Source organism: Anoplopoma fimbria, chromosome 15 (genome assembly GCF_027596085.1).
Source record: "Anoplopoma fimbria isolate UVic2021 breed Golden Eagle Sablefish chromosome 15, Afim_UVic_2022, whole genome shotgun sequence".
In the NCBI taxonomy this organism is placed as follows: Eukaryota; Metazoa; Chordata; class Actinopteri; order Perciformes; family Anoplopomatidae; genus Anoplopoma; species Anoplopoma fimbria.
The window spans coordinates 7943743-8015831 of NC_072463.1; the positions used below are offsets into that span (position 1 = coordinate 7943743).

At 41.3% G+C, this 72089-nt stretch overlaps 2 protein-coding genes across 2 annotated transcripts; one reads left to right on the top strand and one right to left on the bottom strand.

The window, feature by feature from the left end:
* Positions 1 to 9385: 9385 nt before the first annotated feature.
* Positions 9386 to 13613, top strand: cldn11a (claudin 11a). The gene is made up of 3 exons (XM_054614383.1): positions 9386 to 9808; positions 10328 to 10492; positions 12193 to 13613. Exons 1-3 carry the CDS (start codon positions 9583 to 9585, stop codon positions 12459 to 12461), a joined length of 660 nt encoding a protein of 219 aa, XP_054470358.1. The 5' UTR covers positions 9386 to 9582; the 3' UTR covers positions 12462 to 13613.
* Positions 13614 to 20955: 7342 nt separating this feature from the next.
* On the bottom strand, positions 20956 to 30124 carry slc7a14a (solute carrier family 7 member 14a). Its single transcript, XM_054614127.1, has 9 exons — positions 29818 to 30124; positions 29210 to 29446; positions 26653 to 26870; positions 26338 to 26484; positions 23520 to 23728; positions 23266 to 23413; positions 22256 to 22751; positions 21933 to 22169; positions 20956 to 21254 (listed from the first exon to the last, which is right to left on the bottom strand). The coding sequence occupies exons 1-9, from the start codon at positions 30122 to 30124 to the stop codon at positions 20956 to 20958; spliced, it is 2298 nt and encodes a 765-aa protein (XP_054470102.1).
* Positions 30125 to 72089: the final 41965 nt, after the last annotated feature.

Below are 72089 nucleotides of genomic sequence, written 5' to 3' on the forward strand. Positions count from 1 at the left end.
GTGAAACGCGACGTCCGTCTCTGCTGGTGGACCGATGTCAACCTCGCTCTCATATGAGACGCGTTTTGCGTGACAAACGGCCCCGGGACTGTGCCAGCCAGAGCGATGAGGGGCAGAGGGAGGGATCGGGGCCCGAGTTTGATATTAAGATGATGGAGACGCTGCTCCGGTTTTTTCCACTGAACGGCCCGGAGCCAGATTGCTTCTTTAGAGAAATGAATTAAGCTCAGCGTCCCTCCACAGGAGACGGGAAGTTAACAGAACTGAACAGAATGAAAACAAACACACACACACACACACACACAGGTGCACAGGTGCTGCTGTTCACACAGAAATGATTGATGAGATGCTAGATCAGGATTTCCTTTTGGCTGAATTACTTAGGCCTGTCCTGAAATGACAGTACAGCAGCTCCTTGCAGCATTGTTTGGTTTTTGCCTCTCAGCCTGGTATATTTCACATAAGACCTGGCTGGCGACTGTGTGTGTTTGTGTGTGTGTGTGTGTGTGTGTGTGTGTGTGTGTGTGTGTGTGTGTGTGTGTGTGTGTGTGTGTGTGTGTGTGTGTGTGCGTGTGCGTGTTTCTAATCTCCATTTATCCAGGGAAGGATTGCTCAGCACCCAGGCTCTTTTTTGCAGTAAACACTCTGCTTCACATTGCTGGTTAAACATTCACATCTAGGCATTTTTTAAGAACAATTAGAGTTATAAACTGTCAAATACACACCTGATAAACGCTTAAGGACATTTTTCATAGTAGCTGTTATGGGAAAAGAGAGAAATATACTTTTAAATTTTTTGCTGCCTGGGTATCCCAGCTCGTCTTGCGATCTCAAACGTTGACTCTCCAAATTCTAATACATTTAAAATGGGACATTATGCAATCGTTGCAGTCACTCCCGGACGGGCCTGAAGGGAGAATGTTTCTATTGGCTGGAACTGGGTGACAAAGCCAGTCTGATCTTAAAGCGTGCGGTGGAAAAAGTCATTAGGATTAAAGGCCCAATCAGATGCTAATCAGCTGATCATGGGGGACAAAAATGGGGTCTTGTTACAGTTAGCAGGAGCTAGACAAATAAGACAGGAAGGAGGAGTAAGAATTCACCCACACGTGCACGTACTGTATGCACGCACACAAACACCAACACAAATGGCATAAGAGGGCAGGTGTACTAGGTGCCCCGTCATGGCTGACTGACTAGCTGACTGGCAAGGTCAAACAGATTTTGGATGAGTATGCTGGGCATCACTGAACCCACCGCTGACAGGGGAAGAGGAGGACACACACACACACACACACACACACACACACACACACACACACACACACACACACACACACACACACACACACACACACACACACACACACACACACACACACACACACACACACACACACACACACACACACACACACACACACACACACACACACACACACAAGCCTGTGGGGATATCTGTCTCTCTCTCTTGCACACACAGTTACTTCTAGGCACAAACAACTAAACACACACACACACACACACACACATACACAGACACACACATACACATACACACACATAAATGCACAAGGGCAAAGAAGCTGCCATGATTAAATTGGTTTATTTAAGAGGGGGAAAGCGGGGTTGGCAGTCAGGGAGCAAAGGCAGATAGGGGGTAAATACATTTAAATGTATTTCTACGCTGAAGCATACATATGGAATAGGCTGCAATAAATGCAAGTTTTTAAGCAAAGCAGCAGGATGAAAGAGGCAGACGTACATAGAGAAGCACCATGAGAAACCTCGATAAGAAGGTGGGCTGTAAAAATAAATACTTGCAAGTAATTTAACATAAACAGCTCGAGCACATTACAGCAACATGTAGACACGAGCCAACACACACACTCACACACACTCACACACTCTCACACACACACACTCACACACACTCCCAGTGAGAGAGACAAGCTGGTCCACAGCGGTTCCCAACTGCCTCTTTGACAGGTAGCTAAACTGCATTAGCAGAAACAATGGAGCACTCAATCTCTACCATGTTCCCTGGAGAGAGAGTCCCAGAGAGGGGTAGCGGGGTGAGAGGAAGGAGATTTAGCCTAATATACCTGGGGGAGACCGGGCCTTTTTTTTGGCATGACCCGGTTTTCCAACGCGGCTGTCTGTCAGCTGGTAATTGAGGAAGAGCAAGGTATAGGCCGCTGCCTGAGTCAGTGGATAAGTAATGATCTCCGTGGGCCATTGACCCCCGTCCATTATAGTAAATAATGAAATTCACCTATGGAGGAGATCTTTGAGCGGATCAGCGCTCTTGCCAATGTGTCAGCACTCATTCGAAGAAGTGTCTTAAAAGGCTGCAAAAAGCCAGTTGATTCCCACAGACCAGGCACAGCTGTTGTGAGAGCCTGAGCGAGGGAGGAATCTGTCTGTCTTCAAAGAACTACTAACTGACTGGTTGTTGTTTTTTTATTTATTTTTTTGCACCTGGGGGTTCTGTGGAATCAACTGCAAACACCGGCATATGATCATTTGCCCATTCCATTTTCATTTTCCATCTTATTTTCACGGCTGTAATTCTTTTGAAATGCTGTGATTTTATGATTCCACATGTGCTGCAGACTGTGGTTTGTGCTCTGGGGGATTTTTTTCCCGGCTGTAAGCAACAGAAAGAAGACCTGCTGTGAGATTACACTCCTGCTGTGATTTTGTGTCCAGCGTGAAAATGAACTCAGACACCTAGGTAGCCAATATTAATCTAATAAGCCTAATAAGCCTCAAATTACCTCCACCATGTCTATCCTCCCCTGTTGTAAAGCACTTTGTTCTGCAGGTCTTTTATAAAAAGGCATATTACAAATAAACTGTGTCATTATTATTTAAACCACCCTGCAGACGTGCAGTGACTGTAGCACACATTATGGCTATTGCATGCCTGTTGTTTGGTTCTCTCTCACTGCTCCCATCAATCACCACACAGTCAAAGGTGTGAGCCAATGAGCTGAAAGATACCGAAACACTTCATAGAGCTGCAGAGCTGAATGGTATTCTGAGTGCGTTCATAGTCTTTCGCATTATATAATCCTTGACCCGTTGTTAGTATGATAATATTAATTGAAAGAGTTCAAATATTTAAGGAGATAGTCCTGCACTTGTTTGCTCTCTGAGATGAGTTGTGTAAGAATTAACTAAAAGGAGCTGGAGTCTGTGTTAATCTTAGTTTAGCATGAAGAATGGAGGCAGAAGGAGCCACTGACCCGGCTCTGCCCAAAGTGTCCTCTAAAACTGACAAATGTAAGTATTTGTTCTCATGTATTCAGCCTCCAGATAGACAACAGATAGATCATTTGAGGTTTAGGGATTAGTTACGTGCTGGAACTATTTCTTGGCGAGCAACGTTTTGTTGTCGCAGTAAAGTCGCCAGGTTTGGCATCATAAAGCTTGTACAGAGACTACAACGGTATCTGGCAACCTGTGGCACGGCCAAAGATGCTAAACAAAAGTACAAACTGGACCCAAAATCACCTAAAATATTATTTTTTGTTTGTATTTGTTTGTATTTATGGCTTAAACAAACATGATCAAGTGTCTAAATACGCTTTAGGGTTGTTGGTGTTTTTATTTCAATCAGTCGTTACCCCTACACAGACATGAGGTTGATATCAGTCTTTTGATATCTTTCTCTGAAAGAAAATTAATATTTGTATTTCCCAAAATGTAGAACCGCGTCTTGCACACATGGCCCAAAATAAACTCGGCCCAGTACTGCAGAGCCTCTCATCAAGATGATATACAAGTCATGACGTAACTCCCTCTCTCTAAAACTCCTGTCTCTCTCTCTCTCTCTCTCTCTCGCTCCCTCTCTCTCGCTCACTGCCCAACACATTCCCATCTCCTATATTAGATAATGCACAGCCCGCCACGTAAAGAGCAATAGATTATTCTATTCTTGGTGACAACAGAGGAGAACGGGGGAGGGAGGGAGGGAGGATTATGATGAGGAGGCTAATTTAGGCACTTTGATAATGCTGGAGAGAGAATAAGAGAGGGATGGAGAGAGAGAGAGAGAGAGAGAGAGAGAGAGAGAGAGAGGAAGGCTTAATTGAAATAAGTGGATGTGGTAAGATGCCAACTGTCTGGATATTTGAAATACGTTTATAGGGGGAAAAAAACACGTTTTAGTACATGTTTTTTGGAAAACAAAATGCCCTTTTCCTAATCCACTCCTCTCACCCCGGCTACCTGCATAAATCTCTCCCCAGCATTAATGAACTATTACCATTACTGAGAGTTTATTTACTGTGTTGACAGAGGCTGCACTCCTCAGTCCCAGAGGAACAGAGTGAGTTATGAATCACCTTTTTTTTTTAATTATTTCTTTTTTTTTTTTTTTTTGCCTCTGTCTGTTTCCCCGTTTCTCCCTGTAACTCTCTTCCTCTCACTTAGCCATATGGGGAATGACACATGTATCTCTCATCCGCTCCCACAGAGCATCGGGGCTGTGCGACTGTTTGCGTTCTGTGCGGTGCGTAGTTAGCGGAGGCCGCCGCGCTGATGTATTGAGTGTAATGGCCGACAGTGTTTGTTGAGATTAATTGATACTAATGGCTAACACAGTTAGCGGTGAGTGATGGCTGCTCCGCCGCAGAGACACTGGAGGATTGGACACAAATCAAGTAGCGACTCGGGCTTCCACTGCGGCAACACGCTCCGTCTGTTCTGTCAGCTACAGAGCCGTCTGAGACAAAAGAGATGTGTCTGGGACCATGAAAGCAGCACTTCGGCCGCTTGTTAGCCGCTTTCCTGGAGGCTTTTTGTTCCAAATAGTGACATGCACAGTTTGACAACACTAATTGCTTACAAATTATTGTTCAAGTTCAATTAACTCTCGAGTATTAGCTCTGTTATAAAGTGATTAACCGAGATGTACCCACAGTTTTAGAAGTAAAAGAACAAAACAAAAAAACGCCAGGTATCATCTAAAAAGTTTCCTCTTCCCTAAAAATGAACATTTCATGCACAATTTCACATCCAAAAGTCGACCACGCTGTGCATCAGCGATGGCAAACAGGTGGCCGGCAGCTTAGATATCAACATTATGACAGGAAGTGATGTGAACGATATATATGCATGTTGCGCCAGAGAAATTGTAAGCGTAATCCATCTTAAATCGTGTCTACGCAAAAGAATCTAGACAAGAGACGCATGTTAACACCAGGCATAGAGCGAGGGGATGTAAAGTCATTTTCACCAACAAGGAAACTTAAATTTGGTGAAAAGCTCTGAGCTAAGAGAGGATTTCATCGACGCTCGCTTTGACTTTTACTTTAATGTGCGACAATGCCTCACATTCAAATATGGAAATGTCAGCAGAAACCGTGCCAAAAGTCCTCTAATACGCAGCCTTCAGTTTTAACTGACTAAAATGATTGAGATCTGGCTATTTCTTTGTGTCGAATGCCAACCAGACCCCCCCCCTCAAAAAAAAACGCCCAACAGAGTAAAGCCTCCGTGGAAAAAAAGAAAAACCTGAAAGTTGAATTGATTTTGTTTCACATTTTGAGAAACACTAAGAGGCCATGCAGGTTAGCATTTTGTTGTGCATAAATGAGACACTAAGTACTTAAAAAAAAAAAGGTTTCCAGACCAGATGATCTTATGTGTTCTTCTGATTACATGTTGAAAATATCGTTTTACTCAACCGTGCAGCGTTTCCACAGAAACCTCATTAGTGCAAGTCACGTCCCTTTTGCACTGTATCATAAACCGATCCTGCTCTCCTCCTCCTGCCTCTTGTTAATCACGAAATGTGACTTGACAACTATTTGAAAAAGTACCCATCATTCCCAGAGGCCGGGATGACTCATCCAGTATCGTTGCCACTCCATCACAGTGGGCCGGCCCTAAAAAAGGTTCCCCTTCTTCTTCTTCTTCTTCTTCTTCTCCTCTCTCCAATCACTTTATCACTGCCCCTCTTCACCTCCTCCGCTCATAACTCATTCTCTTTTTTTCGACTGCGGCCCCACCTCATGAACTCATGCCGAGACAAAGTGTGTGTGTCACTGCTCCTCATCTCTCTCTGGATTGCCTGACGGACAGCTCTGACAGCATGAAGGGAGGATGGAGAGGAGTCGGACTGCCGTGCTTCCCTCCCTCTCCACAAGGTTTGAAACTTTCTGCTGCGTTCAGTGCCTCACCCACCCACCCCACCCACCCATAAACACACTCACACACACTTACATTCCCCCGCCGCCTCCTCTTTCTAAACCCCCAGGAGGTCTAAAATCCCATCATCCCTCTGTGTCAGCGTCGCTGTTGCAATCCCCCCCTCCAATTAGCATAATATTCCCATTCCCTTGCCGCCTCACTCCTCCTGTATCAGACAAACTGCTCTGGGAATCATGGTGGGATATGCCCTGCTCAGTCTGCGTCTTACGACTCTCGCTATTAGCTTTGCCTTTCCACCCTCATGCACGGCACATTCATACCTTAACGTCTTCGAATCTGTCCGTCTGTCTGAGCGTACAACTCTATTAGAGGTGCAAGTGAGAAAGGCTGCAATTGAAAAAGAGAGCTATATGAATGATATACAGTGTAATATGGAAGAAATTAAGTGTAACACTCTCCGATTATATGGCTGAGTGGCTCAAACCACTTTGTTGCAATATAAACCGGTCAACTTTTTTGCCTGTTTTTGTGTTTTGTTCATCTTTTATTTCGTTAACACTTGACACAAGTACCCTCGTGCGTTCATGAACAAACAGTAGACACAACCCCTCAGTGACAGGGACAACAAAAAGACAGATAATGATCATCCATGCTGGGGTGTCAGCTGGGGCTGGTGTAAGGGGCTGGAGGGCTGACCAGGGCCGTGTGAAGAGCTTGCAGATCGTGTGTTAGAGATCTCTAATTGCCTAAACTCCAGTAAGTGCCCGCAGCTCTGCATCCAAGCGACTGACTTGAATAAAACTCATCTTCTGTCAAAAAAAAACATAATGAGGCTACGCTGAAGACGGTACCACCCGCAACGGATCCACAGTAGAAGTCATAATTGATTAGCTTCAATGGAGGGATTTCACTGTGAAGCAGCTGCAGGAAATATTGAGCATGTATTAACAAGATACATGTGCCATTAACAGAAAACTGCTGGCTGCAGCTTTTGTTTTAACAGCAGCTTTCTGTCCCGCTGATACATTGTAGTCCTTTGCTTTAGTTTTTGTTTTTTTTCTGCTCAGTGCAGCTGGTTGAATAATATATATATTAGGCAGCCTTTTTAAATTTTGATAGGTAAGGTAAGGTAAGGTAAGGTTCCTCTTTGTGATTCACTACTGAGGGGGAAAAGAAATGCAAGCACTCCAAGCAAATTGCAATGAACTGAAATTTCTGCAAGATGCGTTTTGATAAATACTGCCTTTTTTTAGATATGAGATTGTTCTGATAACATGATCAAACAAATCAGACCTGAAAATACCAGATCACATGCTTTCACCTGTTTAAACATTCATAACGCATACCTGATCTGAATCACATTGTCACTTCTGCCAGGCGGTGTAAACGTTGCCTCATAACCAGACAAACAGCAGGACACCAGAGCAATGGGCAGAACATGAGAGGAAGAATTGGGTCAAACATGCCACTGCAGTCTGTGACCTTGTGGAACCATCTGAAAATGTCTGTCTCTGTCTTCCTCTTAGATTGATTGAAATGCTGCTGCAGCTTCACTGGACTGATGTGGGTGATGGAGGACTTACTTAACTCCATCCAGCACGGACAGGAAGAAGGAAACATTATGTCCTATTACACCTGAAAGTCATCTGTAGAGCAATGCTGTGCAATGTCGCCCTCTGCTGGCGATTTGGTGTATAGAGCAGTGATTCTAAAGTTTTGATTTAGGGACCAGAAAAAAGCAACAGCAGCACAAGCATAAATATAAACATGACGGATATTTGCAGCCTGAGCATGTCACAGTTTATATGTTAGAGATAGACAACCATCTTCCTCACTATAGCCTTCCATGAACTAACAAGAAAGAGTTGCAAACTTGCACAAAAATGACCAACTGTGAACAAAAAGTCATCATAAAGCAACATCAATAAATGAACCTGACATAGAATAAAACATCATCAAAGCAGCAAACACAGAGATGTAAGGACAATATAACGCCACAGCAGCTACAGCCCACAGACACATGTACAATAAAGCAAAATAAATAAATAAAATATTTTTTTGTGCCGTTGTGTGTTGTTGTACTCATCCGCTGCATGGAGTTGTTTGCATGGTGGAGTTCTCCATAATCTGCTCCAGGTTATTGTTTATTAATTCTCAGGTGCCACTGAGCCCCTCAAACCTTTCAAACACCGCATGTTGACAGGTGAAGCGTTCACCTGTTGATGACGTAACTTCGTGGATGTGTTTGATTTGAGTCACTGAGCGTCCAGTAAATCAGTGATTAAACAAACACGGGACCCTTTTTTCAAACATATACCGAATGCTAATACCAACCATTATTCATAATGTTTCATATTCATTCATATTGTATTCGTATTAGTTTGTTTCTGTACTTTTGCTCTGGTTTATGCTCTTTTAGATGCTTGTTTAAGAAAGGAGATGCACTTATGACTAGTAGTTCTCTTGAATACCTATGTTGAATACACTTATTGTAAGTCTCTTTGGATAAAAGCGTCTGCTAAATGACTGTAATGTAATGTAATGTAATGTAATGTCTTCATATTTAATTCTTTAAACGGTCTGTTAGTCCCCACTGCACCCCCCTAACACCCCCTGACACTCGGCCAGTGCAGGTAAACATTCCGAACACCTCTTTCGGAGTGTCACCTTTCTTTCTTCTTCGTGACTTTTTTTTTTCGGGTGACTTTGTTTTTTACTTTGTATCAGACTTTAAAAGTGGCGAAGTAGGCTACAAAACATGAGTTTAAAAAAAATAAAAAATAAAATAAAAAAAATACAAGTAAAGTGACTGGTATTTAAAACATAGGGAACTCTAAAAGGCTACAAATAATCTGCACAAAGTATAATAAATTGTATGACGTATGATACAAATGTATTTACAGTAAGATATACAATCCGGCCAGTAGATGGCAGCAGATTTTTGTTTAAACTTCATCAGCTTCCAACTCCAGTCAGTCAGTCAGTATGCAACCTGTCTCTGTATGAAACCATCGGGTGCAGGGAAGGGGAGTGCGCACCAGTTTTTGGGAGAGATAATAAAAGTGGGGTGTGTTGTTTTCTCCCTTTTTACATTTGTTTTGCCCGTATCTCAGTTTCTGATTGGTTGTCACTTTTAGACTAGTTTCCCCCCCTCACTGAACTTCCCCTCTATAAAACCTATGATGATGTGAAAGCTTTATTCTTTTGAATTGTGCAACACAGCTCAGTTGATGGACTTGGAAAACTTCTACACTGGATTAATTTGTACGGTGGAATATTAGTTATACAAATTTTGTGGGTTTTTTTTTTTTTAGTTATAACATTTGGTTTAATTAGTTAATCACTCTCAACTGCGGTGTTGAGGTTTGTAACGGTTTCTGAATCCGGGGATAAGTGGTCTTTTTACGCACAGTTTGCGCCATGGCCAACTCGTGTCTTCAACTGAGCGGCTTCCTCACCAGCTGCCTCGGTTGGCTGGGCATCGTGATCGCAATATCCACCAACGACTGGGTGAATATGTGCAAATACGGCCTGAATACGTGCAAGAAGATGGATGAGCTGGGGGCCAAGGGACCCTGGGCGGAATGTGTCATCTCCACAGGACTCTATCACTGCGTCTCCCTCTCTCAGATCCTGGAACTACCAGGTACTGCCCTGTTTACATCCCTGCACCAGCACTGTTGTTGTCTTCTTTTAGACACATTTCATATTCATTCTTCTTATCCCGCCTGATATCTGTACATTTTTTATTTTTATTTTTATCTATTTTTATTCTTATTTCTGGATACAATGTTTGTTTTTTTTAGTATGTATTTATTTCATGAAAAATATGTGTATTTACAGTCTTAACTCTGTGATGGAATGTTTTCTTTCTTTTGGCAGTAATAAAGATGTCATAATAATAATAATAATAATATCTGAATTCATTTACAAGATGATATTTCCACCACTTCTTCTGGATACAATGGTTTTTATTTTTTCTCCCTGTTAAACAGCTTTTTTGATGGAAGTTTTTCCTTTGCCGATGTGAGGGAAGGACAGAGGATGTCGCATGTGCACAGATTGTAAAGCCCTCTGAGGCAAATTTGTAATTTGTGATTCTGGGCTATACAAAATAAACTGAATTGAATTGAAATTGAAAAATGTTTCACATGTGCTTTTATAGCCTACATCCAGACGACTCGCGCCCTGATGATAACAGGTTCCATCCTCGGCCTCCCAGCTGTGGCGATGATCCTGATGTCCATGCCCTGCATCAGCTTTGGCAGTGAACCCCAGGATTCCAAGAACAAACGCACCATCTTGGGAGGAGTGCTCATACTCATAGTCGGTAAGAGACTCGACTTTACCTTTTTCACTCAAAGCAACTGTATTGAATTAGCGGACAAAGACTGAATGTCATGGTCAGACAAAATGTACAGTCAACTAGAGCAGGTGGAATTGGTTTGCGCTCACATGCACACACCACGATCCCTTCCAACCTTCCTGACTGTGACCTCTTTTAATCCCTCCTCAAATGCATACAAGCTGCTGAGATCAGAGGATGTTGAATATGATTGTCTTCCTCCCAAGGGTGCACACACATGCACACACTCCTATATGGGCCTGTTCCGTTGACCCCTTCCCACCAGATCCCATCACATTCCTCTCCTTCGCCTACTCTCATCCACACCCTCCCTTTGTCCTGAACTACATGGAAACTCATTCCCTGATTTCCACAGTTTACCGTGTTTATGAATATTCTCCAAAGTCTGTGTACCTGAAGTGAAATTATAACACTTGTGTCCGTCGTTTGACTTTTCCACTGCCAACGTTTTTCATAGCAAAGTTATTCCCAACATGTTCCGTGCACCCCAATTACTTCCATATGCAAAAGTTTAAGCCTTGAGTTAAAATATTTTCTTTTATTTTAGTTTTTTTATGTTTGCATGCTTGTTGCACAGCATAATACAAATCCACTCACCACATTGGCTGCATACTGGCAGTTAAATCGGCCCAGCAGCAATTAGTTTGAGTCCAGCTTTAATTATTTTTTGTCAACTGCGTCCTCTGAAGCATCGGCTGGGAAACTTTCAGTTCTCACATTATTTGTGGATTTGGTTATTGGCCTTTCTAGTGCAGTATATTCAAATCTTTCTGGTAGTTAAAGGATTTCATGCAGTTGTTCTGTGTTAACCTTGAGTGTATACTGGCACATATCCAACATATACCAAATGGGTCCCAGTCAGCTATAAAAGGATTTCAGTATTTGTGTAAGTCTTAGATCAGGTGTCTCTTCTACAGTTCAAGGCAAAGCTTATACAACACTTTTAAGTCCTGCTGCTAAATAATATTATTGCACACATTCTTTCTTCCAAACTCTCATTCCTTTGTGTCCTGTTGAGGAATAAATCATAAAAAAAAAACTGTAATAGTTCCACAGACACTGTGTACTCACACCAGCATACAACCATTCACCAATCCTAGTCTTGGTAATGCTTATTCATTTTGCATCCTTGTTTATTTTTTGTTATTTTCCCTTGGAAGTTAGCGCTGTATGGTCAAGTTGTACTGAATTTGTGTACGTATAACATTCAGCAGCATCATTTTGCATTCCATACTGGTGTTTAAATTAGCTTCTTTGTGTTTTTGCACAGGTTTCTTTCATTTGCACCATTTTGCATTCCCTGTTTTATTATGTAATCTTTCAAAGTCATCCCTGTGTAATGGAACACAGTTTTTGTGTGTATTTATTAATTCATTTGCAGCATTTTGCATTCAGAACTTAGTTTACTTTTGAGTGTGTCTCTTTTACATAGCTTGTATTGGTTTCATGTACACCATTTTGCATCCCCAGTTTGATTATGTAATTTAACCTAACCTAGTCTAACCTAAAACTGTTTGGAAATACAATCAGTCTTTAAGTTCCCAATTTAATTGCACTTAAAGTCTTTTTTTATTTTTTCAAAGTAACCTTTATGTGTGTATATGTTGCTTTCAGAGGCACCGTTTTATGAACGTAATTTAACTATTCTCTCTGTTTCCTCTCAGCAATGTGCGGCATGGTGTCTACGGTCTGGTTTCCCATCGGCGCTCACCAGGAGCACGGCCTCATGTCGTTCGGCTTCTCCCTCTACACGGGATGGGTGGGCACCATCCTCTCCCTGCTGGGCGGGTGCATTCTTACCTGCTGCTCCTTAGAGTCCTCCTCCTCGTCTCGCTCCTACCAGGAAAACAATCGGTTCTACTACTCCAAGCAGGGAGGTGCAAACCCGGCAGCAGCCCCCTCCACCAATCACGCCAAGAGCGCCCACGTCTAGGCGGGGAGAGATTCTAAAGCAGCTGTGTAGCGGGACTGTAACTTGTATATAGAGACATACACACTATCACACACATCAGATCATATCTACATGCAAACCTGTACCGTAAAAGAGGGAGACACACAAACACACTCTTTCACGTTCAAGAAAAATACACAAATTCCTTGAACGAGCACACAAATATACATAAAAGAGACTTTCACACATCCAAACACAAAAAGACTGTTTTTGTTGGAGCTCTTTTTTTCCACCGCCAATGGATTTTTTTGTATCACAGAGCTCATCTTTCAGCCTCTTCTTGATGGGCTTGGTGTGGACCTGCTGTTACAAAATTGTACAAGCTTTAAAGTAACTGCCTGCACTGCAGCTTGAGGTCCTAATCACCTGAGGCCTTGTGGACTGATATTCTATATAACTTCTATTTTACTATTTAGATGCTCCTACGGATGAAATCTTATGAGTGTCTTTTCGTTGATGAATCTGTTTTGTTTTTTTAAATCGTATAATACGATGATTTGTTGTTTTGATTAGAGCAGGGTATGACAGTATTATGTTTGGAATTATGTTCATTAACATTGTTTATGTACATTGATTTTTCCTTGACAGTGTTGTTCAACTCTCTGGTGCATTTGCCTCTTGAGTGATTGACTTGAAAAAAATGCAGCACTGTTTTCTTCCCAGCCACCGCAGGATGATGGGAACATACATTTCACAGGGGAGCTTTAACCAGCAGTGTTACAGTCTGTATTTAAGCCTTAGTGTGTGCACTGACTTGGCAAAAATATTAGAGAGTACCAAACCTTAATATTTTGTTCATTACTCATCTAATAGTAACATTTCATAATCTAATCTCATTTTATGACTAACTTTACGCAGTTTATCCTGTAATTTCGGCATAATACTTTCCCATTAATCATCTTAGTCAAAGTTCTTCCTATACAACAGATCTGTTGGTGAAATGATGTTTCTACAAGGTTGCGCAAAAAAAACTGTATTATTTAGATTAGCTTCTTTTACAGGAATGCGATGACTTGAATGTTCAATATCTCTAAAGTGCTCTGAACACAGAAATTTCCAACTCAGATCCACGCAGAAGCAATATTATCTGGTTATTTATTGTTTCACTGATGTGCTGTTGTTTGATTTTCTGTAATAAAGACAAAAGAATGAAAAGTGCCTCTGCCTCGAGTCGATAAAATGCTCTCATCCCACACAGCACTTTCTTTTTCTCCGTCTGGATGCTGGGTTTAAATTTGACAGAAAATTGAAGTATGTGATGCGAATGCGATAAACAGTTATCTCTGCCCCTCGAACAAGCAGACTGTGACAGTGTTTCTTGTAGATTGATGATATAGATTTACTATTGTGGATCTGTGTGGGGTAGATGTATCCATATTTGTTTGAATATAAACTGAGAACAATGAGAAAGCACTTGTTTTTAATGCGTCATATCTGTAATCTGACACAGTGACCTTGAGTTAGGTCAGCATAGAACAGCTTGTCTCCAAGACACTCAAAGCCACACGCTGCCACCCCCTGCCAAACACACACACACACACACACACACACACACACACACACACACACACACACACACACACACACACACACACACACACACACACACACACACACACACACACACACACACACACACACACACACACACACACACACACACACACACACACAATGCAACAAAGAAGGATAATTGTGTCCAGTGTTTGGCTGACTGTGTGCTCCTCTGTCCATATCAAGATCACAAAGCCACATCATAGATATTACATGATACTTTGGAAACAGTAAGTACTATCTCAGTGTTCTCAGCTTATCTTCAAACACACACGCAGTTATACACAACCTTATGTCCTAGTTTCAACACATCATTCTGTCATTAGTATTTCCTGCCACGTCTGTGTATGCAGGTGTGTGTGATCATGTCTGTAGGTGTATTCTCTGAAATGTGATTCCAGGCCAAAGCCATCCGGTCACAGGAGGCCAGTGGGAGAGAAGTGGGCAACCAAGCTGTCCTGTATTACTGAGAGAGACACTGGTAGTGTTAGTGTTAGTTTGATATGCTGTGCTGAAGCGTTGCTATCGTAAGTTTCTATCTAACAATAAAACTTAATTGTTGACTTAGAGGAGGTTTGGACAGAGGATGTGATTCTGCTCCAGGATAGTATCATACACCAACACTAATAATCTTTGATATTCTATCCTTTTCAGCAGTTATTTTTTTAGATTTCTGATTAGATTTTTTGAAGTATTTGTTTTTACTTCTCATTTGTACATCAACCTGGCTTGTCTATTTCTACTTCAGTTGAAATTTCCGATTAACTTCCCAGGATACCATTCAGCAACACCCAGAAAACACCCATGACCCATTTCCTTTCCGGTGTGTGTTTCTGTGTAGAAGGTGAGAACAGTTATCTCATGTTTCTGGAGCTAAGTACATCCGAACACTAAATAATACATTTATAGGCAACGAAAAAGGTTAATATTAACTTTCATTAACTAAAAACATAACATTAAAAGCTGTTAAAGTTATTAGATGATAATGTGGATAACCTATCAATCACAAAAGTAGCCACACCTTAAAGCATACCCTGCATTATGGTCTATTTTACTCTAAATGGGACCATCATTTAATAAATAGCATCACACTGTATTTAAGACAAATTGATAATAGAGATTGAGGTCATAAACTCATGTTTGCAATGATAACGGCAGTAATAAATCAAGTGAGAAGTAGGGTCATTTTATCATAAACTTCTATACAATCCGGACTGAGGGAGTCGCCCCCTGCTGGGCATTAGAAAGAATGCAAGTTTAATGCACTTCCACATTGGCTTCACTTTTCAGACAGGGAGGTTGGTGCCTCAATACAACCCAACTAATGAGCTACTGGTTAGCTTCTGCTGTTTTGGACTGTTCCGCTCTCTAGTATTTCTGTGGCATTTGCATTGAAATTATATTCAAATTTTGTTTATTTGAATTACTGGTGTGAGTATGTCTTAAAAGTTGAAGTGGGATTTTTGGATACCATCTAGCTCATTAGCCTAAAATGAACACGAAACCATTTTGCTTTTAGGAAGTCCTTCCTTATCCTGTTAAATATGGAATACGTCGTACATTGACCCTTACAGCCAGGCACAGTAGAACAGAGTGTGTTTAATACTGCTTATCCTTTTCAAATGTGTAAATGTGACTGGACCTTATGTATTGTATTGTATTCATCACAGTAGTCAGAGCAGGAAACTGTTTAAAAAAAATGAGCAAGTCTCTTTTTGGTATTTGCAATAAATAGCTTTCATTGTATCATGGAAGCAATATCAACAACTCAGCGATAAAACAGTGCACCCAGGAGCAAAATAACCACACATATGGAAGAAACCATTAAAAAAAAAAAGAAAATCAACATTTAAAAAAAACAACTACATTATACAGCTTTGTGCCAAAATATACAGAAGAGAAAAGGAATATCTAGTTGTTTGCGAGAGAAGCCAATCTCAACAAGTCCGACACACACTGACTGGACATGTGGCCACAGCGAACACAGAGCACAGGAACAACACGCCTTCTCCGAGACAAAAGAAACAAATAGTAGCTGACTTTAAAAGCAATAGTGGTAATATTTGATTATTACTTGTAGTTCACCCTTTATAGTAGTTCACCCTTTACAGAATTGTATTAAAATAGTTTCTGCATGTTTTCTGTAGCACTCCTACTCCTAAACCTTCAACGGTCCTATTGACGTCTAGAGCAGCCATTTTGACATCCTTCAAAGGGAAAGGATTAAGGTTTATAAATGAGCGTTATCATTCTAGAGACTGTTAAAAATATATTTTAGCAGTTTCTCCCAGGCCTCCGTGTGATTAAACAAAAACACAAAAAGTAAAGGCTGATAACTCTACCCAGCTCTGCACACCTAACTGAGGAGGACCTGTGGTTGGGAGACACCTGTAGAAAAATACTTTTCTTCTTCAATGTTGTATTTTTTTTTCACTGCTGGACAAACCGATCTGCTGTAGTCAATTACCTCTAGACTAATACTTTCAATAAAATACTTAGCAACTAGGATTTTTAAAAATGATCATTGCACTGTTGTCTAAAGCCACAAAAAAAATCAAGTGTACTTGGGAAAAACTGACATTAGTAGCTTATTAGTAGACTACCAAGAAAAATGGTTAGCTCTGTTAAGTGTTCAATTTGAAGAAACTACAGTATCCTGTGTGTGAAAAGTAAACAAACGTTGTAGACTTTGGCTTGCAGAGGTCGTGGTTGAGAGAAGGGATAAACAGGAAGTAGGCATACTGTACGTAAGTGGTTGAGGGAGGACGAGAGAGGAGTCGTCCTGGGTGTTTGCTACATGTTCTACTCCCTTCTCAAACGGAGCCCTGGTTCCCACCTGGGTGGGGAGATTACTGTATGAGCTTAGAAATACGGGAGAGGATCCAGCAAATAATCTTCTTTTAGCTCATAGAATTCACTTCACATTTAACATAATATAGTGTTTTGTCAAGTATAAGTACGGTTTTGGGGTTTGAATCTGAATAGAAGTGATAGGAGTTTTCAGTGAATACAATAGCTTTCGGTTCAATTCACTGGTAAGGATCCTGTACAATGACGTTTTTTTTTTTTCAGCTGATTCGGTTGTAATAGACCTGTTAAATCCTCTCGGAGGCCAACGTTCCCAGGTATAGGAACTAAGCCTGCGTTTGGTTTGGTTTAGTGTTCTGTTATGTCTCGTAGCGATCAGTCACCACATGCAAGAACGACATATACAGTCTGGGCCTCGTGCATGACGGCATGCAACACATTCACCAGACGGTCACATTGAGGCGCAGGCATGGACCACAAACACACACGCACACACATTCTGTACATGCACTCACGCACTTCAATGCATACACGCAGAGAGCAGAATATATAGTAATTTGTCTGTACAGTCCAGTGGCAACTCTTGAAAACGCAATCTTGTTTTGGCTGAGCTTTGAATGCAAAACGGCTGGATTCTTTTGGCTGAGTCGGGAGGTGATCTGGGTGGGGAGTGGTATTTTGCCGTAGTTGGAGTAGTTATACAATGGAATATATGTTTGGGTGTGTGTGAGATTTAATGTGCATTGTTTTAGGATGTGCTGTTTTTTTTTCTTCCTACAACCCTTTCACCAAACAGAACGCTGATATTGGACAATTCTGCAAAATCTTAGATTACAATCAATGGCAACAATTTATTAAATATCTATTTCAACGGCGCCCATGCAAAGCAACTGTACGGGTTTAATATCATCTTACTATGTTGGTTATCACTTCTTCCCACCCCCGCTTTGCTGAGCTTAACGTTTCTGTGTGCCAAACATATTCTACATTCCCATAGGAATCCCTTCCTCCATGTGAGGTGGCTGACCGAACTATGTTTAAGCTTAGGCAACTACAACAAATAAGAAAGAACATGGTTACAATAAAAAAGAGATGCAACAAAATAGTTGGTTTCAGGGCTGAACACCAACAAGAAAATCTGTACTTCTTTCTCGAGATATATTTAATATTTACATCTTTTTTTTTGTGGCCAAAGGGTTTTCAAATTAAAACATTTTGAGTTTAAAAGTACTGGAATGTGCAACACAATTTGTAACTAAACCACCCATGTTTCCAGAAAAGACACAGAGAGCTTGACCTCAAAGTTAGCGACAGCCATGATTGCTCTCTGATGAGAAGAGGGTGAGCAAAAACATAACACCCTTGTGTTCCAGCACACCACAGAGCTGCAGAATCGTCCAATATGAGCGTCATTTCTCAGCATAGTGGGCTGTGTTTTGGGACGGTATCACAATCATTTCACTGGACAACACCAAAGAGGCCTATCACTACATTAAGGAGTGTGGAAATGTATGGGAGGAGCAGAGGTAGGGTGGGGGTTCATAGAGTGGCATCCTTAGATTTAGTGCATTTGACAAATAAGGCTTCCCTGGAAGGGACAGATGCAGCAACGGAGGGGCCAGAGGAAAAGGTACAGGTAAGGACAGTCAGGGCATACAGCTATTGTAGAAGTGCCCCCACCCTAAACATTATAACATTACAGTGGGCTATCAGTGGGCAAAATTCCTTACAGTGACAGGAGTGCATACATTCTTAGTATAGAATCAAACCCCAAACCCTGGCAGTATTAGCTTACATGCCCAACACACTGAGCTCCACAGATTGTTTGATTTGATTGAATTTCACAATATTTCTTCAGGGTGCAGCAACAGCGTAGATAACATTTGAAGAGTGGGGCTTCAACACTAGCTACATAAAGAGGCAGGGGCAACAGGGAGGCTCACTCAGACTAGTTTGGGATCTGGTTGGAGCAGAACCACAGGGAGAGGACTAAATGCTCTGGTGACAATTCAGAAGAGAGATAGCAGACACCCTGAGGTGAAATGGGAGCTAATGTATATCGTCAGGACACGGACAGATTGATGTTTCAAAACCTGACTGAAAACTAATCCCGGCTCCATCAATTGTGACTTAAGAGTGGCAACTCCCTGCTGACACGGACAGATGAATATCAAGAGAGTGGTGAGGTGGGAAATAGATGTAGGAAGAGTTGGGCTGGAAGAGCAAAGGAGCTGTGTAAGTAGAAGATAAAAACAAATGGATAGAAGAAGGAAAGATAGGCTTTAAAAGCAAAAGAGGGGAGAAAAGGAGAGAGACGGAAGAGGAGGGATTGTATTTCAGTTCACTCAATGTATGAGTAAAACTCCCAATTTATTTACAAAACAGTTGTTCTCAGTTAGGGACTGTACGAAAGTTGTGTGTGTGAAGAGGGAGGTTGAAACCAGCAGACATCCAAAATAATATTAATGATAATTTCAATCAGATTTTCCTCTAGTCTTACCCAAAAACTGAAATAACCTCCCTCAATACCTTAAATAATGTAACCAAAACTAAAAAAAGTTACTACTAACTTTGTTTGTTAAGGATACATAACATATCTGTATTGTATTATATACATATACATACAATTAAAAGATGAAATATTAAATGATCCTCACCCCCACTACTAAAAAGGTCAAACTAATGTTCCTTCAGCAAAAATAAAAAAAAATATTCCTTCTACTATTCTTAGCCCCCTTCCTCAATTATAATACTTTCTGTACAGTCTCTAATTTTGTTTTTCTTTTCCAGGAGAAAAGAAGCAAACAGAAAATCAATTTCCTGAATTGAATGAACTGAAACTAAATTCCTTCCCGTCCCTGGTCTACAGCGAAAACTGCATCAACGGAGAGACAAGAACACAGAGAATATGACAGTAATCACATTAAACCTTGCAGGTTGTCAGTTAGGATTCAACCTGTAATCTCCCTCAATCTCTCCGTTACACCCTCCACTGTCTCCTCTTTTTAGGTACGTCGATGAGCTGACAAGCATGTGTTATATTGCACCACGAGCTGCTTTGTTGTGGGCGGATTGATTTTGAGCTTCATGCTGGGGACAAAACGAAACAAATACCTACACATACACAGTAAAACAACCTGAAGAACACACTTTATATCTACACACACACAGACATGAGAACAGACATGTAAAAGGTGGAAATTGATTGCACATACATCCTCTCACACACACACACACACACACGCGCACACACACAGGCAAAATGAAAGTAGAAAACAGACATAATCAGAAACTCACATACACATACGGTAGATGAAGGCACTATTGCAAGCAAAGTCCAAGTACTATTTGTGGCGGACAACATCAACACCCTTATTCCCCAATCCAGTCCTGAATCCCTTGGGCTAGATGTTAGGGGTCAGGGTTAATGTTTACAGACATGCTGACAGCAATTATTGATTTTAAATAAGTTTTGTGTGTTTTTGTGTGTTTTTGAGAGCATGAGTAGCTGTTTTCCTATATGCTGAAAAGAAAATGAGCAGAGAGAGTCAGACCTGTACAAAGGAAATAGCCCGGGCTGTCATCTAACTTTCCTGTCTGTCTGCGTTGTAACAGGATGAGAGGTGCTGATTCATCTGTCCCTTGCTCATCACCTTCTCCTCTCCTGTGTCCCGTAAATTCTTAGATAAACAGTGAATGGATTGCTCAATAAACAATGTTTCATGGTTCACAGTGCAGTGAACCACATTCAATTTTATCTCCTGCTATGTCCGCACTTTTTTCTATCTGGCCTTCGTTTGTGTGGGATGTGGACTCCGGTGAGTGAATAACAAGTGACTGTGACAAGACGCTTGACCTTGACGTCCTCGTTTGCCGTGTGAGCCGGGCACCCAAGCGTGGTAGAGTTAGGTGAACGTAAAGTGGGTCTACTGCCAAGAAACTATCTAGCCCAAGGGTTAGACGAACAGACAAGTACTCACACACACATGCAGGCATGCACACACGCAAACGCACGCTCACACACAATCAGTCATGCACGCACACCACTGTTCCCCTCCCATTCCCCAGGCAGCAGACAAGGCAGTACATTCAGGGTAACACAGAGTCAGTCCCTTCAGAAATCCATCGGATCCTCCTCGGCGAGGCCGTGATTGGCAATGGTCCTGCCTCCGCCTTTCGATGGCGACCCGTCACTTTCGGGTTTCACCACAGGGGGCGGGGTGAGCCCCGATCCCCCCTGAGCCGCACCCCAGGGGTCAGTGGTAGGCGGGTAGAAGTCGTCGTCGAAGCCGCAGAAGCCTTCGTCCACGCCTTGATCGTAGCGCTGGTAGGTGGAGGCGTGCACCTCGCTCTCCCTGGCCTTGATCTCCAGCGCACTATTCCACATGCCATAGCCAAAATAGATGATCACACCTGAAGGGACACAGACAAATATCAGCATATAGACACTTAGACACATAACCAGAGCTTACTGTACTATTTCAAAAGCTTAAAAAACACATTTAAAAGCACACAGAAAGAATAAACTCTGTATCATATTAAACACATTTCATCCCACTCTGAGTGAGTCAGAAGAATACTGCAATCCTACTCACAAAATAAAAAAAAAATGTCCAGATGCCCACCAGCTCTGCCGGACACCCATTCTGACATTATATAAGCAGTAAAAACTAGCAAGAATTGTCCAAATGGTAAGATAAACTACATGTTTAGAGCATTTACACACACAGAGACAAACACAGGTGTACAAACAGGTACAACTGAGGCAGGAAATACATGTAAAAATAAGACTTGCTGTTTTAAAATAAATAAAAAAGAGAAAGTCAAATTCTTTACTTTTATTTTTTTAAATAAAAAAAACCAAACAGCGAGTAAGTGAGACACACATTAGATATGACTGAGTCACGGAGCCAATGGATATTCTGTCATTTTAAGAGAAACGAAATTGATCACTCTATTGTTATAAGCTCAAAACAATTCCCATCTGTCTGGGATGACAGTAATGACACAAATCCTGTCTTAAAATAAAGCAATAAAATACACTAAACCTAAATGCAAGACAAACTATCATTCAGTGAGTTGGTGACTTACCCACGATGCACCAGATTGAGAATCGTATCCAGGTGATGGCAGACAGTTTAAGCATGAGGTAGATGTTGACCAGCATGGCTGAAGCAGGTACAAAGGGCACACAGGGCGCCATGTAGGGCAGACGCTTAGGGTTCTCCGGCTGCTGGAGGATGATGATGACGAGCAGGGCCAGGAAGATGATGAAGAAGATTAATAGCAGCAGAGCCCACCAGCGACCCTCCCCAATATAGCTCGCTCCTGAGGAAACGAGAAAAAAAGGAAACAATTATTAACTGGCTACATTATACAGCTATACCTGTCTAAATTTGACCATGTGTGCTCACCAAAAATGATGAAGGAGCAGAAAGCAAAGATGGAAATGAAGAGGAGCAGCACACACACAGTGACAGTTTTCCCAGTGGCCGGAGTTGGCCTGTCCATCTTTCCCGGGAGGCCCAATCGGATCCTCAAGGTGTAGTAGCGTGGTCCAATGAGCTTCTTCAACCGCCGGGACAACCCGCCCTCTGACTCCTCCGCTTCAATGCCGGAGGTCATATCCACTGTGCCGTAGTTTGGGTGGCTGGCAGTGTAGGTGTTTTTATCTGGTTTGCCTATCAGCATCTCGTTGTCGCCCAGTGACGGCAGGTTTTTGGCTCCACAGGTGTTAGTGGCCGGGCCTCCGTACTCATCCGCCTCGCTGGTCGGTGAACAGGCGTCTTTCTCGCACTCAGCCAGAACGCCCTCCTTTCTCTTGTTGTTCTGCTCCTCGGAGAGGAAGTTCACAAAGCCGTGGATGTCGCTCTCAGGTTGGTAACGCAGCAGGAGAACACACAGGCTTACCTGCAGACCAGGAAGGGGTAGAATATGTTTTTCTTTTATGAGCAGAAAAGAGTGCTTTTCTTAATATCCACTTCTTCCGAAAATTGAACACAATTTGGTTTATTTGTTTTTTCTTTAATTCTACTGAAGTCAATGAGCATATGGAGCATTGCATTATCAGCATTTCATTCCTGCATCAGTACCAGTGGCTCATTTGTATCTTAGCTGATTGGCTACCAGCTAAGAACTGCCGTTTATGTACAGTTTACAGCTATCACATCATTCTGTACGATTCATGTGTTGGAGGGACTAGTTTTCCCAGCATCCTTGTTGCTGTGCACAATAACTAAAAGCTCCTTCAAAGAGCAGAGCCTTTTTTTTGCCAACTCTGAGGAACGAATCGATATATTTTTGCAAGTGTACGAGTCTCGGAATAAATCTCTGTTATACATTGAGCTAAATATAGTAACTCAGGTGCACTCTGCAAGTACCCATATGGTGTATATAGCTGTGTCCACCATCATTATCAGCTCACCAGAGTGTAGGCCAGCAGGGTTCCTATGGACATCATCTCAATGAGGTCTCGGAGGCTAACCAGGAGGGAAAGCAGGGCAGCCAGGAAGCCGGACACCACACAGGCAACAGCAGGGGTCTCTGTGTAGGAAGACACATTGGCCAGGAACCTAAACACACACACACACGCACACGCACACGCACGCACACGCACAAGTTGATTGAGACTTTGAGATTGACATGGAAAATAATGAGTGAATAAGTGTGTGGACTGACTTAAATAGCAGGCCGTCCCCCGCCATGGCGTAGATGACCCTGGGCATGGGGAACAGGGACCCCAGGAGGGATACAGTGAGTCCGGCTATGGAGCCCACCGCCACAATATACTTTGCGAACATACAGCCATGCACGGCAAACATCTCCATGAGCGGGGCGTCTGCGTCAATCTCATTGTACGGCACCATCAGAGTCAGGATCACAGAAACCTGGATGGAAGAGGGTTTAATACAAAGAGTTTGTAAGTTAATATAGAGTTGTTTGTTGCAATATCAAAAAATGTAAATGTTAACCTGGTGTTCAGCCTGAAATATTGATACATTTCTGTGGAGAGGAGCTTGTTAACAAATGAGCTCTCTGCCAAAAGGTAATCTTTCATTTTCAAAATGGGAAAAATATATATTTATGTTGCTTCATATAAAGCCACTATGTGTAGAATTTGGCCCCTACAGTGGGAGTGCTAAAAAGCACTGTGGCAGACTCAAATGCATGACATTACTCACTAGTATTTCCAGGATTTTTTTCTTTTAAAAAACATTAAAAAAAACAATCAAGGAATGATCATGCGACATGATTTAAAGCTCCAGAAAAGCTACTAAATGGACCCTGTTGAGAGTTGTATGTGCAAAACTAGGCCAACTCCATCTGCTGATGAAGATGCACCACAGATTTTTTTTTTGAAAAAAAAAAAAAAAATGTAATGGTATGCTCCTTTTTGACAAATATCCAGACTTTTGTAGTCCCATGCACCCCGACTGTACTTCTACTAAATGATTTGTCCTTACTAAAATTATCACAGCATCTTATTAGCCGGCCTAACATCTGCAAAAAAATGCTGGCACTAAGTTTGAGTCCCTCACATACCGTCACAAAATCCCAGTGGATAGCTTGCCATCTTGATGTTGGGAACATCAAACTCGTAGTAGCTAGAATGCTACTGCGAGTTTCCTGTATCCTTTTGATTAAAGAAAAGCTCCAGAAAAGCTTCTAAATGGGCTTTGTTGTTGGACCGTTTGATGAACTTCTGAGCTACATCCTTACAGCCCAGCTTTACACAGCTAGTGCGTTCAGCACACTGCACATCGCATCACAGTCATTAGTAATGCTTCTCCCCCCTCTGTGTGTGCATGTGTGTGCATGTGTGTGCATGTGTGTGCATGTGTGTACGTGATTTTGATCCTTGCGTCTGACGTGTGAAACCATGCAGGGCCATCTGTCATGGGTACTGTGCTGCATAAGCGAGGGATTTGCTTGAACAGATTGCAGAAAGAGAGAGGAATAATACAAAAAGGCTAACCCTCACAGAGAGGAAGATACAGAGATCATTTTCCTCCTGCTGTAGTAGCCTGGTGCCCTTTGACCCTTTTTTCCAATCTGGACACAGCCTGGTTGACACTTGACAGTGTGTGTGAACCAGTCAAAGGGGACTGTACTAATCTAGAGGGAATCCTACAACAAATCCTGATTTAACATATTTTTCTGAGAGAGCAACGCTGATCCCAAACTGCATCCAATGATGCCCATTTCAGCTCGCTGTCAGCTAATATTCCGTTTGCACATTCATGTTACTCCCCACTGTGAATGAGGGTTTCCCAAAAGCACCAACCTCACTGCCCTCTTGAGAGAATATTATGTACTAACACCCACTTAAGAACAAGGATGTGAGGAAATTCAACATGGAAAAACTCCAGAGGAAGCATTGAAGGAAGGTCTCATTTTTACAATTTTGATTGACGCTACACTCTTATTCAAGATTACTGTTAAACCAACGCAATCAGAGAATTTATGTGACATGTTACGTGCTAAATGATTAAAGTAATCCTGGATCTTACACTCCAGCAGCTATAGAATCCTGATGGGAGCAAAAAAGTTATTCCGAGATGCCTAAAGAGTCAGACAGATCAAAGGCCGATGGAGATTAAAACTAGCTGAGAAAATAGATTTTGTAGCACAAGAGTAGGGTTTATTTGGAGAAATATGTGCGACTGGGAGAGAAAGAGAAAGAAAAAGTTGAGTTTTGAAGTTGGTGCAAGCTTTGGCCCCAGGCGATGTCGAAAAATTCTCCCTCCTGATAGGCCTCTGTCAAATTGTACCCATAGCAACAACCATCCAGCAAAAACGTGTCAAAGTCAGGGATCTGGTAGGCTGTGTGAGCTGAATAAGTAAAGATTAGCTGTGAGAAACACACCCACACAGTTGGAGTGCAGGGGGAACTAATCTTGATGTTTGATCTTTTCATCCTTGTGTCAGACATTTCTCCAAATTTGGGGAAAACACTTTCAGTCTGTATTCACAAGTTTGTTGATATGAACTCAAAGGTAGCGCTAAAGGCAACGCATGAAGATAAAGAATGATAAATATAGAAGTTTGTGTCGATCTTTACAGATAAAAAATGTAATTAATGACTTTGCCACAAAATTACACAAAACAAAAAATGTACTCAAATTCTGTTTTATTCCCAATTCAGTGATTTAATTGCATTTTTACTTCACAGGTGTACAATTATAAACTGTGATTGTAGCCTGCTGTCTTCCCACAATCAATGTGATCATATTCATCTGTGAAATTAAAAATTGTAAATTTTCTAAAATTGGAGTCATTGAGCCAAGTAATTATCTCACCTCATTATCACACTGTGCATGCCAATAAACATTCAAATCTGCCATTAAAACTGTGTTTAGCAGATGTAGTGATACTTTGAGTATTATGCATTCTCGTGCCACGGAATGCTAACGAAGGGAAACACATGAAGCAATAACTATTTATGTTTGTGTACATATTTGTGTCATGTGTCGGCGGTGTTCAAGGTTAAACTCACAGAGACGTAGGCAGTGAGGCAGGTGATGAGTGAGGCAGTGATGGCGTAAGGGATGGAGGTGTTGGGACTCTTGGCCTCCTCTCCTGTCGTAGCAATGATGTCAAATCCAATGAAGGCATAGAAACAGGTGGCTGCACCCTGCATCACCTGGAACAGAGCAGAAGCACGAGAAATGATTCACACAAAGACAAAGAAGATGGAGTCTTCATCAAACCTCCCTTACTTCTGACTCAGTATGTGTGTTTGTGTGTGTGTGTGTGTGTGTGTGTGTGTGTGTGCGTGCGTGCGTGCGTGCGTGCGTGCGTGCGTGCGTACCCCCGACCAGCCAAAGGGCAGGAATCTCCCATCGTCCCAGTTCTCCCCATTGACGAAGAACAGCCCGGCGATCATCATGAAGACCCACACGATGAGGTTGATGACGTTCAGCACGTTGTTGAAGCCCACAGAGTTCTTCACTCCCAAAGCAACGATCACCGTCACCACCAGTGCGATCAGCAGCGCCAGCAGGTCCGGGTACGACTGCTCCCCTTTACCTACAGGAGGGGGTTGGGATTAGCACACAGATGTTATAGTTGGACACATTGTACCTGTGAAATCCAAGCACTTTGGAGGTGGTGGGCGATGCAAATCTGCTTGAAAAAAAACTATTTTCTTAGCAAATGCAGCTGCTAAGTAAGTTAGTTAGTTGGAGTTTGATTGATCAAATTGCAACCTGTGAGGAAGGCAGCGAAATGAGATCTTCGCAAACAACAACTAAGTTAGACCATGTGTTGAAATGTTTCCAAAGTCAAGAATGAACGTTCAAGCTTCAAACTAAGCAGACCTTTATCGACTACTACAAAAGCCATTCAAAACAATGCTTGTTTGCTGCAAAAACATAAAATCTTACCAAGAATATTTGTCGAATTACTTATATAAATATCTCATAACAGATAATTATTCATCTTAGACACAATCACCTTAAAGTAACATTTCAGTGAGACATATGGACTTGTTTTTTAATATATCTTGAATATATCTTGTCGTGAAAAAATAGTTTTTAGCATTACAGGCTAATTATGACAACATTCCATAATAAGGGTGCAATATAGCTCAAAATGTGTTTCCCGGTTAGTTTCAAGATCTCTGTTTATCCTGAAAAGGCCTAAATATTACATCTTATTTAAAAATATTCCAGATAATTTTCACCTCTTATATTGGCATTTTATTCTACTCATCACATGCAATTACATTTCTTTGTTTGTTTGCTTGTTTTTTTATTTATTTTGTGGCCTTTTTTCCAGTGTGCAGTCACTCAGCACAGGGTATGCATACGAGTCAGCATTGCACATTGAACAATCTATGATGGACACATGGATCATTGCAAAGTTGGGTTTTTAAAAGTTAGCCGTCAGGTCATCTTCCCTAAAATGTGGTGTTTTCTTGAAACCTCAAAATGGACTTTCTAGGCTTGGAATATAGACTTATATCTGCAACATCAATAGAACTGTCAACCACTCTAAAGTCTTTAAAAACTCAGTCTTTAAAAATACACACAGGTGGTCAAACAGAAACTAATGAGACATATTTTAAGCTACATTCCACACTTTCCCCGTGGTGTGGACAAACAGACGTTTATCTCCAGCAGGAAAAGGAAAAACATTAACTTTCCATTATGGTTTGGAACAGCTGGCTGTGCAGCTTATCATGTGAGCACGACCACCGCTTTGACAGTGTCCAACAGGAAGAGACTGTCAGGGCGGTGTCACCCAGACAGACACAGCTGGCACACAAATCAGATATAGTGTTACACCACATTAGCAGGCATTCCCCTCATGGTTCGGTTTATGACCTGGAAAACTGTGTTCCATGAATCATTTAGAAATCTAAGATGCCACGTCCGCTGATACTTTCCATGACATGATTTCCAGGATAAGCAGTGAAACATCATTTCGATGCTCCATGGAAAACAAAAGTCTGATACTGGTTGGATCATTTCCCGGAGGATGTTACTTTCATATTTATAAAATCAGGAATTTAAATATGAACTTTATTTAAAATACAGTTGTGCATTGAGCCAGTGTCTCAGAAAATGTCACCAGTGATAAAGATGACAATGTGCTTCTGTTACATGTTAAGAAGGCAATTTATGACACTGAGGACAAGCATTACAAACATGACTGCAAGTATACTGACCGACAGCAGAGATAAGAGTTTATTAAATCTGCTTCATCGGGGTCAGACAGATTGGCACAGCTTTCATTCATTCCAGGAGAAGTCAGGATCAAGCCACTACACAAGTAAGTATTTGAACAAGAACTATCTCTGACCCTCTAGAGGAGGGTGGGGGAGTAAAAGGGATTTTTTGTTTCTCTAGAGGTCACTTGGCTGAATGTCTGTTTAGAGGTTTTAAAGCAATCTTTGCTTGATGGTTGACTTTATCTGAGAGATGATAAGCTGTAGATAAAAAGTGGAGAAAAAATGGAGTAAAAGGCTCCAATTACTATTCTACTGCAATCAAAATAACAGATGTGCTGAGATCATATTCTCCCTTGCTAATAGAAATGCCTTCTATTAGCTATAAAACTGCTGTCCATGTAATATATTTCAGCTATTCCCAAGGTGTGTGAGTATTTTTCCCTAGCAGGGAACACAGAAAATATTAAATTATCCTTAGTTCTACTTTCACACGCTGACTTTCCATTAAGAACCAGCATGAGTTCCTTAAACCATCGCTACTGTATAACTGACAGTAGCAATGCAAATCTGAGACATTACCTATTTCTCATATTAATCCAAATCTTTAAACTCACAACAGCTCGTTTCCCAACATCAGAAGCAAATCGTGAGTTAAACTCCAGCTCTCACAGCCACACATCCTTCCCCAACTCACCCAGGCCATTGAGCGTCCCAATGTGTGTAATCATAAAGTTACTGATGCTGTGATTGGCCAGTGAGTCGGCCATGCTGCTGAGAGCCGACGCCCCCGCCGCTGTGCCAATCAGATACTCCAGAATCAAGTTCCAGCCGATGAAAAACGCCACGCACTCGCCCACGGTCACGTAGCTGTACGTGTAGGCCGAACCCGTGGTCTTAGGCACCCGCACGCCAAACTCTGCATAACACACGCCTGTGGGACAGGAGAGGATGACAGAAACAGACACACATTCATAACAGTATTATGACTGTAGGATCATGCGTGAAAGGCAGAGTCGATAGATATTGATAGGAGCATAAAGGTAGTGCTGAAATATCCCCTGAGTGCCTTTTACATTACAGCTTTGCCCGTGTAATGTCTTTGCCCTTGTTCTTAATTCATAGATATTAAAAGGCTGTTCATATAAATCATACTGTATCAGTGTATTGGGGATAAGTATGACACTAACCCTTATAATGTGGCCTTTGCCTTGTGTGTGTATGTGTGGGTGTGAAAGAGAGAGATAGTAAGAGAATGTTTAACAGCAGAAAAAAAATTCATGTGTGCATCTGCTCCAATCTAACCTGACAGTATGGAGGCCACAGCGGCGATAATGAAGGACACGATGACCCCCGGGCCAGCCATCTCCTTGGCAACCAGCCCCGAGACTACATACATCCCCGTTCCGACGCAGCTGCCCACGCCCAGCGACACCAGATCCACTGTAGATAAGACCCGCGCCAGTCTGGTGCCATGTGAGCTGGTCCCCGACGTGGCCGAATCCAACATGGACTCCACAGGTTTGGTCCTCAGGACACGGGTCGTAAAGGTGTTCCACGTCGAGCGCCATTGGACCCTCCGAGGGTCCAGCTTCCCTGCTAGACTGGTCATACTAAGAGCCAGAGGTCAAGGGTCAGAGTCAAAAGGGAAGAATTTCACAAGGAAGATTGGGAAGTTCTGTCTTTGATACTTTTCCTTTTGTTCTTTTACTGTTTTCTTGTGAAATCAATCATGTACAGCACCGTGTAAGAAGAGATTTTCTTTATCCGAATATAGATTCAAAAGAAGATCCGGTTTTGTCTTGCTGCCTGCACCTCCGTTTTTCTGCAACCTCTCTCTCTCTCGTTTGTCCGGGTTTAGTGGAATGCCATCTTAGTTGTTCCCCACATGGTGAGAGAGAAAGTTATCTGGAAAACAAAAGGTGAGATGATTTTTTTTTTTTGCAGCATTTCACAGCACATTGCCTTACATTATCCTTATTTTCTTACATGCAAAGACACAGGAGCCCAGCGGTGGAGAAGAATTACACATTCGTCCATAAATGAAACGTACCTGAAGGTGGAAGCAGCTAATTATCAGTTCTCTCCCTGTAGCCCTGTTGCTATAGTAGCCGATCTAAGTAGTGACAACAGTAGAAGGGGGGTGGGAGCAATATGTGTAATAATATGTACGTGTAGGTCCACTGAACCGTCAAAGTACATAGGATTCAAACATGGCTGTCAGGGTTTTCATTCAATTCCACAGGAATGTGTATTGTTGACTGTGTAGCATTACAATTCAATGAATTATCACATCCAGCTCAAATGACTGATGCACATGTAGAATCAGTGATACTGAAGTACTGTACTCAAGTATATATTTGATGTCTTTGAGATTACCTTTACTCATTACAAGATTTTAAATACAAAACTCAGGGTTTTTTGCAAAAAGTACAGGTTTAGAAATTAAACAATTATCTTGATGACAGCTGAGATCGGCTCCAGCACCCCTGCGACCCTTAACTGGATAAGCAGGTTACGGAAAATGGATGGACAATTATCTTGATAATTTTGTCTGATACACAAATAAAAAGAGAGCAAAATTGTCAGAAATAAAGCTGCAATGCAAATATCCCTAAACTGTTTCTTTGACTTTAGAAAAAAATTCTTTCAGCATTACATATCATTACAATAAATCAACAACTTGAAAATGTTTTGTGTGTCAAAATGAGTATGCAGAACACTGTTGGACAGAAACAAGTAGCTGAATGGGAATCTAAGCCATCAGTGAAACAATTCAAACCTGAAGATTTTCTGCACAATTACAACAATTATCTATTATGTTTTAACAATAGAACATATTCAAACTGCAGAGGCTTTATTCTGCTTTTCAACAGAGTCTCTGATGTCATATGAGTGAAAATAGAGCTATTATAGTCATCAATTACAGCGTAGTCCACCTCTCTCTCTTGTTCTCCCTCTATCTCTTAACAGCAGTGAACTAACACTCACCATTCATCCACTTTGAACAACAGGCGAACGTTACTGAACAAACACACACTCACATACAGCACACTCACATTGCCTCTCAGCTATAATATGAGCCACTCAAATGATGCCTGCAATTACCCAGCTGTTTAACCAGAGTACAGGCTCCGGGGCCCGCTGTTGTCTCTGCACTTAGTGGGAGTTTGAGCATGTACAGAGGTAGAAAAAAAGCTTAAAAGGTGATTTAATTTGCGTGTGATGGTGAGTGTGAGGTGGGGCAGGGGCTATTAACCCTTCACAAGGCCAACTGAAAGGTCCTGAATGTACTGTTATAAATTAAAATTCACAATTCAGCGGAAAAGTGCCAGTGCCAGTGAGTGAGCATGCACGATAGCTGGGGTCAACCAAATAGAATATTAGCCATCGTTAGTGGATTTATTCTACCTGTGCTTTTGTCTGCGATAGAAACAGTCTTTACAGATTTATTTAAAATAAAAAGCACTGTGCTCCCATAAGATTTATTGTAAAAATGTTGTTCGGGCAGACAATGACTTTCATCAAGAATAACATTTATTTTAACTTTTAACTAATAGTGGACTATTTTATCCACTGAAATCAAGTATACATTTCTGAATCAAAGTAATTTTTTTACTTTTAATTTTATTTCTTTAATTTTGATATTACTATAGATTCCCACCTGTACTCACGATAATGTTTCTGTTTAATTTAGCAGCATAATAGAGTGGTGCAAGGATGATGTATTGTTGAGGATTTTGGATTATGCATGAAATAAATTACTAACATCTTGTTCAGCAAGATAATCTTCACAAATAAACACCATTTTAAGAAGTTAAAGAGAAGTAAAAAGTTAATGTTAGGCTATAAACGGACTACACTACACTGTCTTCCAGTTGGGCTTTGTTAATGTGTGTGTGTGTGTGTGTGTGTGTGTGTGTGTGTGTGTGTGTGTGTTGGCAAGACAGACCTAAGCAGCTTTAATTGGACATATTGATACCTGTGCACGTATCCAATCACTCTGCAAACTACCTTAAAAAAAGTGACAGCTTGGGACAAAATGGACTCTGTTCTGAGATTGTTATGTTTATGAGATATGCTTTGAGTACTAAACACAGAGAACTTTCATCATTCAATATCACAAATCAAATCATCCAAGCAGCTTGTTTTTCAATACATCTGTGACATTTTTATATTCTCTGGCTAGTTTCATTGACACTGACCACCACCTGCTCTTTGTTGAGTGCGAGCTATTTGAACAGTCGTAGATCAACAAAACGGAGCTGCACAAAGCGCTGTGGCAGCAGGTGTTCCATCCCACCGTGCCGGAAAACTGAGTCCGTTTTACTAACAGTCCTCGCCTGGTATGAAAGGTTTGTATAAGAGCATTTAACATTAATAGAACACAAGGCCTCTGTGAGTTTTCAAAAACAAGTTAAAAGGTTTTTCCAGTTAAATGATTGAAACTAAATAAGATTTTGTATCAAATCAATAATAAATAAACACCAAATAAGGCAAATGTGTTTAACTGTAAATATAATTTAAAGGAGGATAAAAGGACTTGAGTCCTTGAGTTGAGTTGGAAACCACTCAATCTACTAGCCGCAGGCAAACAAGCTCATTTTTAGAGGTCAGTATTACAGTCGTCAGGAGCTGCAGCACTCTGAACTAATGCCAACGTCCTCATTTTCACCAAGACGTTTTGTTTACAGTCCAGTTCAGATCAAGACCCAAACCCAGGTACATATCCAGTAATGTTCTAAAGCATTTTTTCATGGCATACTTCAGTTACCAAAGGGAAAATAATGTATACCATGATGTTTTGTGCCTGTATGCATCTCAAAACAGATCATCATCCAGATGAAGACTGAACATTTATCATTTTCTATTAATAAAATGAAGATGTGAGAATTGTACAGCCTTGCAGGGTATGTACTCTCTGTGTGATCTATAGCTTACAGTTATATTGCAGTGGCTGGTGCAGACAACCTTTTATACTTTGACATTTTGGAAAATAAGCCTTGCTCTCTTGCCAAGAGTTAGATTAGAGGATCAATAAACCACCAAGAAAACAAATATTTCCTTAAGCTTCTTCACTCCCAACTCAAATGCCAACCAGGCATAGTATAAAGAGCCAGATAGTCAGCGAAGGGAGGAGGTCAAGGTGGATGGTCGAGACCATTGTTCATATCTTGTGTGAAACCAAGTCAAGCCTTATTTGACCTTACTTTTGTTATGTACGCAACGTACATAAGATACGCAGCAAGTGCTCTCATTTGAACTGAATTCAGTCTTTTCCTCAGCCCAACCAAGCACTTTTGTTGCATAATCTAACCAAGTAAACCTAAAAACTAAGTTAACCTATGTTGTAAGTTTATTTTGAAAAGAGGCTGCATGCATGCAATGCCTGACTGGTACTGCATACATGCAAACTAGTACTACACACCTGTGGTTAAACATTATCACGGATCATTGCGCCTCATTTGAATTGTGTACTTTTATGCAAATACCACTATAGATAAGAATAACAAAATAAAAGGATAACATTTTAGATTTTTTGTCAGTTTACACCGTTTCAGGATGATTGAAAGTTGTGTTCTGGACAGTGGTGGAAAAGGCTAGTTTGGATCTTTGAATACCAGATATATACATCTCTAAATGCCACATAAATGCACTCTTATTGTCTTGTTTAATTTTAAGCCTTTTCTCTTTCTTACAATCCCATTCTAGTGCTAGATACTCATCATATTACACAAAGTGTATGCAGTGGCACGTACGCTGTGCATGGTGTAGCGTTCTTTTGAGTTTTTATATGGAGCACAAACTAAAGTGCCAGTGGCGCCGTTAGCTACTGAATTATTTATTATAGCGTGGGCGAGGGCAATACATTTTATATTCAAAAATCTAGCAAAGGAATTACTCATATTGCTCTTGCCATTTCATTACAAGAGAAAGAGCCATTGGAAATATAAGCGTATAAGCGTATATGTGAACAAAACAGCAGGAAGGGAGAAAAATACACAGCAAAATAAAGAAAAGGTCCGAGTAGACAGATTCAGAAAATGTCATCTCCCAGCATGTGAGTTGCTATTGTGTTTACAGCAGCCGTGTTTCATACAGACAAGCAGCGTAATAGAATTCCGAACAAGACCTTTCTTCAATATCATATCACTAAACAATCCCCCATTATCTGCTCTGCCATAGTTATGCCGTTTAAAGATCAATAGTTGAATCCCTGTCATTACAATCATCACCACCACCTCTAGCATCTTAGCTTTAGTGTTTCCTCTCCAGATAAGAGAGCTGTCAGAACACCCATCTTTGTGTCTAATCAGCCATGACTAATCCTGCTTCTGTGTCCGCCCCTGCCTGCTTCTGAATTACTGGATGAATAACCTGATTAGGCTCTCATTGCCTTTACAGTAAGAGCTGCATCAGCTTAATAAGGCTGAGAGCCCTTCTGATTCACTCAAAACCCGACCTGGCAACAGGCTTGCGTTGCCACCAACTGGCACATGGCCCTGGCCCCCGTTCTGTTGGCCCACAGACCAACAGGAAGCAGCCGACTCATCACCTTTAGCAGAATGCCTGAGTCAGGGAATTTTTTCTTACTTATTCACTTGATTTGTTATTCTCTTTTTTTTCTCCCAGTCTATACGTTTTGGGCTAATTAGCAAATGCCAACATGCTAAACTTAGATGTGGAACATACTGAATGTCTGACCTGCTTAACATCAGCATTTAAGCCCATAGTGAGTCATATTGTGATATATTAGCATGATGAGCATGCTGTTTGTTTGTCTAGCTTGCAGAAAAAAGGATCAGAGCCCGCAATTAGTTGATTAGTCGACTAATCGATCGTTTTAATGTTACTATTCCATTAAGATTACTTTAGTCAATTAGTTGTTGTTTTTTGCTTATTCATGCTGTTAGACCTTTTTCAAAGAAACTTGGGTGTGGTTCTTGATGGAAAAAAAAAGGAATACAAATTTGTCGTTTAAATGAACTAATTGATCAGTTGACAAAATCGTATGAGTGTTAGCCAAGAAATAATTACTTTGGTCTAGGACAGTCCTAATAGATAGTGTGAAAAAGGAAAAGTGACTGTGCATAATTCATGTGCCCAGCTCTACTACAGTGCTTCTCAGTTTTAAGATTTATGAGGCAAGCCTCTATGGAGTGCTACACAGCAGCGCCCAGAGCACCATGCAGTCTACAGTCTATCATCCACAACATGATAATGCATTGCTGACAAGTAGTATATCCATGCTCATTTTAATCACATCCATTTCATTAGGCCTTAATGTAGTCTGGTGCTGCATTTTAAACATTGTGTGTTCTTTAAGGTCAAAGGCGTGACATTATTATTGTTTTACCATTAAAGAAACAGCATGACTTGTTATGACATGACTATGTATACAAATATCTGAATGTCATGTCTTCCACCGCAGTGCATTTACAATACAGAAAACCATGACAATACATTATCTGGTTGAGGAGTCTTACAGATATCAGCAGTAATTGGCTGGTTACATAGTGAGAGAAGGAGATGTGGAGTCCCACAATTATTTTCCTCTGCTTGACTGACTTACGTGGCTGTCTGTCTGATTCAGTGCCTTGGCTGACTGACCACAGTATCCCCATCTGACATGCCTAATGAATCCGACTCCTCATTTGACACAAAAGAGAAATTGCCTCCTGCCAGGTTGATTTCGTTGGCTGACACGTCATTTTAAATAAGAACTGTGATGTTCCTATCAGTTTCACTGAGATGGCTGCCCAACTGCCTCTGTTATTTACTGATAGATTCTTTGTTTCATTTACTCATGTCAAACTATCTCTATGGCATAACCAACCAGCAGCTACCATGCAAGTGTATCCTCTCCATATGCAAATGAGAGGAATAAAACATGATTACAGTTATTACGTGACCCCCACCCCATGTTGGCTCATTAATTGAAATAATTAAATGAGGAGCAGATCATTAATTCAAAGATATCAAAAATCAGTCGTTGAGTTCTCTTTGTAGACATTTTAAAAGCTGCTATACAAGAGGTTCATGTATATTTTGAGTTGTGTAATGTAAGTGGACTATTTTAGAATCGTTTTCAGTGCTTGTGCACATAGAGTTGAGTACCTACCAACCCAAGACTTGAGAATTACCTTTGCAATTTTACACCAAAATGTTCTTGCAAGCCACTCAGAGCAGACTGGCCTTTTTACTGGAGGGGGCTTAACAAGACAGGCGCTAAAGCAGAGGGTTTCTGACAGAAGGTGAATACAGGCATAATCAGAAAGACAGTATGAGGAAAATAGCGTGTTTTTTGAACAGCAAAGTATAGAAAAATGTTCTAATAGAAACCCAAACATACAATTATGAAACTGAAAACGTGCATGATTTGTCCCCATCAATTAAATAGAACACAAGACAAAACTGAGTGCTCTGTGGCCTTGGAACATGGAATACGTCAAAACAGCAACTACACAGTGCCGATAATCAATGTGCCAGTAGATGAAGGAAAACAGAAATAAATGTGTCCAAGAATGTCTACATTTGGTATCAACAAATTATTGACTGAGCACTAACACTATCCTGCGTACTGTCATCCCTAACCATTTAGTTTAATATGTTGATCGACACTATTGGAACTGGCACCAGATAAATATATACACAGTGTCCCTCTGGTTCACTCAGTTGGCTGTCTGACCAGTTTACTCTCCACATATCTGGCTCACATTCTGGATGGCTAATGACTCAGATTCACTTCAGATTTTGACCATGAAGCTCAAACATGTTGTACTCAATATTTGTTGCATAGCGTTGAGAAACGAGAGAACAGAAAATAAATATTACAACTGTCCGTCCCGTGTATTATCCCTATTCGTTTCCAGACACCAAATTGGAAATGGTTGCTGCTGGTGCCAGGCTACAGACACATTTGCTCTGCATGAGGTACTCGTCAGACAGCCCGGTTCACTCACAATTTGGCCTGTCTCATCCCCATCTATCTGGCCCTAATGCAACACAGTGGGAGCCTGTAGCTTGAAGCACAGTGGGTCGGACTCCAGACTGCAAGATAAATAAAAACAACGGTGTCACTCCCTCCGGCTCCCTGCCTAACCAGCCACGTCGATGATATCTCCGTCCGCGTGGCCTTAAGCTCTAAAGAGCAATAGGGTCGTTTCACACTCAGACACTGAACCCCAACTAACTTGATGCACGAGTATAAGCCTCAATTGCAGACATTTAGTCTAAGAGATGGCTTAAAACCTGGCACTAAAACTGGCTAATCAATATCCTACTGACTATTTATTTGACAAGGAGCTCCAATACCATGACATAAAGGGGGACAATCACATAAAATGGATAAAGGAAATATTGCCAGTGGTTGCCAAAAGACATTTCCCCCAAACCATGGTCTCTATTGATCCGATTTGCTAATCCCCATCCTTTCTGCGGGCAGTGTTGTCCTTCTGCAGTATCTGAGAGGGCTTTCTATATAACATCAGTGCATAAAAACATACATTTGCCTGGTCTTTTATGATAAGAGACATTAGTAAGCCATCTGTTTTGGGTTTATATTGACTGGAGAAAAAGGCATCTGTCATGGACAATTAGCAGGCTCGGGGACACATGGAACAACGTAATTAGAATGCAACAATTACAGGGGAAAAAAAGATGTAATCACCTTATCGAATGGCCTGCAGTAAAAGTTATGATTAGGGAAACGACATCACAGCCCAGTGCAAGTTATCTCTAAGGACAGTTAGCAAACTTAAAATTTCATCAAGATTATTCCTTTTGCTGAGAGGCATCCTAGCATGAAAAGACGGTTTGTAGGAAATTAGCGAACCGGTTTAAAACGTCTGGTCTAGTGAACATAATACTGGGAAATTTGCCACACCATTAGAGCCAACTACAGTATCTATCTCATTGCCGTCAATCTCTCTAACCTCTCAACTTCCTCTCTGGTTTCTCCTCAGTTCCTCCCAGTCAGCACAGAGACTTGTTTGTCAGCTTACACCGCTTGCCAGCAAATGAGTTTAGTCCCTGTTGCTCACTATGTTCAAAAAGTCTATTGACAAATGATGGTCCTTTTTTTTTTTTTTTTTTTTCATCAATTCCACATTCACCTGTTCACCTCTCTTAATTCTCAAGTGTATCTCTTCCCCTTCACTGTCTGACTCTTTGTTTTGCTTTTTCTCTGTCTCTTCTCAGAGGCTTGGCTTGGAGCACTTTTCACTGTAACATAGAAAAAAATAAATGAGAAATTCCCTGAACTCCAGTGTTTGTGCACCTACGCTTTTTTCAATCCAACAACCTTGACATCTGAGATTAGCATTATGTGCACCACGATGAGTAGCAAGAGCTGCTAAAGCTAATGGTGAGGTACAAATGGTCATCGGTGAACATTTTATTAGTCCATCATTGCTGATCTGTTTTCAAATCTGAAATTGAATAATGTTGGGAGTGAAGTAGCTAAATGAATCCGTACTGTGTGTGTTAGGCACGTTGTGAGAACACTTTGTGCTGATATAAGAATCTTTCTCTTTCATATCTTAACTCAAAATGGCAATCTAAAAAATACTTATTTTAATTCATCAAATGAGGATCTAAATGAGGAGTGATTAGTAAGAGTATAAAAGAGGACCTCATACTTTTGATTACTTGTGCAAGCTGCTGGTTTGCAAGAAGTGTGTTTTCTGTCCACTCTTTTTCAGACGCTAATCTAATTCTTGTGGAGGGTCCATTGGTTGTAAAAACATAAAAGTGGATAATTAACAGATTCCAAACAAATGCCTTTCGTCTCAGTGAAATTACAGAAAGTAGCAATGGTTTAATGAGCTATTAATTAATGATCAAGTTTCACAACCAACTCCAAAAGAACGGATAATACCAGTGTAGTTTTATCTTTTCCTGTCACATTAATGACCATTTATGTGTTTTAATTTCCTAATTGCTGTTTAACAAGATGTTTCTTGCCTCCTGTAATACTTGTATCCGCTTTTACACACACTGTTTACTGGTGCCTTGACAGAATACATCGTGCTTAATGCTACATGTGGGTTTGTGCAGTATTATTCTGGAGGAGGTGAAGAGGCAAATACCGGGTTAGTTCTCCACAACCTCTTGTAGCTGTCTTTTTTTCACTGAGGGTAACACTGAAAAGAGGATAAAGAGCCTATTAGGGGATAATTGGGACAAATCCTCAGAGACATGCAATGATTTCCTCTCAATCAGTTTTACCACTGGAACTACTTTGTGCAAAATGATGGACTGCATTTGTCAATGAGGGCTACTGAAAACTAACTGGTGCCGAGCATTCATAAATACAGTAAAAGGCAAGAGAACAAAAAAAGCCCAGGTATTTACCTGCCATCCATAACAACCATCCGCTCTTTAAGAAGATTCTTTTTTTTTCTGCTGTTAAAAAAAATAGGATGCCTTTCCAATTTGTCTGACCCCAACTATTAATTTAATAAAGTGATGATTGGTGCATCTTGTTTGATAACAAAATAACAAAAAATGGAGGCAGAAAGGCAGGATAGAACTAATACTGATAAACCTGTGGGGAAGAAACCAGAAATACAAATTTATAACAATGATTGGATTACATTGTAATGATAATGATCAAGGCCGCCTACCTCCCACACACTGACCCTCCAGTCTCCTTTTCTATCCGTCTCTGTTGTTTGTCTCTCCTATTTTCTCTCTTTAGTTCCTGTTGAGCCAATAACCAGAGGTGTGTGTGTGAGTGTGCTGCTGCTGAGAGAGACAAACAAAAGGAAGCGATGTGCGTCTGCGTGTGTGAGGTCCTGATTATATTAGCCTTTATGCGCAAGCAGGTTCACTGACGTCAGTGCTGAGCAGCGTCTGATGGAGAAAGAATGGTGGGGTCCAGTCAGCCGTTTATAAATGTAAAGGCACATGGCTGTGTTTGTATTTATGTGTGTGTATTCATGCTGCATGAGTAACACCTATATTTTACAGTAGGAGGGTATTAATGGCATCACTGAAAGTATTTATTTGCCATAAAGAAATCTTTCATGTTTGATTCTTCAAAACAGGCACATAAACATTACCATCTCTAAAAGAGGCATCTATTTGCTCTATTGTCTTTCTTGTATGTCACACACACACACACACACACACACATATATATATATATATATATATATATATATATATATATATATATATATATATATATATATATATATAAAGATGAATGAGAGACCAGTACAGTTTCATAAACCCCTGCAGTGTTTTACATTGTTTTTGCCTGTGGCTTAAATCCAATATGACTATAATATATAGTGTTATAGTAACAATGTAAGTAAGAAATGACAATGATAAAACAATTTGTCGTTATGAAAGGGGTTGGTCGTTGTGATGATCTTACAGAGAATTATCACCTGAATCTGCTTCTCCCCCCTCAGCTTAACAAAGCTCTTTAGTGAGTTTCAGCTCATGGTTTAGCTCTCCGGCCCACAAATTTACTGATTTAGTTCACTCTTACTGCTCTCATAGTGTCATTTTTGGGCCGAAGCAGGCAGATGTTTTCAGGGAAAAAGCTCTAAAAAGCCTCCGTAAACCACCTGCTCAGCACCAAACAGAGGACGGACACAGTTAGCGGGTGAACAAAGTGGAGCGTTTAACAGCTAAAGAGTCAGATATTTCCCTCAGGAGTTGGTAAAGACGTGAAAGAGAGTGAATATTGGCTTAAAATTCATGAGGTGGACACAAGCCCGACTCCAAATAAATGTGGTACTGCCAAGCTAAATTTGAGCATTTGTTATTATTCTGTAATAATTTGTAGCCACATTTAAGCAAAAGTGACAAAGGCTAGCTACAAAGAGTGGATTGTAAGGAACTGTGCTAAATTTACTGAATTTTAAACTGTGACACTGAGCAATTAATTGGAGTTTGAGATGTATGGACTACAAACAGGTACTTTTTTTACTTAGCTATTACTTCATGAGCTCAGCTAACAAGGGAGATACTGTAGTTAGGAAGCTTTAACGAGTTTCACATATTTATAAATCATTTTTATTTTTTTTTGTACATGTGTTGGGAAGAATTAAAACGGTAAAAGACTGTTTAGGGGGGTAAAACACAGACCACTCCCTGGTTCAAAGCCAGCTGGGGACCCATGTCTAATATTTCTCTCTCACCTCCTGCCATCTCTACCTAATAAGCCATCAAGAGCTTTAACAAAATAAAATTGTTTGAAAAATGTGTCATTTTTTGTTCATTCTGTAACTCTAGACACTGAATCTCAAAAATAACAATTCCTAAAAGTGAAAATGTAAAGCCAATTTAAAAATGAAAACTAAGAAAACATTTAATGCTGTGGTGAAAAGGCACTCATGCATTTGTGTGTACTGTCACTGCTGAAGTGCACTTGAGCAAGGTGCAAGTCGCTGCATCTCAAGCTGCCCCATTGGTGTTGCCATTTATGGGTATATGAGTTATCTAAGACCTGGATGTCTTGGATGTGTGTGTGTGTGTGTGTGTGTGTGTGTGTGTGTGTGTGTGTGTGTGTGTGTGTGTGTGTGTGTGTGTGTGTGTGTGTGTGTGTGATATGTAGAAGACAAACTTCAGATGCTAAATTGGTCAGTTATGTAATCTTCCGTTTCTACTTTTAGAGGTTGTTTTCACCCATCCCATCATCTTCATCATCATGTTTTTCTTCTTCCTGTTTGGCATCCCTTGTTCTAGCTAGAACTGCTTTTGCTTTTAGCAGTATTCATATCCATAATATGATTTTTGAGTATTGCCTATGCCATTCAAATATATAGTACCCGGCATGATGTGAGCCAAGGACCCAAATTGCCAATTGTGCTCTGGAAAATATCACATTTTAACTTTTCAATGTTGACAACTGAATCTATGCGATTTTCAAACAAAAAACCCACAGCTCTAGCAAAGCAAAAACACAACCTCCATCTAAAAGCCATTCTATACAAATTGAAACCAACTTCCTTTATTTCTGTGTGGCTGCCTCTTACATTAAAGGGCACCTGTTGAGCGCTGACAGGGCCATGAAGCTTGAGCGTATTAGCAAGCAATCTGATGATGACTGTTTTCACCACCACGGACCGCACGTCATCACAACTGAGTATGAGAAAAAAGAAATAAGGAGGGGAAAAAGAGAGAGAGAGAGAGAAAAGACCTTATGGCCGATAGAGAGAGAGAGAGAGAGAGAGAGCTGGCCATGTCATTAGGGATTAGCCCAGTTCCACAGCTTGAGGCTTTCAGCGTATGAGTGCTCTTGTCCTCACATAGACACACACACATATGTATCCAGCAGCACAGTTTGTGTCCTCACTGTTTGTGTGGGGGCAAAAGATGGACAGATATGGCAACAGGGGTGCCATAACAAAAAGGCAGACATGCTGTGCTTATTTCAAAATCTTTCTCCACGTCAGATACAAATTCAGCCTTTTTTTAAAAAGAAAACCAACTTATTTCAGCCTTTCTGATCATTTATACACCTTTAGAGCATCATAAGGACGGGCAATGCCAAACAAAACTACCTCTCCACTATCACGGCATAGAACATCTCTCTTTCCCTTCCAGGGCATAAAAGACAAGAAGTTTCACCATCTTTGTTTCTCTCCTCTCCCTCTGACACACCTTAACACAATCCACATAAGCAATAACAGCACATGCTCTCACCTGCAAAAAAAAAAAAAAAAAAACCCCAAAAAAACCACTTCATCAAACGTCCCACCCTCTTTCAGCCGAGTCCCCTTGTCTCTCTCTCTCTCTCTCTTCCTGCACTCTCCTCGACCCTCCAAACGTCGCCTGCTGCAGCTCTAGCCCTCTGGGAGCAGCGGCACCCGCCCTAAACTCTCTCTTTCTCACGCAGAAACGCGCACCGCAAAGGTGAGCTGCGCATACAGGAAAGAGACCATGTCCCGACATATATCGGTCCACTCCGCGGACTCACCAGACAATCCCCTCTACGGGGACGCGCAGTTTCCGCCGCGTTATGCGCCATCGCTCATGAAAAGAACTGCACAAAGGAAGACAATAACACACAAAAAAAATGGGGGGGGAGTAGGAGTGAGAGGGGGGGGGGTCCCTGTGAGGGGTGCAGGTGTAATCTATAGTCGGAGATAAAGAGGGGATGAGAGGAAGAGAAAAGTAAGAAGGAAAAACACTCACTGTGGCACGGCCGGGATTAGAGGATGCCCATGTCGGATGCTGCAGTCGGTCACCAGGCACAGCATCAGCAGCAGCATCTCCGGGCCGCACGGTGCATCAGCGGGAGACAGCGCGGGGGGAGGAGGAGGAGGAGGAGAGGAGGAGGAGAGGGAGGAGGAGGAGAGGGAGGAGGAGGGAGGGAGGAGGAGGAGAGGGAGGGTGAGGCTGATGATGTAAAAAGCTTTAAATCATTCAGGAGCCCGCTGCACGACATGTGACCGCCGACACGGTGTATTATTCATCCGGTTTGTTTCCTGATCGCCCTCACCGAGTTAACCGGAGGTCGTTGTTCCAGCCCACCCTGAACGTAACGCAGATCAGGGTAAATTGTCCCCCCCCATGTTCTTAATGGTGCAACTTATTTTGCGCTTTTATTTTGTAATTTTTTTTTATGTTTACTTATCCTTTGTCGTTGTCATACCGATCTAAAACTAAGTTGAATATAAGAGCCAATAAGTGATTTATATAAATAAATGCTTATATTTTACCAAAGGGATTTTTTAATAGCCATTTAAAAACCATTTTGTTTATTGTAAAGAATGGACTGCGCCAAATAAATAGCAGGTATATGATAAAGAATTGTATACATCCTCGCCCTTGTTGTTAACATCAACCTTTTGTTTCGTCCTCACCATAGCAGTTAAGGTGAGTGGTGAACCACTTTGCTCTTTTTTTCTATTTCACTTGAAGTGCTATTCTACAACCTGACCATTTCATTTGCCTGGTAATTGCTTCAGTCATGCAGGAGATCAATGTGTAGCAAATTGCCAAAGCTACCAGACTACAATGCAGGAATAAGGAATATTAAAATAAATAAATATAGACACTAGGTTGGAGAGCAGCAAGTCGTCTTTTATTGTACAAACATTCTCCAACAATAGGCTGTTCAGTTTTCAAGCAGGACTTATTGAACTAGTGACCAGTGATATACAACATAAAATACCTAACCAGACACTTTTATAAAATAGGTAACATGCAGTGAATCTACACTTTAAAAATCACACCAAGAGTTAACACTGTGGAGATAAATAACATGCAATAGAATAAACACTTCACTCAGGTGATAGCAAATAATGACACCCAGATCATTGGGGTCTGGCTTGAAAACTAAAAACCTTGTGCTTTTGCTCCAGTTTATAAAAGGCAAAGGGAAATGTGGAAAAAAATCAACATTAAAATCAACATTAAAATCCTAGAAACAGCAGCTGATAACCAAACCGATGGCCATGTGATAAAAGGCTCTGAAATTAGATAAGATTGCAATTATGAACCAAAACATCAAAACACAAAAGATAAAATGCAAACGATATAGTAAGGAACCAAGGCTAAATTACCCCAATTAGTTGGCCCCTGGGCCTTTTGCCTCGCCTATGAAGTAGTCTCCCACAGTCTGATCCAAAAGGCTACAGTCTGAACCAAAAGGCTAAATTGATTATATGAGAACATGTAAAAGCCGTGACTACAATCAAAACATATGAAACCTGCTTAAAGCCACCAGTTTTAGTTGTTAAGTTAAAGCCCAACAGTACATACCTGCCACATGTCTTTTTGTTTGCCAACATACACCACAAACAGGAAGTGGTAAGACCCCAGACAACAAGAGCTGGCCATGACTAGGCCTGTGTTTATATGTCCTGTCCATGTGGGCAGAGACTTATTATTAAATAGGTTTTGAAATTTGCCAAACAGAGTTGCAGCAACAAATCATACTTATCACTGCAAAGTGTACTATAAGTCACAGGACATGTCTGTCAAACATAATGATGTCAGATTCAGACATATATTGGACATTTTCTAGGCATGTGATATTTTCCACAGATGCAAGGACTGGAACAATATTGGTGTTTAATATAACAATGGGAAACGCATCCCTACTGTCCACAGTTCATTTCCAGGCAGAGGCAGTGACAGTCATGTAAAGGCCTGCTGCTAAATTATTAAGCCTGTGCTGGTGTCTGATCAAATATTCAGCAGGTGGCCATGTTATTTGCCATAGATAGTGGTCTATTTATATCGGCTGAGTTGCATTTTTCTTTATGTTATGTCGTCTTTCTGCCTTGTTTACATTGTTATTTCTTTTGTTGTTTCTGTCTTTACCATGTAAAGTGCCTTTGAGTACCTTTTAAAGCACTATACAAATATAATGTATTATTATTATTATTATTATTATTATGTGTATCAGTGTGTGTGCACTAAAACCACACTCTTCATCCGTGTGGTTTCAGAGCAGTGCTTTATGTGTTCACTTATTCACCCTGACAGACTGTGCCTAAAAACCAGCATAGTTAGGGTATGACAGGACCTGCTGGAGCCACAAGCGCACCCCCTAGTAGACAATTCAAAGTTATTTTTTATCAAATCCAGCCAATTGCTTGTATATGTCCATTGCAGTAGTGTTGTTGCTTGTGGCAGCCATCTTTGTTTTTTAGCAAACTTAAGTAATAACCGATGCAATTATCGTACATCACCAAACAGTAGCCTGCCTAAGCATCTCATACAAAATAGAATTAAACACACAATTAAAGAAGAAGAATTTGTGTTCAAAAAACAACATGTTCAGCAGAAGCAAATCCATTGTGAAATATTTCCTCACTGTGTGCTCTTTATTGCATTTTGGGAAGTTTTAATTTGAGCAACTTTACCCAATACAGAAACAAAGCCTTTCCTCATGAAACATTTTTTCATACGAGATATCCTTCTACATGGACCATCAATTGTAGGCATGTTGAATTTTTTCCTGTGTGCAGCTTTAGCCTGAGTCTTTTAGTATGGTACGTAGCCATCAACAGCATATTTAAGACCCTTTTGCAAGATTTCCCAGAAGTCAGCAGGAGGCAGCATTTGCAAACAACACATGGTGCCAGCGTTAGCTTAATTATCTTGCTAGCTTTTGCTGATAAAAATCAGTTGTTATTTCAGTCTGCAAAATTAGCTTTTTTCACCCATTGCAAAAAAAATATATATTAAGAATTTTGAGTGGTAAATGTGCTTCTGTTATCGTTGTTAACTGCAAATGGGCCGTGCAAGAACAGAAAGCATGACTGTAACTGTGGGTGGAGATTAGCGATTGTCAATGAGTGAGTTTATTTTGTTAAAATAACATGAAACAAAACTTAATCTGTTGCAGGGCAAACCAACAAGCAATAGCCATTTGTACTCTTTAAATACAAGCACATCTGCTGTGCTTCCACTCTGCGGTACGCTGGCGTGTTTGATACCATCATGGCTCCTTTGTTTTTTTCCCGAATCACACTCACTGCTTTTTCCCTCACTGTTAAATGTCAGTCCAGCGGCTGTGTGAATGTGGGAATTTTTTTGTGAGTGTGTGTGTGTGTGTGTGTGTGTTTGTGTGTGACCGAGAGATGACTCACTATCACTGCGCCTTGAGCAGACAGACAGCTGTGAGACCTGAGCGCCACTACCCATAATTCAACACTGCCTGATGAGGTCACGTGGCTACAAGGCAGGAGTGACCCCTCTTATTCGTCAGATCTGAACCTGCATGAGTGCCTGCACGCACACACAAACACACACATACATACACACGCACACATGCTCTCTCTTTCTCTGCTTCCTCAAATGTCAGATTAGAGTAGTGTCAATACCTCAACCACACATGTATGTGACGTTTGACCATTAACACAACCAAGGCTGTTAGCGTGTTGATGGATGTGGCCTGTGCACACAGGAATGCACTTGCATCTAAAAAATGTGTTGCTACACACGAGTGAATAGATTTATTAAAAGTCACATTTCCACTCCGTAAATAACCTTCCTGCTCATACCTCATCATAATAAATGCTCCACATTCACACGCTATCAAAACTCGACATCCAGCTCAATAGTCTCTCCTCCATCCATGTCAGCCTCCTCGGCTCCGCTTTAACAGGCATATATTATTCAACACAATCTCCAGAACTAACGTCCCTCCCTGTCTGCTACTCCCTCTGCCACATCGGTGGTGGAGGAGGATGGAGGGAGGAGAACTGAGAAGAGGGGGTGCTTTTTGAAGAAAGGGTTCAAATGAAGAGAGAGAGCGAGTTAAATAGGAAGGTGGTGAGTTAAGAGAGAGAAAAGACAAAGAGAGAGCAGAAGCAAAAGAATGATGAAAGAGGTCTATAAAGAGGGCAATACAGACAAACAGTGACTGAGTTGGGGAACAGGGATGGATTGAGCAGGATGTTGTTGTTTTTTCATTTTGAACAGGTTGGTCGGGAGGTTGCTTCAAGGACACTGCAGTCCTGTCTTTCTTGGAGTTATTCTGCCCTTCTCCAGTCTGCAGGTCCTGATTTAGAGAACGATTCCTAAAGATAAACTCAATCTTTCATCCTACAGTGAAACAAAGTATCTTCTCCCTACATCTTAAAAGGCTGCTCAAAATAGTCAATACAGAATTCCTTTTGTATCTATTCGAATTGAAAGATAAAGTGTCATTAGCTAACTGCTGTCTAAGAAGCCTAAGAAATCCAGGGAAACAGACCAAAGTTCATCTTAATGATGCTGAATGGATATTGTGTTTTGGGATAGTCTAAATGTTACAGATAGTCTTTATCAATGTCCCATCTCCAGAAACCTACCCAGAAGCCTTATTGATCCATGGGACATGCTGGATTGTTCATATATATTGTACAGTCAAGAGCTAGTTCTGAATATATTGGAACATTTAGCAGATAAAGAGCCAGATATGTCCCTCCGAAGTTGGTAGAGACCAAAAACAGAGCTAAAAGAGAGTGAATATTGGACTTTGATTTGCCAGGTGACTAGAAACACAACTCCAAATGAATGCTAATGTTTCCCGAAACTACTGGATGTGTAAATAAGCAACAGTTTGCCTACAACACTGACAATCAAAAGTTCTGCCAATGAAAACAATACCAAAGTTCATAAAATACCTTTTGTATGGTTTTCCATACATTGTGTCTCAGTGTTGTGCTGCCTGGCCACTCTATCTCAACTGGCACCCAAACAAGCTTTAACAAATCGTGTTAAGCCTGTGCAATTACAGTTTGACACAGAGTTGGTCTAATTGGCAGTGCTGTTGGCTAATGCCATGTTTCTGGAGCTCCGCAGGTCCAGTCCCATGATCCTCCGCAGCTCTTTTGAAGTGGGCCAATCCCACAGGTGTTCGCTCCACGGACGGAGTCATTAGCGTCGGCCTCCGCCAGTGCTTCAGCTCAGCAGCTGCACACCCACACAAAACAGGGCCAATAAACAGCTTCTGTAGTACAGCAGGATGAGGAAAACAGCAGCAGGACCCAATCCAGCTTGATAGTGTGTGTGTCTGTATGTGTGTGTGTGTGCGCATGTTTTCAATATCCAACTGTGAATGTGTATCGATCGGTGTTTGTGTGCTGTGTGATTGTGTATGTGTGAGTGTGTTGATATGGGGAGTATTTGTTTCAGAGGTGATTAACAGCATGATCTGCTACCGAGAGAGCCGGCTTCGACAATGCATTTAGACAAATGAATCCCTGTATGGAGGTAATTCAGCCAAGAGTAAACTGCCAAGACTGTTCACTCCTTAAAATGTTAGAAAGACGGAGGAGGGAGTGAAGTGATGAGAGAAAATTTAGAAATGGAACGGGATGAGGAGGCAAAAACACAAGTAAGCTTGGAATATTAGAGAGCATTTTGAAATTTCTTATCATCTTTGAATGCGTATTGACTGATGGATAGAGAAGGCCTAGATGGGAACAATAAAAAGCAATTGATAATTCTCTTTCCTGCAGATACACACACGTCCATGCAGATGTGCACACACTTCTCACACCTGACAATATCTACTGCAGTATCTGCACTGGATGAACAGATGTTCCCGTTGTGGACTCCCCACCACATTCCTCTCACTTCCCTTTGGCTCCCTCATCATTCTCCAATTCTTATTGTCTCTCTCTCTCTGTCTCTCTCTCTCTCTCACACACACACACACACACACACTGATGTACTTTTCCCAGAAGAAGATATGTCAGATCTATTCTCATACACTGGGTTCAGCTTCAAATGCAGCACAGACAGAGGAAGTGTGTGTGTGTGAATTTCTAAAATGAGTTTACAGCTGCTGAAAACCTATTACCTCCATGTAGTCTGTTTTCTTAAGAGGTGAGACGACCGCAATCATTTTCTGACTGATGAGTTTGATCCCTGACTGGTTTTCTATTTGGTAAGAGTCGTTAAAGTGATTTAGCAAATGTATGTGTGTTAACTTACATACGTGTGTGTGAGGTCGGGTTCATTCTAATTGCCTTCACCATTTTAAAAAGGAAGATGATCTAAGATACCACAGATATCCACAGAGCACCCAAATGGGGTTACCATGGTAACCGTGCGTGGTGTGTTGGCATTGAATACACATGCAGGTGTGTATAAGTGTGTCAGCCAACTACTTGTTTGTCCGTGGGAGGAGCACTTTGTAAATTATATGATAATCAAATAACATTAATTATAATTATCAACTTTACATGAATTAAATCTACTGTGTGTACTCACACACACACACACACACACACACACACACACACACACACACACATATATATAATAAAGACATGAGGGTACAGTTTTTGTCTTTGTTGTTAAACTAAATACATGATGTTGAATTGGCTGCAGATTTAATACAGGTTATTTTTGTAGTCTTCTCAGTATGTTTGTGCACAAAAAATACCTTAACAAGACATTCAGTCTAGTTTTGAGCCTTAACATCAATACATATATTTTTTAAATGCAATCTCAGGAGTAGAAGTCAAATTGAGTATATTTACAGTATGACTTTGGTGCATTTAACAGAAAGTAACAGAACAGAAAGTGAAGTCAAAAAATATTTTGGAAGATGAGGTATTTATATGCTGCAATTTCAAACAGAAGTCAGGTGACAGATTTATTCTATCTAGACTTAAAATTATATTTTTATTGACACAGTGAAAACTCTCTTGGGTCTAGATGATTTTACTTCTTACTGATGCATATGATTTTCCTTAAAAGTCTTCCAACACTCACAGTCCCATCAGCTGCTCCAAATTACAGAAAAAACGACCAAGCATTGTTCAAACCAGCAGAAATTGAATTTTCATCGTCAATATGTTTCCTAAGAATTACAGAGAAAAATCTGTTGATTTGACACTCAACCTGATGTGTTTATTTCCACCATGGGAGAAATGATTGAACCACTCCTGTCCTCACCAAAAAGTCATCTTTTACAGACCTCAATTGTTCCAACATACGTATTTTTTAAACCTAAACACAATCTTTTCCTATGTACTTTTGTTGCCTAAACCCAAGCAAGTAAACCTACAACCTAAGTAAACTTTTGTTGGAACTTTATTTTGAAAAGATGCTGTATGCATGTAACAAGCAGAAACTGTAGGTTTCCTGATAAAATGGACGTCTTTTTTGAAAAGTTACCACGCATGTAACAAGCGGAACGTGACACCCCGTCCCCCACGCATCCAAACTTGATGCTAGATGCTAGAGGGATATAGTTTGAAGTGTACTGATCAAGCATCGCTATTTGACAAGTCGGGAGTGAGAATGTGTCGCAACGGGAGTTCAGAATTGATGACTCTCCAAAGTGTTTAACTTCGACACCAATGACAGGCTTTGTCTCCTAAATATTAATGTCAGCCAACCTCTCTTTTAACCATGAAAGACATCTTTTTTTCTGACCTTAACCACATTTAGTTGTTAATTAAAACTATCTTTCCCACAGCTGCAGCAGATCAGAAAATGTAATGCACTACCAACATACATCATTTAGGTATGAGCACATGATCATTCTGCAGCATAACCCACTTCTCTGCTCTCCAGCTCAAACAAAGAAACACAATATGCCAAAATAGGGCGAACAACACTGCTTATTTTGGTTGTTCACTTTGCTCATGCAGCCATGTGAGAAAGAAACCGAGTGAGAGAAGAGCAAGAAGACTAAAGGGAAATGGATATGAGAGAGAATCAAATAAAACGGGGAGTAGAAGAGCTCTGTCGGGGAGGGGAAAGCGTAATCTACCACCTCTACCTCGGGAGCATTGACCATTCTGCTCTCATCCACTGACGCTTTATTTATCTCCCAGTTTTGCTCACACTCTCCTCTATGTCTGCCCCCCGCCCCCCCCCCCCTCACACACACACACACACACACATACAGATCACCATGGAGATGGGAGATGGAAGGGAGGGGCCGAGTTCTGCTTTATGAAAATAAAGCTTGTTGCCTTATCTCCATCTCTCCCTCTATCTTTAACATTTCTTATATTTTTATAACTCTGTCTGCACCACTTCCATTTAGCTACATCACTTAGTCCCTCTTATGTCGTGTCCGTCTCGCTCTCAGTTTGCTGTGATAAAGATGGGCGCTGTTCGGCCGTTAATGAAATCCACCCAAGGCCAAGCGTGACTCACTCGGTGTTTACTCTGGGTGATGACATAATGTCCTCTAAATCTATCATGTGCACACACAAACACATATACATAGATATACTTCTTTGCAAAGGGTGGTTGGTTATGGGATTGTCTGGGGACATTTAAATACATTTCTTGTCATTCTTTTAATGATATACATTAAAGTTACTGCTCACAGTGATGAACCCACAGATAATTATCACGCAACTTTGTAGCTCTGTTGCTTTTTGGCCTTTGGAAGACCAAAGAAGAATTCATTCTGATCAATCCTGTTTTTCGAGCCACAGCAGGCGTCTGATATTTTCACTGCATGCTATCTTCTTATGCCAAACGCCAGAGGATGACACCTCGGAGAGGAAAGTCCAACATCTAGCTTTTGATGAAGCACAAAACAGAAAAAAAGGACAGGACACCTTTTCAATTCCACTGTGTAACATTAAAACCATGACCATGTTATATCTGGGGGGTTTTTTAAACCACAGTCTGCCTTCATCCCTCGCCTCAGCCAGCGGGGCAGTACCACCTTATCTGCTTAGTCAGTTTATATCAGTCAGTTTCATATCCTGTATGGAACAGTGCCGCAAATTGTGTGTGCTTCAGTGTGCATCCATGCATGCAGGCTGTGTGTCTGTGTCTCATATCCTGGGAACACTCAACTGGGATTTATTTACAGTGTGTGCCTACATAACACATGTGTGCAGTTCCTTGTAGTGTTATTCTTGTATCAGGAGAGAGAAAAAAAATAAGAGTGTGTCAAGGTAAGCGCATTTGCCAGGGCTCAGTTAGGATTTAGATTTTTTTTTTTTTTACAAGAAGATATAAATACTTTTATAAGTTAAGACTTTCATGTCAGCAAAAACCCACATTCCTACACCTTTAGCAGACACACAGCAACATGGGTAACCCATTTTCTTTACACTGGTTAAACATCCTTCAACTGTAAAACATATTTAAATGTAGGACTTTTTTTTTGCTAACTCATTTACTTTGGCTCGCTGACATATTATTGACAGATTTAATGTAGAAGGCCTGTTTGCCGTTATCCTTAAAGGCATGTTGAGGGTCAGATAGCTCTCTAGATCTCTAAGCAGGGAAACTTAACTTCCAGCTGAAACAAAGGAAACGTCTCTGTGAGTGATGGGTATATTAATCAGTCACTTGGTGTCTACAAAATCCTGACATGTTGATTTAACTTATTATGATTCACTCTTCCGTGACCTTTTAATTTATAATCTTTGTTTAATTAGATTGATAGGGGAATACAAAAAAGTAGTTCTTAAAAGGTAATAAAAAGCTTGAGTTTAAAGATCTCTGTTCTGCCACTGACAGTGGATGTTGATCCTGCATGTTGCTTTGTGTTTCTTCAGTTTGGGTTCATTTAGACTGTAGACTGTATGGCGTAACGTCACCCATTAGTTTGTGGAGTTCGACATTTTTGCCATAGGCCCCTTGGTTTTTGGTTGTCGGCATCTCAGCTTTTTCTAACCAGTATTGACACCAGAGAGCGGAGCACAACGAAATGCTGAATAAGACATTTTTAGGCAACCAAAAAGGTAACAATAACTCACAATGTTTCTTCAGGTTATAAATCAAGTGAGAAGTAGAGTCATTTTCTCAACAACTTCTATACAATCAGAATTATTTTTGCAACCAGAGGAGTCGCCCCCTGCTGGCTATTAGAAAGAATGCAAGTTTAAGGCACTTTCTCATTGGCTTCACTTTTCAGACCCGGAGGTTGCAGCCTGATTCACACAGACGAGCGAACACACCTTGACATCTCTATGGCCGCAGACGCACACATGCTTTGTTTAAAAGTTTAAAAATGCTAAATAGGTTCAACAAGGTTCAAGGACCATTAAAAAACACATACACACACACACCACACTCATACTCAAACACACAAAGACACCCTGTGACACAAAGGGATGGGTTCATTCAACATCTGCCTCTCAGGCCTATATCCACCCCCAAGCCAGCCAGGTGCAGGAGGACAGACAAAGAGCTGTCAGGATCTCATTATAAAAAATATGGCCAACACACATTTTCCTAATTCCAGTTTCAACCACTCTTGAGTATCCCTCTCTCAATCTTCTTCTTTTCCCTCCTCTGGATACATGTCATCTTCTATTTTATGTTCCTTTTTACTTGTTTCAACTCTTAATGTTCCTCTTCATAAACATAGTCACACATCAATTTACCAATACACACAAGCATGCACACGGGTCCATTGAGACATGATGGAGCTTTAACCACCAGAACCATAAAGGGACAACTGGCCAATCAGATCCCCCCGGCTGCAAACAGGCCATCTATAAATGATGCTGTGAAGTTGTTAAACCACAGAGTGGAGTTGAAGGGGAACACCATAACTCAGAGAGAAAAGGTGAAAAAGTGGAGAATTTACTGCAGAGAAAAGGTGTGTTCATTCTCTGTCCCAATAGAGCCGTTACACTGTTCCTGCTCTTTTCAGGCCACTCATACTGAGGACAGTGTACAACTCTTGGCTTTCCATGCTATGAAGGGTATGACAATGTGCCATCTAATGTTGTGAACCGTTACCACAAATCCATTTGGTTTACTTTAGTCGTGGGGCATCATCAGAACTAGAGCCCCAATTACTGTTTAGTTTAAGTAGATAGGAAGAAGAAGACATCTGGGGCCGTCCCTGAGGTCAAGGAGAATGAACTGTGGGGGTCAAAGTTTAATTTGGAAGCAAATTGGTATGTATGCCAAAGGTTTTTCCTCAGTGATAGTTTTGTATTTTTCTGCTCACTCCTGAAAAAGACAATTGTTTTAGTTGGTCACCGCTTAATTGACTGGCTTTTGTAAGAGTATGGACACCAAATGTTCTTAAATACTTATGAGTTTACATCAACATTAACATGGCAATGGGCCAAACGTTACAGAAGAGTAAAATGTGGTTAACTTTTGTGGCTTTCCTGCCTTTATGCATTTTCTAGTGCAAAATTTGCTTTTAAACTAGATTTAGTGTATAGTCTAATTTATACATCTCTTAACTAAATACTATATGTGTTTTCCACGTTAAAAGGACGGGCTGCTGGTCAGCAAAATATTCCAAGATGTATTCGACTGATTGGCATTACATTTTGGTAAAACATTCATGGTAATCAGGGTAAGAACATAGCCAAAACAAATTGGTCGATTTTCTGACTTTGCCTCTGGCGCCTCCATGAGGTAAGCATATTTTGTTTTGTTTTAAATACCTAAACAACAATTTGGGGCATTGTCATTTGATTCGGTGCAGATCTTCATGCCCCCCTGATAATTAATTGTAACAATTTGGTTATACTTAACCCTGACATCCAGTTGCATCATCAGCAAGATTTTTAATCTGTTCAGTGCTTTGGTTTATGACCAAATACTTGTAAAACTAATCACGTTCCAATCAGCCTCAGCTGTACATGGTATTTAGTGCAAATTAAGAAATCTTAGCATTCTAATCACTCTTATCACATTGGACAGCATTTTGTAATGGAGGCATGAAAAGCAAAGTTAATAAGTTGAAATCTTTCTAAGTGGTTCCTCTAGAAGATGGGAAAATGAGATTTAGCAATTCACTTCCTCGGTAGGTTTTAGGTTTGAGTAAAGAATTAACATACATTTCATGAATAAAAAAAAACTAAATGGAGGGGTAAGAGTCTGTAATGGAAGCACTCTTCCACTGAATTGAGTCCAGATCTAATTTGGCTGTTGCTTCCCTGCCATGGACACCAGTCGCACTAATCTAATAAATCCGTGAATTCAACCATTTCATTGGATTATACAGCAGGAAATGATTAACATATTGGGACACCGGGTCAAGTGACGGGAGTGCGCTGGAAATATCTCTTTTTCTCTCACTACCTGTGGAGTTGTGTGAGTTTGTGTGTGTGAGGCACAGCTAGAAAAGCAGTGTGTGAGTGAGTCATATAGGTCTTGGAAGAATAGAAACACCACAGGGTGAACTTAGATCAAATCAGTCTTGAAATGGGCTCTATCTAAACCAAAACCAGATGACAAGGATCAGCTTACATTGATTGAGACATGACTTGCAGCTCAGTGTGTGTGTGTGTGTGTGTGTGTATCTCCCTATGTTCTGAACACACAAATAGTATTGCTTATGGACAAAAAGGTTCAGTATCTGTGGATTTTTTTGCAGGAATGAAAGAATGAAAGGTTATTTTACGACCGACATTTATCTTTGATAACATACAGTAAGACTTAGGTCATAATACTTATAACACATTCCACACACACACGTAACACAAGATTTTCAAGAAAAATAATATTTGCGCGCACATATATTCATTCCTCCTTTGAACAGCCTGAGGCCGGGAATATAGCCAAAATATTGGGGAGCAAAAATCCCCTCAAGCCTCCCGAGTCAGGAATATCTGAGGTGAATACCTTTCCATGAAATGCCTCCATGAAGTTCAATTCAGCCCAATTAGTGTTGCTAAGTCAACAATTAAAAGAAAAACTCAGCTGGTGGAGTACATCCCCCTGAGATGTTATCTGACCTCTGCAGATGAGGGGTTGAAGCAGACAGCAACTGGGGCTGTGTGTGTGTGTGTGTGTGTGTGTGTGTGTGTGTGTGTGTGTGTGTGTGTGTGTGTGTGTGTGTGTGTGTGTGTGTGTGTGTGTGTGTGTGTGTGTGTGTGTGTTTGTGCGTCTGTGAGCTTCCACCCCACAGTTGTGTATGTACAGTACACTGGTGTGTGGGGGTCCGTGTGTGAAACCGTATCTCACAGTTACCATTTTGCTAGAATAACAGCTGTATTTCTGATCTTTTAGATGCTGGACCAAGCAGCTGCCTGATATACATCGTAAAAACATTGGGGGCCGGACTAGCACAACACAAACCCTGCCAACATAACCACACACACTTTTTGAGCACATAAACCTCCAACACACACATATAAATATACTGTATGTTCTGCATGAGTACTCACAACACAGAAAAGACACACACAATTATTTACACACTCTCAGACCAAAATACACACGTACACACTCATATATGAATGAACAAAATAATTCAAATACACTTCCATGGCAATGATACACTAAAACACACAAGCAGAGAACAAGTGTCTGCCAAGTTCTGATGCTATCACTACTGCTGAGTGCTATCACTACTGCTGAGTGCTAGATTTATCAGACACACACACACACACACACACACACACACACACACACACACACACACACACACACACACACACACACACACACACACACACACACACACACACTTCAGACAAAGGAGCATTATTAAACTGCAGCAAAGGCCTGGAGCATATGATTGCTTATCAAAACCATAGTATCATTTACTGTATTAACTAAAAATTATGCTACGTATTTTCTGTCTCTACTGACCATTTGTTTCATTGTGTGCGCAGTAATCATAATGCTGAACACATAGATTTTTCGGGGGGGAGCTTGGGGGTTCTCAGACTGAGTGCTGAATGTGCAAATACCGGCCTGCCTCACCGCTGTGATTACCCCGTCTGATTAGAAAGTGGTTGGTTTATTTAAACTGGGGATGGAAGGGCAGTATTCATCTTACTAAGAAGAAAATACAACTGTGCAGCACCACAAAAACCTCACACTGAATACTGGACCAGAGAGAGGTGCTGGATATCCACACACACACATCACCACACACACTGAGGCGAATAGATAGCAGGGAATCTCTGTCTATCCATAAGTATGTATGTACGCGTGTGTGACTCATTTGCATATCTCAAGACCCACCCATCTGATCTTCTTCACGCTAGGCAGATGTATTGCTGGTAACCCAAGGAAGTGCTTTTGCTGCTGGATGCCTTGTATTCAGTTTCAAGTTCCTTGCACAATACAAGGAACCTGAAACTGAAACAGCTTATTGGAATTGAGCCATAGTTGATTTTAATATTAACAACTTTTGTGTTATGCTACTGTGACATGTCAAAATGTCTTCAGTGGGAAATTTGTATTGTCTGCTTGTCAATGACAAGCTTCGACTCGTTTTCAGTATCAAATGGACTGCATTTATGACGAATAATTATGATGCTTATTTTTGACAAAATGTGCCTCTGCTTGCGGCTGAAATCGACGTGATGCATTCTTAAAAAATCCCTTTGTCCAAAAAAACAAAAATTTGGAAATCAGGAAAAACTGAACAATCGCATGCATATAACTGTGTATAATAGTTTGCATTCAACCTTGCTGTGCTCTTGGTGTGCTAGGTTACTGGCATCTTTTTCATTATGAATTACACTGTTGCACCACTTATGTGACCCATTTAAACCAACTGTTTATTTGCTCACATGGACGTGCAGTGCAGCGAAGATGTCCATCAGGTTTAACACTACTGCGATAAAAGATTTCAAGAAAAGTAAAGAACCTCTGTTCCACTTCCCCACAGCAAAGGACCCCAGTCACATGATAAAATACTCAAACACCCACATTTACAATTGTGCAATCCACATTGAAATGAACACAGCTGCTGTGGGCTTGGGTAGTAAACAAGTTTAAAAATGGATAAACTGTTATGGGTATGGCTGAGTGAGAGCAGCAGGGGTTGTAGGTAGGGGCAAGTTTGGAAAGTTTGAAGGGATTGCAGAACAGATGGTGAGGATTTGATTGGCCAAAAGGTTTTTGTTTTTATAGGGCAAGCCAGACGTTGGGTTAAACGCAGAGCGGAATACTGAGAGGAGAAAATGAGGAAGTAAAAAAAAAAAAAAAGAGTAAGAATTTGAAGAAATATATCTTAGCGTGACCGTCTCCAGGGAGCCATCACTCAGTCTGTTGATTAAAAACAAGATAAAAGATCTGGTCCAATTCCATCCACCACACCTCAGAACGCATCCAACCTCCAAATGGTGTGTGTTCATAAGTCCAATTGATTGCAAACATTTGGTGTGTGAATGAGTGAGTAACTCAAATCAGCCAAAATTTGAAGGAAGGAAGGCTTTTTGCATGTATTTGTGTGCATGTGTGTGCATGATGGATAGAGCGGGAGTATTGGGAGTACTGCACCTACTTGTATTTTATGGTGTGATGAAAGGGAGTGTGCGCAGGGAGGGGTTCGGCCTTTGATCATGTACAAAAGACACCCAGACGTCGGCTACGGAGAGCGGATGGACCAGGAGATGGATAACAGTAAAGGGATGGAGAGAGGGATAACAAAGTAAGAGACACAGGGGCCAAAGTAAGCAAGACCACTGGTGGATTCTATGATCTAACCAGAAACCATAGTGTGTGTGTGTGTGTGTGTGTGTGTGTGTGTGTGTGTGTGTGTGTGTGTGTGTGTGTGTGTGTGTGTGTGTGTGTGTGTGTGTGTGTGTGTGTGTGTGTGTGTGTGTGTGTGTGTGTGTCAATGCTCTCTGTCCCACTCTCTCTCTCATGTGTGCCTAGTACACAGTAGTGAAAAACATGTTTTTGATTTGAGTGTTATATTTCAAAGTGAGCATGTTAAGATAAGCGCACACGCACACACACACACACACACACACACACACACACACACACACACACACACGCACACACACACATATACACACACACACACACGCACACGCAGACCCTGTTCCACAAACACACACGCAGATACAGCCCTGCTCCACAAATAACATCCCTGCAATGAACACTCCGCATGGAATGATCTCTCAGATCCAAATCCTGACTCAGTGCAACATTATGTTCTCCAAGAGAGAGTTGTTTTTCATATTAGTGGTGGTCTATAACCAGGCATACTCCCAGGCCTCACTGTTATTACGTTTGTCCTTAAAGTTGCATTATTATTTTTTTTAAATTGCGTTAAATCAGCACTTGACTGTTAGCTAACATGTTCGCCATATTATCTTTGTAAGGTGATACTACGTCAATGTTGCTTTTGCAGCTTGTTGCACTGGCCCTAACTGGCAAAAATTTTTAAATATAATTTAAAAGGCAGAGTCCATTGTCTTGAGTTTTTCAAATGATTCTATACTGTTGTTTCCCAGTGGTGTTGTTTTCATTTAAATATTCACATTTTGGTAACATAACATGGGAGTTAAAACAAATTCCAATCTAACCCCTTCAGTTATTTCAAAACACAGCTAATGTTAACACAGCTAGTGCTAGTGGTCACATTCATCAATGCCTTACTTTGGTAACATTGGCGTTTTCCATTTGAAAACCCCAGAAAAGAACACAGATGGACCTGCTTTGTAATGCAGATTGAAGTCTTGCTGAAAAATGTGTTGCTAACAACTGATACAAGACAAACCGAAAGTAGGACTTGCGCCATGAATTTATTTATATCTACACTGTAGGAATTTATCTGGTGTTGTGAACCAAAGAGGTGAGAGAGGTGGAGGGAAAGGTTTGTTTGCTCAGAACCATACTGAAAGAATTCCTCTGTTACAAGAAACAGCATGTTTTTCTAACCACCAAGACACCACGTCTCCCCAAAAATGCTGGTATGCCGCTATTTGGGAAAACATTTTTTATTTAGACAACAACCAAATTGAAAATGTGAAACAACAACCCCTTAGTTTTGACAGTGGTAGACACCCCTTGAAGAGGTGGAATGGAGCAAGAGGAAGGAGAAATAACAACCACTTTTTTGGATCACTATACTTCATTCACACAAAATACTTTCCATGCCTCGAGGGTTTCACTTTAATCCATAAAACAAGACCTCAAAACAATCGTTGGTTTAGCCATAGCGGCTATCGCTATCCCACTTGATCTCTTCTTTATAAAATTGGGTTTTCATCACAGTGTGCACTCTGTGTCTGGTCATATACCAAAAGCAGTTTATCATAAATAGATCAACATTTTTTTTTGATGGATACACAATCAGACTTGAACCAGTGATGTTGTGGTTCATGGTGGGAGTCTTAATCCATATGACACAGGGGTAACCCAAGTTGACTATAGACTACACTGCCTTACAATGAAATAGCAATATTCCACTACATCAAACCAATATTCTATCACAAATAGCGTATCTAACCTAAATTAAGAGAAATGTATCTCTATGATAAAGAAAACTGTAATCAAACTTTATCAATTTAATTAAAATATGCATTATTTTTTTACATGATAATTTACACACCAAGGACCTCCACTTTATTTGCTTCACCTGTAAGGTCTAAAGCAATCCAGTACAGCTGTTCTGCCATGAGGTCTACTTTTGTGACAGTTTTTGTTGGTATGTCATAGAGTTGCCAATTCAATGTTGGCCCATGTATGGAAATAGGAAGGCCAAATATGTATTACCTCTCAATAAAACATAGCCAAGCACAAAAGGACCTTTAACTATTACCTCAACAATTAACATATATATTGAATTTATATGGTTCACAGTCAAATATTTTCTGATACAAACCACTTTCCAATGAAAATACTTAAAGTGGCCCTATTATGCTTTTCCACTTTTTCCCTCTTCTTTAGTGTATTATATATATATTTTTTTACATGTAAAAGGTCCGTAGAGTGTAAAACCTGAAGTCCACGACTAAGAGGAGTTACCCTCCCCCTCAGAAGCTCCTGAGCGGCTCCATTGAACTCTATCCTTCACTTCCGTAACTTTATGAGGTCACAATGTTACGGAAGTGACGTAAAACTCCTTCCGGCTAGTTTGGAACTCAAACCACAAAAGAGAAGACGGAGCTGAAGCACAGGAGGAAGAGTTTTTTGAAATGTGAAACATTGACCAATCACAACAGAGCGAGCTAGCTGACCAATCAGGGACGACTTTGCTTTCTGGAGGGAGGAGCAAGCGCTACAACGGAGCATTTAAGAGAGAGGGTGAGAAGAGGTGCTGCAGGACAGCCAGGATGGGAAAAACAAGACGGATTATGACCATTAACCCATGTAAAAATGTTGTTACTGTAACTTGAGATAAACATATGCACCAAGAAAATAACATAATAGGGCCTGTTTAAGCAGTGTGTTTCTAGAGGACAGCAACCCTCTACTGGTGGTGGTATAACTTCCTGTACATTTTCCAGTTGTGAGACGCTTGATGTATGTTAACTCGATTAGGTCTCTCACACACCAGCAAGCCCCTTGACATTCTCCCATCTTTACCAATCACGCTCTCACATCTCAGTGCTCTCTTTGATCCTCACACTCATTCTCTCTTGGTCTTGCTAAATCCGTTACATTGTCTGCAATATGGTCTTCTCTCACGCGCTCAGTCCCTCAATTAATTTCAGTGGGTGCTTTGTCGGCCCTACATGAGAACTCAATAAACTACTGTTAAAGTAGAAGATAACAAAAATAAGCTGCTGCTAGGAGAATCACAAAAGAACCATTATTCTTCATGCAGTAGAAGTCATTTTCCAGCTACCCAACTTTCCTGGAAACTCTCTAGTTTTTTTTCTCAGGGCCTGTGCCATACTTTCTCAGCGTTCTGTCAAGGATGAGAAGGTCCACCCTTGCGCCTTTTTCTCCCATCGCCTCTCCCCACCAGAGCGCAACTATGATGTGGGCAATAGAGAATTGCTGGCCGTCAAGTTAGCTCTGGAGGAGTGGCGGCACTGGCTTGAGGGGTCAAAAGTGCCGTTCCTGGTATGGACGGACCACAAAAACCTTGAGTACATTCGTACTGCCAAACGCCTGAGTTCCCGTCAAGCCCACTGGTCTCTCTACTTTTCCCGATTTAATTTCACCCTGTCCTTTCGCCCCGGATCAAAGAACGGCAAAGCAGATGCCCTCTCCCGCATTTTCCCAACTCCTGATAGCCCTGATGAACCCATGAACATCCTCCCAGACCACCGTTTTGTTGGGGCAGTTCAGTGGGAGATCGAGACCTTGGTGCGCGCCGCCCAACCGGACAATGCAGCCCCCAGTCACTGCCCTGTTAACCGCCTGTTTGTCCCTATGTCCCTCCGTTCCCAGGTCCTGCAGTGGGGTCATTCCTCCCGGCTTTCCTGCCATCCTGGAGCAAGGCGCACCAAAGCCTTCATTTGCAGGAGGTTTTGGTGGCCAACCATAGGGGAGGATGTCCGTGCCTTTGTCTCTGCCTGTTCTGTCTGTGCTCGGAGTAAGACCTCCACACAACCTCTGTCTGGTCTCCTGCAGCCCCTGTCCATACCCAAGAGGCCCTGGTCCCACATTGCACTGGATTTTGTTACTGGCCTCCCTCCATCAGACGGTAACACAACCATTCTCACGATTGTTGATCGATTTTCTAAATCCGTGTGCCTCTCATCCCATTGCCTAAACTCCCCTCGGCCAAGGAGACTGCCACCCTGGTAATAGCACATGTTTTCAAATACCATTGCTTGCCTGTAGATGTCGTCTCTGACCCCCAGTTTACGTCCCATTTCTGGAAGGCCTTCTGTGCTCTCATTGGTGCTTCTGTCAGTTTGTCCTCAGGCTTCCACCCTCAGAGCAATGGCCAGACGGAGAGGGCAAACCAACAGCTCGAGACAACTTTGCGGTGCATGGCGTCTGAGAGACCAACCTCCTGGAGCCTCCATCTACCCTGGGTTGAGTACTCCATTAACTCCCTCCCGTCTGCCTCCACAGGACTCTCCCCTTTTGAGTGCTGTCTCGGCTACCAGCCCCCCTTTTTCCTGCCCAGGAGGTGGAGGTCGGCGTGCCATCTGCCCAGGCCTTCATCCGCCGTTGCCATCAGACCTGGAGGAGGACACGGACAGCGCTGCTGCATGCCTCAACCAGGATGAAGCGTCAAGCTGACCGCCATCACTCCAAGGCCCCCCCCTATCGCGTGGGTCAGCGTGTCTGGCTGTCAACCCGGGACATTCCACTCAAGGTGGAGTCCCGGAAACTGGCTCCCCGCTTCATCGGCCCTTTCCCCATTTTGAAAGTCATTGGCTCTGCTGCTGTCCGACTCAAACTCCCCCCCACCCTCCGCCGCATCCACCCCACCTTCCACATGTCCAGGGTAAAGCCCTTCATCTGCAACCAGCTCTGCCCTGTTCCCAAGCCACCTCCTCCACCACGGGTCATTGATGGCTCAGAGACTTTCACAGTTCATCAACTCCTTGACGTTCATCGTCGGGGTCGTGGCCTCCAGTTCTTAGTGAACTGGGAGGGTTATGGCCCCGAGGAGAGATGCTGGGTTCCATCTGGGTACATTTTGGACCGTACCCTTGTTAGAGACTTTCTAAAGACTCATCCCATTCCCCCAGTTAAGACGCCAGGAGGCGTCCGTAAGAGGGGGGGTACTGTTAGTAACCGTGCTGGTTGAGTTTTTGTTTTTCCAGCAACATGTGCTTTTTGTTTACACTTTGATCATGTGGTGTTGTCATGTGTTTTCTGTTTTTGTTTTGAAAAGTCATGTGGCCCTGACTCCACCCTGTCTTTGTTTGTTTTCCCGCCATTTTGTGTGCACACCTGATTTCTGTTTGTGGTGATTGGTTTGTGGGTATTTAAGTCCGGTGTGCCTTGGAGTCTCTGCCAGATCGTGCCAGTTAATACTTGAGCCTTTCCAGCGTTCCGTTAATCTTGTTATATTCTGTCTGCCTGTGATTTTTGACCTTTGCCTGATTTTGACCTGCCCTGTTTGGATTCTGTGTTTTGGATACCTTTGCCTTGGACTCTGTTCTGACTTTTTGGATTTTTGACCTCTGCCTGCCTATTGACTACGAGACTGTTTTTTGCCCTTTGGATTGTTGCTTGAGAACTAAATTAAATCTACTCTGAACCAAGAGCTGTGTGTCTGCTAGTGGGTCCTTTTCTACTGAATCCCTAACACTTGCCAATCTATTTAATTTTCATATTTACACACTGCATGGTATTCTTTAACAACTGTAACTATAACTCACTTCACTCATCAAAATGGAAAGCTGAGGACCATGCTTATAATATTGCACAATTCTTTTTTCTTTTTTTTTTTCAAATCTGTCTTTTGTGAGTTTCCCAACTTTATAGCATTGCGTCACTGGAGTACCTTTTAACCACAGGTGTTGCAAAAATCAACCAGGACTAGTTTTTTTTTTTATTGATCACCAAAATTACTGATTTGGAAGATTTTCTGAATTCAGGATGAAAACATGAAAATGTTTGAAACCTTCAGCTTGTCACAACACAGGCCACAAGAGTGGCAATTCAACACATCACTGACTGAAGGACAAGATACAGTATGAAACTGTTTAGATACAGTATACGTGCGTATGTGTGTGAGCAGGTTTAATCAGCGATCCCTGTTCCCACGTCTGACGTTGTCCGGAACTGTGGGAAAAAAACAAAGTGACGTAGACGCCTCCTTAATGTTTATTGTTGAACAAAAAGAAGGAGAGGCTGGGTTGCCACCTCCAGCTCACACAGAGACACGTACTAACCGATGTTTATTATTGGATGCAGACAGAGCAGCTTTCCAATCAATGTGTAAATTCCACCTTTTATCCCATTGCGAGCACAGAGCGACATTTTGTACGTGAGCATGTTGGTGGCAAACACACAATAGAAACAAGTCTGTTCTCTGGCTTCGACATGAGGAAATTATTTCAAAGGGAGAAAAGAGGAGAGGCCATGGATATCGTTTGCACTGATTTCCAATACTGATCAATAAACATTCTTTCTATGCTGTTACTCGGTACGACAAAAACAATCCTCAAACAACTCTTATAATACCTACAGTGAATGCTCACAGCATCTCCACTTCATCAATAATGCATTGGTAATCAAATTCAGAGTCATTGGGGATGGATCATATCTTAAAAACACACACACACACACGCACACACACACACACACACACACACACACACACACACACACACGGGGCAGCTCCTTTTTAAGTGCAGATTTATGCGGTTATATTTTGGTTAGATCCCTTAGGCCTCTCGCTGCCACGGCAACAGGCTTTGGAAACAATCATTCAGACCTGCTTTCAAGGATGATCCAGTCTTTCACACAGACTAGCAAAGACTCCCAGACACACACATTGTAACACACACACACACACACACACACACTCATTATTGCATTTGCACACAAACCAAAAAACGGGAAACGTTTTGCCATGGACAGCAAAATGAACAATAAGTAGATGCACCACGTGACACATGATGGCTGGTGACAGTGCAACACCAGCAGGGGATTTTGGGCTAATGCAGATGAGTATTGTGAAATCTACAGCACCATTGCCAATGCTGTTTAGGGAAAGACTAAAGTCCTTCAGGTAACAGGTACAAATATCCAAACCGGGGACTTACTAAGGTTCATTCCAGAAATGGTCTGAAACACTTTAAACTCTCACAGAGATTGAGGTCTCATGGGAACACTGACAGGTGCATTCCAGATGTGAAGAGTTGTTATGTTGCTAGAGGGTTCGGAGGAAAATGAGAACATGAAAGACACAGGACATCAGAGAAGACCATGAGGAGGAGAAGACGGGAGGGGATTATGAGCCTTGTGTACAGTGATGGAGGACAGAACTGAATGAATTGTGAATGAAGGCATTGTGATTTGTCAACAAAAGACTCACTTGTATCATGTTGCTTAAAGTACCATACATTTTTTCCCCTACTCGTCTTTGAAATAACAGATGGACTAGGTTTGCTGGTGTGCTGCACATGGCAATCAAAGAGATTGTGGCTCCACCTGCTGTCTAGAAATGAGACTGCATGCCCGACATACTATAATAAACCACCTTTTAAACCAGCTGCGAAGAGCAACATCCTGCAATTCATAAAAAAACGACATGCATTTGGTCTGTAGGGTCGTTTGTGACGCTCTTCTACTACATATGGTCTTGGTTGTGAACACACACACACACATAGGAACTTCAGAGGTGATTGTAGCATCAGGTTGAAAACAGCTTGTTCTGCTTTACCATGATGTCACTTACATCAGTCTTATCTTCCCGCTCATTTGGGGGTCAACACACACACACACACACACACACACACACACACACACACACACACACACACACACACACACACACACACACACACACACACACACACACACACACACACACACACACACACACACACACACACACACACACACACACACACACACACACACTCTCTCTCTCTGGGAGTCACTGTCAGGTTTATCCGCTCCCTACAGTGGCCCAGCCTTTCCCACAACCCCCTGAGGCTGTAACCTGTGATCCAGGAGAACTGTATTCTGGGTAAGGCTGTTTTCATAACCGCTCCCAGTCCTCGGTCCACAAACACACAGAACCACAGAACATATGTACCACATTACACACTCATTCACCCTCTCATATGCATGCACACACACCAAAGTGTAACTCAAACTTGAAACTTAAAATGACTGTCAGTGCAGTCTAGTGCACTTCAAAAGCGTCGTGTTGTTTCAGAAAAAAAAGAAATAAGCATGATTCTTACAATCAGTCTGTGTATTATTTATCAAGAAGTTATTTTCGAGTGTTCGACATTCTTCAGAGCTCGTAAGTTCAACAACTCAGCAAGCTGAGGCTGCTGAATACATGAAATGGGTGACTATACGATGTTAGTTACTGTTGTTTCACTTCCACAAGTAGAGATAGGACATCCATATCAGCAGCTTTCCCATTTTCTCATGGCATTCTCCTAAGAGAGGAGACAAAACATGAGTGATCTGTTTCTCAAACAGCCTGCAGGAAGTGGGGGCCTAATCAGAAAAAAAAAGAAGAAAACAGCACACTGGCAAATTGGTTCTCTCGGGTGTCCTTGAGATAGTTTTTGGGGCACTATATGAGCAGTTGGTGTATATAGTGGAATTCCCTCCTACATATTCCCAAAAATGGCTTTTTCAAGGACATCTTGAAAAAGATCTTGTATCAAACATCTTAAGCAATTTCCGCATCAGCGCTAGCGGGAAGGAGCCATTGCTTTGTCATTGCTGCAAACACTTTCAGTTTTATCTATATTTCTGCACATATTTTTAAGTTTGTTAAACAGACATAGTATTTTATAGTCTGGTATTTCTCTAGACATGAATGCACACACATATCTCCACATAAATAAGCACATTTTCACTCACTGACTGTTGTGGGGACCAAACATGAGACTCTTAAGTCACCAGAGGAGCTTGCAAACTACATGGCTAACCCACATCCACCCCAGGAAAACATAAACACACAAGTGTTGTTTGTTTTTTTCTTATGCAACATGTCCAGTGTTCAGAAGTCTAGTGGGTCCAGCTTTGTCCTGGAAATCAATGAGTGGGAGGGAAGTAGACAGACACCTGTTTATCAGAATGAGAGCATCGCATCAATCCTCCCTTCAGTTTTGTCTGCCTCAATATATCAGCATGAGCAGGATACAAACACAGAAAGAAATCCAGATAAATGTTGCACACTGTTCACATATTTCCATAATAAGCCATCTCAATGAAACTCATTACTGTCAATATTACCTTTCATTCTTTTCATCACGTGTCATCAAGTCTCACATTCAATTCCCTGGTTCTTGGCAAAAATAAACAGTACATTCTGAAAAGTTTCAATGTTAATCAATGTAATAAATAAACTAAAAAAAAAGCTTTTCTTGGTTTGTAATTTGGTGCCTCTGTTTATTTCTCTAAATGTGTCTATTTTTTTTCTTTGTGTTGTCATTTAGTCTGTCTGTGATTGTTTTGTGTCGTTTTGTAGTAGTTGTGTGTCTCTTAGTGGTCATGGTGTGTCTTTTTGTAGTTGCTTTGCTTCTCTTTGTGGTCGTTTTGTGTTTTTGTGTCTGAAAAGTCTTTCCCAGTCCCAGTTAATATCTTGATTCCTTTACCTCTAGTACACTCCCCCCTCATTTTTGAAGTACCTTCCCTCAACAAACAGACCCCCCTGGACATACAAAATAATGCATAATGTGTTATGGGGTATAATTATGATTCTTGTTAATGACATGATTCAAATATTCAATCATTTCGGTCCTGAAATAGTGACTAATGACTTTCTTGTAACAAAGCTAAGGGTAAAAAAAAAAAAAGAAGAATATAAAGTCCTATGAAATGAATTAAATAAAGTACAAAAAGAAGTGCTTCATGCCTCGACTATGAGAAGCTGTCCTCATCTGGTTTGAATAATGACCCACCCCAACCCAGCTCCCATCAGCTCTTCTTCACGTTCTCTCTCCCCACCTCCTGCTGGAGTCAACCTCCAGATGTTGGTCACAACCTTTCAACATTCCAACTGCTAGTCTACTAACTGCCCTTACAAATATACACACATACGTTGTGGGCCGCACACACACAAGGAAGTTCAAAGCTGTGCCAGAGGGGAGCAGGTGGCCAGCAACAACACGCTGCATTTGACCAGATCTACAAATTTCACCTTGTTTTGTCCCAGACTTCAGGTCTACGTATAGATGGCTTTAGGACATCTTTTAAACACAAAACTGCTGGCTAGACTCAGGCTATGGTTAGACATCTACTTAACCGTCACTGAAAGCCCCAATGTAGCCATGTTTTAGCCTAGTTGGACAATAGACATTAACAAATACCCTCAGGCACCCTCTTGGTAGCTATAGTATTTGTTACCAGCCCCGGTCAAATAACAGTAAAAAGAGAATAATATAGCCATTCATTTATGGTCTATTAAAGATAAATGTAGTCTTTCAAAAGCCATCTAATTGTTGCTGTGTTTTAGCCTAGTTGGATGATAGACAGCATAAGACTAGATTGTGGCTAATTAATGGCTAGTCAATACTTGGGTTGTGGCTAGATGTCTACTAAACTCAGTGAAAGCCAAAATGTAGCCAAAATTACCCAAATGTAATGTTTTAGCCTGGAAGTCAGTTCTACGTATAGACGGCTATTAGACGTCGTTTTAAACACAAAATGCCTCCTTGGGCTATGATGTCTATTAAACTGACAGCCCAAATGTGTCTGTGTTCAAGCCTAGTCAGAGGACAGACAGCAATGTCTATGTGGCAATCCATCAGTCGGTCCATCTCTTTAAAATAAAATATCTATGCAAAGGGTGGCCATTCAAAATGTTGTACATATAAGGATTGTCTCGATTTGATGAATCCCAATGACTTTGGTGATTCTCTAACTGTTCCTATAGTGTCACCATGAAGTCACCTCTCTATAGTAGAAACAAATGCTGTTTTGCTTTTGGTGCATGGGAAAAAAAATAATCCAAGCGATGCTTTTATCAGCAATTAATTGAATGCAAGTTCATAATCTTTGAAAAGTGTTAGATTCAGTGCATGCTGCCTTATGATTTGTCTTTGCTTCAGGTTTCAGCACACCCCTACTCCACACACAAACACAACACCGCACACATACAGAAACCTTCCCTTCTACTCATCTGTCAGCGGGATTGAGCACATTAAAAGGAGGACAAAACACCTCCTTCTGTCCTCCAAAACCTCCCCAAATAAAGTCAGTGGCTGAGATGAAGTGTTCTTTCCCCACAATTTTTTACTTCAAAATCTGGATTCAATAACTCCAAAATCTTCAAATACACACACAAACTAACACACGTCGGCCACATGAACAGATACTACACACACCCAAATCATAGACGTACTCGTGCAGACATGAAAACAGGCACATACACACACACTATGAATATAAGCGAACACATCTGACTGAAGCATGCTATGGCATCTATTCAGAGACATTTCTGATATTAATAAGAATGTTTAAAAATATATTTTTTCGTCTTTTATTCTGTTTCTTCTCATTTCTTTTTGGATTCACAATGGGCTTGTTGAATAATGTACACTTCTGTGTGATACAGTTTTATGCCATACCTGCCCTGTATTATGGCCAAATATAACTACAGATAATAATTCAGCTATGTGTGTGACTGATAGGTAACAGTTAAAAGAAACTGAAGATAGCTTCACACACACACACACACACACACACACACACACACACACACACACACAATACTAAAGCTTTGATCTTTGCTCTTTATCCATCTCATGCTGTTTTGAGACATAGCTCCTGCAGTTAAGAATTTAGCCCTCCTTTAAACTTGGTGCAACGCAAGTGTTGATGATGTGTGTGTGTGTGTGTGTGTGTGTGTGTGTGTGTGTGTGTGTGTGTGTGTGTGTGTGTGTGTGTGTGTGTGTGTGTGTGTGTGTGTGTGTGTGTGTGTGTGTGGTATAGTGTTTTCCCTGACTTACAAGAGAAGCCCTTTACCCTGAAACTCTCTGAAATCTCCAACAATTCCAAACTGGTTCATCTCCTCCAAACATCTGGCAGGAATCCAACGGCCTCACCGTCTGGATAAACAGATTTGAAGCACTGTGGAATGGCCAATAATACCTCCGCCATTCCTCTCCTAAAGCCATGCTTCGATGTCCACACTGAGCCTTGAAAGAGTTCAGACAAAGAGTTCCCAGTAAAACAGTCAAGAAGGAAAGACGTACACGAGGTTTCTCTGTAATGGCCACGGAGGGGGCTTAATGGTCTCATTCTGTGGGGACTGCAAGGTGACTCGTACATGTAGCTTGTTCACTGGAGTTAGCAAGTGAGAGTGTGCGACCTGCAGAGTGCTGAGGAAGTAGAGTTTCCTCCAAAACGCATGCATAATTTGTAAGAGGCGGGGCTGAGAGGAAGCGGCTGTGGTCTTATTGGAAAAAGGCATTTTGATTATTGAAACAGTCCTTTCTAAATAGAAGACCTGTAGCAGAGTGCAAATGGCAAATCATGTGCAGTGATTCATGGCTGCTAAAAGTCACAAACATGGTATGATCTCCTGCTGCTAAAGTCAAATAATTGAAACATTTCTAATTTCTTGTTTTGTCTAATGTGTGGGTGCTATCATGCACAGCTGCAGTCCACACACTATGTACATTAGGCTTCTAAATGCAGCACGTGTGTGGCTTTCGAAACAACTTTCACCACCAAAAACTTGTTCTGACTTTGTGAAGATAGATGTAAGGATGTGAGATGGATAGATGGATAGAGGGATAAAAAGCTCAGCTTTCAAAAGTGAACCTTCACTGCCATCTACTGAGCATATTACATCAATGCGTCTAGTGACGACTGTCAGATTATTTCAGTTTCTTACATAATTTCTGTAACATACAAAAAAAAATGCATAATGAAAACCACTGAAATATGAACAT

Coding starts and splice junctions, on each gene's coding strand:
- cldn11a (XM_054614383.1), top strand. CDS start 9,583: ATGGCCAACTCGTGTCTTCAACTGAGCGGCTTCCTCACCAGCTGCCTC. Junction 9,809..10,327: donor TCAGATCCTGGAACTACCAG/GTACTGCCCTGT, acceptor GTGCTTTTATAG/CCTACATCCAGACGACTCGC. Junction 10,493..12,192: donor AGTGCTCATACTCATAGTCG/GTAAGAGACTCG, acceptor GTTTCCTCTCAG/CAATGTGCGGCATGGTGTCT.
- slc7a14a (XM_054614127.1), bottom strand. CDS start 30,124: ATGACCAGTCTAGCAGGGAAGCTGGACCCTCGGAGGGTCCAATGGCGC. Junction 23,729..26,337: donor GCCTCACTGCCTACGTCTCT/GTGAGTTTAACC, acceptor TCTTCCATCCAG/GTTTCTGTGATCCTGACTCT. Junction 21,255..21,932: donor CTCAATCTGGTGCATCGTGG/GTAAGTCACCAA, acceptor GTGTCCCTTCAG/GTGTGATCATCTATTTTGGC.